Source organism: Manihot esculenta, chromosome 14, assembly GCF_001659605.2.
Source record: "Manihot esculenta cultivar AM560-2 chromosome 14, M.esculenta_v8, whole genome shotgun sequence".
Lineage (NCBI taxonomy): Eukaryota > Viridiplantae > Streptophyta > Magnoliopsida > Malpighiales > Euphorbiaceae > Manihot > Manihot esculenta.
The window spans coordinates 9449405-9512711 of record NC_035174.2 but is presented as its reverse complement, the minus strand read 5'-3'; the positions used below and the strand labels follow the sequence as shown (position 1 = coordinate 9512711).

At 35.2% G+C, this 63307-nt stretch overlaps 10 protein-coding genes across 18 annotated transcripts; 6 read left to right on the top strand and 4 right to left on the bottom strand.

Moving 5' to 3' along the window:
- Positions 1–4089: 4089 nt before the first annotated feature.
- Positions 4090–14610, top strand: LOC110600102 (protein ALTERED PHOSPHATE STARVATION RESPONSE 1). Of its 5 annotated transcripts, none has more exons than XM_043950491.1 (7): positions 4090–4362; positions 4924–5140; positions 5564–6455; positions 11387–11571; positions 12306–12529; positions 13403–13733; positions 13875–14610. In XM_043950491.1, the coding sequence occupies exons 3-7, from the start codon at positions 5660–5662 to the stop codon at positions 14325–14327; spliced, it is 1989 nt and encodes a 662-aa protein (XP_043806426.1). In that variant the 5' UTR covers positions 4090–4362; positions 4924–5140; positions 5564–5659; the 3' UTR covers positions 14328–14610. The 5 variants fall into 5 exon arrangements, with proteins under 5 accessions (XP_043806426.1, XP_021592524.1, XP_043806425.1 ...); XM_021736832.2 differs by having other exon boundaries at positions 4090–4569; XM_043950490.1 differs by having other exon boundaries at positions 4090–4651.
- Positions 14611–14743: 133 nt separating this feature from the next.
- On the bottom strand, positions 14744–15529 carry LOC110600103 (photosystem I reaction center subunit psaK, chloroplastic). The gene is made up of 3 exons (XM_021736833.2): positions 15305–15529; positions 15125–15205; positions 14744–15030 (listed from the first exon to the last, which is right to left on the bottom strand). The coding sequence occupies exons 1-3, from the start codon at positions 15383–15385 to the stop codon at positions 14803–14805; spliced, it is 390 nt and encodes a 129-aa protein (XP_021592525.1). The 5' UTR covers positions 15386–15529; the 3' UTR covers positions 14744–14802.
- Positions 15530–16540: 1011 nt separating this feature from the next.
- On the bottom strand, positions 16541–18499 carry LOC110600410 (glucan endo-1,3-beta-glucosidase). 3 transcript variants are annotated; one of them, XM_021737260.2, is made up of 4 exons: positions 18306–18499; positions 17197–17529; positions 16968–17022; positions 16541–16828 (listed from the first exon to the last, which is right to left on the bottom strand). In XM_021737260.2, coding segments are annotated over exons 1-4 (444 nt in total). In that variant the 5' UTR covers positions 18361–18499; the 3' UTR covers positions 16541–16827. The 3 variants fall into 3 exon arrangements, with proteins under 3 accessions (XP_021592952.1, XP_021592950.1, XP_021592951.1); XM_021737258.2 differs by having other exon boundaries at positions 16986–17022; positions 18306–18498; XM_021737259.2 differs by having other exon boundaries at positions 16986–17022; positions 17197–17526; positions 18306–18496.
- A 5236-nt stretch (positions 18500–23735) lies between these two features.
- Positions 23736–26435, top strand: LOC110630973 (protein kinase PINOID). Its single transcript, XM_021778642.2, has 2 exons — positions 23736–24789; positions 25457–26435. Exons 1-2 carry the CDS (start codon positions 24173–24175, stop codon positions 26226–26228), a joined length of 1389 nt encoding a protein of 462 aa, XP_021634334.1. The 5' UTR covers positions 23736–24172; the 3' UTR covers positions 26229–26435.
- Positions 26436–30725: 4290 nt separating this feature from the next.
- On the bottom strand, positions 30726–33444 carry LOC110600305 (F-box protein SKIP19). 3 transcript variants are annotated; one of them, XM_021737123.2, is made up of 3 exons: positions 32999–33444; positions 31385–31770; positions 30726–31300 (listed from the first exon to the last, which is right to left on the bottom strand). In XM_021737123.2, the coding sequence occupies exons 1-3, from the start codon at positions 33322–33324 to the stop codon at positions 31167–31169; spliced, it is 846 nt and encodes a 281-aa protein (XP_021592815.1). In that variant the 5' UTR covers positions 33325–33444; the 3' UTR covers positions 30726–31166. The 3 variants fall into 3 exon arrangements, with proteins under 3 accessions (XP_021592815.1, XP_021592814.1, XP_021592813.1); XM_021737122.2 differs by having other exon boundaries at positions 30726–30996; positions 31123–31770; positions 32999–33443; XM_021737121.2 differs by having other exon boundaries at positions 30726–31770; positions 32999–33443.
- A 1444-nt stretch (positions 33445–34888) lies between these two features.
- On the top strand, positions 34889–35389 carry LOC110630779. Its single transcript, XM_021778355.2, has one exon. It carries the CDS (start codon positions 34909–34911, stop codon positions 35356–35358), a length of 450 nt encoding a protein of 149 aa, XP_021634047.1. The 5' UTR covers positions 34889–34908; the 3' UTR covers positions 35359–35389.
- Positions 35390–36739: 1350 nt separating this feature from the next.
- Positions 36740–37414, top strand: LOC110600313. The gene has a single exon (XM_021737133.2). The coding sequence runs from the start codon at positions 36908–36910 to the stop codon at positions 37388–37390; it is 483 nt and encodes a 160-aa protein (XP_021592825.1). The 5' UTR covers positions 36740–36907; the 3' UTR covers positions 37391–37414.
- Positions 37415–38725: 1311 nt separating this feature from the next.
- On the top strand, positions 38726–40871 carry LOC110600125 (protein PIN-LIKES 2). The gene is made up of 2 exons (XM_021736873.2): positions 38726–38962; positions 39320–40871. The coding sequence occupies exon 2, from the start codon at positions 39362–39364 to the stop codon at positions 40703–40705; it is 1344 nt and encodes a 447-aa protein (XP_021592565.1). The 5' UTR covers positions 38726–38962; positions 39320–39361; the 3' UTR covers positions 40706–40871.
- A 2442-nt stretch (positions 40872–43313) lies between these two features.
- Positions 43314–44583, top strand: LOC110631008 (probable ribose-5-phosphate isomerase 2). Its single transcript, XM_021778695.2, has one exon. It carries the CDS (start codon positions 43535–43537, stop codon positions 44333–44335), a length of 801 nt encoding a protein of 266 aa, XP_021634387.1. The 5' UTR covers positions 43314–43534; the 3' UTR covers positions 44336–44583.
- A 1347-nt stretch (positions 44584–45930) lies between these two features.
- On the bottom strand, positions 45931–47150 carry LOC110631007 (putative fasciclin-like arabinogalactan protein 20). The gene has a single exon (XM_021778694.2). It carries the CDS (start codon positions 47035–47037, stop codon positions 46117–46119), a length of 921 nt encoding a protein of 306 aa, XP_021634386.1. The 5' UTR covers positions 47038–47150; the 3' UTR covers positions 45931–46116.
- Positions 47151–63307: the final 16157 nt, after the last annotated feature.

Sequence of the window (63307 nt, the reverse complement as noted above, 5' to 3'; positions counted from 1 at the left end):
AACTAAAAAAAATAGATAAAAATTAATAAAAACTATGAACAATACAAATTATAACTAATTAGAAAATTGATGGATTAATCTATAAATAACTATAATATTTTTAAATTAAATAATAATTTAATTTAAAAATCAATGATAAGATGAAAACAATAAATATAAAAGATAAAATTATAAACAGTTATAATATAAAGGCGTCGGTGAGAGAGAGGTGTCAGTGTTTGGTTTGCTTGAGGAAACAGATTTGGAGTCTCGAAGCGTGTCTTGGAATAAGCGGCGGCTCTCCCCACGCCGTCACGCCGTCTTCATTCCCTTTGATATTTTCACCTTCTCTTTTATATAACTAAATTATCATCAAAATTCTTTTATTTTATCAAAATTCATTATTTATTTTTTACTTGTAATTATTTAATTTAAATATATATGTATCTTTATGTATGTTAGAAAATTAAGTTCTTTATTTTTTTAATTTTCTATTAAAATAATATATCAAAATATTTTAACACTAATTAAAATATTTAATTAAAAAATAAATAATTTAAAATTAAAAAAAATTTATTGATTTAGAGTTTAATAGCTCATCTCATATTTAAACTTACGTCAGAACTTAGCGCTTTTAATAAAAGCACCAGAAATATATATATATTTTTAAATATATCAACTATAGTACGACCGATATTGCATCCGCACCAGAGATAAAACTAATATTTTTTAAATTATTAATATATTATAATAATATATTTATATTATATTAATTTAATAATAATATTTATAATATAATTTTTTATAATATATTTTATTATTTTTAATATATTATTATAATAATATTATAATTAAATAATACTAATTATAAATTTATTGATTTATATTTATTATATTTTATATATTTTATTATTTTTATATATAAAAGTACTATAAAATTAATAATAAAAAATTATATAAAAAAATATTTAAAATCATGATATTATTCTATTATTAAATATATATAAAATCACTTAATTAAATAATTCATTAAAATAATAAATAAATTAATATAAATATTTAAAATTATAAAAATTAAACTTACATTTTATCGGACATACGTTTAATTATAAAATAATATTAATTTTATAATATTAAAATAATATAGTGTTAATAATATTTTTAATTAAAATATTAATAATAAAATATGTTAAATATTAATATTTAAAGTGATGAGATGAAGTTATGATGTAATTAAATATTTCGCGTTTGTAAAGTGATAAAATCTGACGTGGTAAAACGTATTTATAAAATATATCATGGGTGAGGTCTGACCGTCACGGTCAAATCCCAATCTATAAATTTTTTCCTCTCAATTCTAAAAATTAAAATCTATAGTATTTGTATTTTTACTTTATATTATAAAAATGATGTATATATATATAAATTAATTATTTTTATGAAAATTTATTAAATTAATAAAAATGGTGACCATTTCAAAAAATACATAAAAATTAATACTTTAAACTATATAAAGATAATAGCATATTTTTGTAGAATAAAAAATTATTTTTAATTAATTATTTTTAATTTATATTATACTCATAGACTTAATCTTAATCTGAAATAAAGTGTAGTAGAATTAAATTTTAGAGGTCTCAGTTCTATTCTCTTAATCTCCAATTTTCTGTTCAAAAAAAATTTTATAAATTTTTTTAATATAAATATAAAATCAATTTTTATTTATAAACATATTTTCATGATTACTTTATAAAAATAAATATAATTTAACATAAAATTTATAATATAAAACATATAATTTTAGTAAATTTAATTTATTTTAAATTAAATACCAATAGAAACTCCAATTTACTTTAATTAACAAAATATTAAAAACCCAAATGGAACCATATATGTATCTCAAACCCAAATCACTATAATAAAGATAAAGTGTTATTCTCTTTTTTAGCATTATATTTTTCTAATTTTTATAAGTTTTTAAATTTTTTCCTATTTTTCTTTATTCTTATTGGATCCATTGAGATTTTGTTAAGTTGAAAATTTAATATTAATTATAATTTTGGAAATTTTAAATTCATTAATTACATATATACCCTAAGCTATATCATGTTTTGTATATTTTTTCTCTATAAAAGAATTACTAATATATTCTTATTTAATTATTGAATAAAATATTTTTAATTTTCTAATCATTAATAAATATTTCTTATGCTTATTAATATTCAATTACGTAAAAAAATATTTTTTATATGCTAAATTATTATATAAAATTTATTTCATTAATAGTATTTTATTTGTCTCGTAATTTTGTCCATTTTTCTTTTTCTAACTGTTTTAAAGTTATTATTTATTTTTTATAATATAATAATATATAAATTGATTATTATAATCTTATTTAATTTTAGGGAAAATTACTTTTTAGTCACTGAAATTTAACGTAATTAACACTTCTGTCACTCTATTTTGACGACCCAACACTTAAGTCCCTCACTTTCTTTTCCGTCCAAATTCATAGTCCTTCCGTCCAAAATAGCCGTTTGGAACACGTGAATTGACAAAATTAACCCTGTTCTTCTTCTTCTTCCTACCATTTTTGCAACTTCTTCTTCTTCTTCTTTCTTCCTACCATTTTTGCAACTTCTTCTTCTTCTTCTTTCTTCTTCTTCTTCTTCTTTCTTCTTCTTCTTCTTCTTCTTCTTGAATTTCACATTAAAAGAAGGGTATTTTTGAAAAAAATTATCACATCTCACCTTTGACTCTTTGATCAAAGGGTTTAAATGGACGGAAGAGAAAGTGAGGGACTTAAGTGTTGGGTCGCCAAAATAGAGAGACAAAAGTGTTAATTACGTTAAATCTCAGGGACTAAAAAGTAATTTTTCCTTAATTTTATTTTATTTTTAATAAATCTCTTAAAATATTTTTTAAATGGACACATAAAAATTGATAAATAGTATTAGAGAAAATTAATATATTTGTTAAAAAAAATTATTTTACTATTTCAAAAGAGAGATATTTTCTAAATTTTAACAATATTATTAATACCCCTAAACTTTTTTATATTAAACAGGATTTTTAAGTATGTGTTATTTAAAACAAGAGTTTGCTTGTGGATTAAGAGACTAATGATCATAGCTCACACAGAAAAAAAAAAAAAAAAAAGATTTTGCTTTCCATCTTTTATTTGACTAAGAAAAAACAAATAAAGAAGAAGAAAAAGAAGCAAGACCAAATCAGGAGTTGGAAATTAGCTTTTGCTCAAACTGCTTTTTCAAAGTTAAAGTAAAATAAAAAGCAGCAATCAGATCTTGGAAACTTGGCTGGGCTTTTACAAATGGCGTTTCTCCTTTTCTTTGCTGAGAGTGACTGAAAATTTATATTATGTGCAAAAAAAATGTATTTTTTATAAATAAATGTCTAAAAATAAAGTTTTTTTAAAATTTTATATAAATTAATATGTCTTCATAAAATCGAAAATTTATATTATTGGAGTAGATAATTTTTTTAAAATTCTATTATATGAGAATGAAAATCAAGTTGATTTTTATTAAAAATTTGATACGTATTAAAATAAATTATATATCTCGAAATGAAAAGTTAATAAAATCTGATCAACAATATTCTAAGGGGAGAAAAATTGAAAAAAAAAAAAGTTTATCTACCCTAACTTTAAAATTTGTTTCTCCCCATATATTTACTTTTTAATCTTTGCAGAGAAAACGCAGAATTTATTTTCTTTTTATCATTTTGAATGTTTATTTAATTTTTCACGTTAATTTTATGTTTTTTTCCAACTAGCTGCAAAAACGTGCTTTTGTAATTTTATGTAATTTTCATACATTTATCATGATTTTACTCAATCTAGATACTGGTTTAAAATTTAATTCTAATCATATTCCACCCCCTACAAATTAAAAAGAATAAATTATTATTAAATCCTTAATGGTTTATGAAATTAACTGATTTGTTTTAATTTTAAATTTATTATATTTTATAAAATTATTTTTTTTAATTTTTTATTGCATTGTCAATTATATTAAATTATTTATGCTATTTAATTATATATATTATTTAATAATTCTAATAAGAAATTTGAAATTTTCAAGTAAAAATTATTCGACTCCGCCCGTCCTGTTGCAGTCTGGTTCTTGTTTATAGTTATGCTACGATAACAGAGCTTCATTTTACCTTGCGTTTTATGACGAGAAAAGCTTAGTTGATAACAGTGTTATAATGGGGTGTTGCTAAACTGCGCCATGCCCGCTTTTTGGACGCTTCTCTTGCTTCTCCTCTTGGGTTTGGAGCTCGACTCATCCATCTTTATATCTTTAATGCCTTTCTAAAAGCGTAGATATTGCAAGAACATACTTGGAAAAGAGTTGAAGAGTTGGGTTGCTTTTTTGTTGTTTTTTCCTCTCTTGAATCATTTTTTGTTCTTCTTTTTCTTTCTTCTTTTTCTTTTTCTTTTTAATATTTTTAATACGGAAGATGATAGTAATTCTTCTCTTGATGTTTTCGGAGCCAAATCAACACTTGAAGTAATGGGTGCTCGTTCTTTTTCTTAGTAAAGAATAGGAAAGAAAACGAAAGAAGGTACTGTTCAGCTGTTGTTTTATTCAGTATTTGCAGCAGTAAGAAAATAAGTAGGAAAAGAGAAGAAATGGAAAGAAAGAAGGTACTGGTTCAGTAGTGGTTCTATTTATTATTTGCAGCTGTAAGAAAATAAGTAGGAAGAACATTGGAGTCTTCCTTGTCTGCCTGCCTGTGTCTGCCAGTTTCCATGTCAGTATTTTTTTTTTGTCTTGTTGCTTTTCTAAATCTTTTATATCGTTTTTTTAGAATTCAAAACAAATCCTTGAGATTCGTTTTTTAGTGAAGAGCTGAGACCCATTTGGAAATTTTCTTTTCACATAATTCTTCTTTTCTGGTTTTGGTTTTGGGTTGCAGCTTGTTTGTTTCCGAATTCTGAGCTATAGAAAGTTGGAAGATGAGCACCCATTTGTTATGTTTTTCCTTTTTCTGTGAGACCTGTAAACCGGGAAGAACTGGAGGTTAAACAATTCAGCAATGGCAGTCTCATGATTTGAGGGGAAAGTTCTGTTCTTTGGGTCAATCAGTAAAGAAAATCACACAAATTTAGAGACATCTGCGTTCAGCTTCTTGGGTATGTATATCTTGGCATTATCTGAAATTGGCTGTTATTGTGAATTGCTATTTGCTAGTCTCTCTTTCTTCAGATTTTGAAGAAATTGCAAGGCATAAAAATATTAACTAGTATAGCAAGGCCTGTGGATATTAACAGGACTAACTTGAATAATTTACTGAAAGAGCATGTTACTTCTATATGGTATTTGCAACCTTAGTAGTTCCCTAGTTGTGAGACTGAGAAATCCAGTGTTTTCTTCTTCATGTGGCTCTTTAAATTTAAACTTAAAAGAAAATAATTCATCTCCTCGAACTTTTGATTGATAGTTCTACAGTTGTACTCTTCTCTGTATATATGATTATAGTTAAGCAATAATTATCCTTCATATAGAAATTTGCATGGATGCACTTCTTTAATATTATGTTTATCTTTCTGGTATAGAAGTACAAGGAATTGAGACTGTACCTGGGCATTGCTTCACTCTGTTATGCTTTAAAGTTAAACTCGGAGCCAAATTGTTTCCATTATACTGAAGCAATGGGTTGTGCAGCATCAAAGATTCATAAGGAAGAGAGGGTACAAATTTGCAAGGAGAGAAAGAGGCTAATGAAACAATTGGTAGTGTTTCGAGGAGAATTCGCAGATGCCCAATTATCTTATTTGAGAGCACTGAAGAATTCTGGTGTAACCCTTAGACAATTCACTGAATCAGAGTCATTAGAACTTGAAAGTACTTATAGCCAGCCAGTGCCTCCTTCCCCTCTTTTTCCTCTACCTCCTTCCCCTCCGCCTCCTCCTCCCTTTAGCCCTGATTTAAGAGGGTCCGTTGATAATAAGAAAGAAGAAATTGATCAAGAAGAAAGTATAAGAATTGATGAGGATGATTCCTGTACCCAACCACCTTCAACTCATAGCTCCTCATGGAATAGATGGGAATCAGAATCCTTTGAGCAGCCTTCTCCACAACATCAGGAGAAAAACAAAAAAGTAGAACCGGCATCAGATGAGGAAATTTGGGCAGAGGCTAAGGCAGAATTTGATGAAGAAGATTTGGAAGATGAGAGTGCTGGGAATGTTCATTCTAATTCACTTCCCCAGATGCAGCAGCCTGTAAAATTGATTGATGATGACTCGTCAATGGTGAGCTGTTGTACTAAAGATACTGCAGATATGACTGTGGTACAGTGGAGAAGCAAGAAGACCTTGGAGGGGATTGTTAAGGAGTTAGATGATTATTTCCTTAAAGCATCGGCTGGTGGAGACGAAATAGCTATTCTCATGGACATTTCCAAAGGGAGCAATTCCCTGCCTCATAAGTCCAAAGAAAATAAAAGTAAATATTGGCCTCCTTGGTGATATTGCATTTTTTTTTTACAATCATTTTTACATCCATAAGCGTGTGCATGTGCGTGTGTGTCTAGTTACTCAAGCTATTGATGGGAAAATCTTCCAGTATTGCTTAATGCTAAAATTTGCTTATCTTTGAATATGTTAAGTTTGTTTTATACTTTGGTAGCTCCACCAGTGTTTTTTTTTTCTTTATGGGAAAGGTGTCGTTATATTTATATTTCTCTGATGAAAATTCAACTTGATGCTGTCACTACATAATTGCAATAATACTTAGGCCTCAATCAAATAAGATTTTGGTGGAACGTGTGATTAGAATTATCTAAGGAATCATATACTCACTACAATTGTGGTCCTTTGTGTAGTCTTGTTTTTGTTGTTGTATTGAATACTTTATTTAGTAACTTACGTGATCATTTGAGATCAATGTGCCTTTCTACAACTATGTTTGAATAGGGTTGTTCCATAGTTGTCGGTGTTGACCAAAATAAAAGGTTTCTAAAACTATGTTTGAATAGGGTTGTTCCACAGTTGTCGGTGTTGACCAACATAAAAGGTTTTTAATTAAGAGGATTCAAATCTTTAGGATGCTTGATTTAAGGGATTTTATTCTTATCGTAAATATTCTTAATTTAGATTGATTCTTTGTATATAAGTACTCAAACCTTATAAAGATCAATTCAATTGAAATAGAATCAAAAATTCATCCCAAAATTCTTTATGGTATCATAGATTGTTTCTTGATTTTAGGTTTAAATTCAAATTTTCTCTCTTAAGATTTTTAAAATTCTAGATCTACCTTTTTGGTACTACCCTATCTAGGAATTTTTTTTCATCTCACTGCCACCACTAGCAGGGTCGCCGGATCGTTACCGGCCATCCGTCCAACTCCGACCCTAGAAAGCAACGTGCATGAGGCTCACACGCCTTCGCAAGATTTTGCGTCTTTCCCACGCGCCAGTGCGTGTGACGTTTTTCGATGATCTTTTCCGACGGCGATCTTTTTTGACAGACTAGCCTTCAAGTCATGCCTTTGACCTGTGTGGATCCGTGACTTGATTCACCTTTTCCGGCATGGGAGATGTTTTCTGGTGGTTTTTTCAGCAGTGATCCTTTTCTGCAGACTCGCCTTCAAGTTGCGTTTCTAATCTGCTGGATCCGTATCTTTTTCGCCGGTGAACAGTAATTTTTTCTTCAATAATAATAATTTTTCACTGTTTTTTACAGAAAAGGGTGGTTTTTTCTTAAAATGGCAATGATTTGTGTGGATAATGTAAGGACTTATGATAATGCTTTTGTTTCGTCTCTTGATTCTGCTATATGGATTATTGATTCTGGTGCAAATAGACATATGACGGGCTCCTTTGAAGGCTTCCTTAATTATCTTCCATGTCTACAAAAAGATACTGTTAGAATTACAGATGGTTCTTTCACTCCTGTATCTGAAACTGGTTCTATTGTTTGTACTCCAAATATCAAGCTATCTTCTATTTTTCATGTTCCTTGTTTCCCTGTTAATCTTTTATCTGTTAGTGCTCTCACCAAAGTACTTAACTGTAAAATTGAATTTTTTCCTGATCATTGTGTTATTCAGGATCTTCAAAATGAAAAGATGATTGGCAATGGTAGACTGCACGATGACTTATATATGCTGAAAGAGAATCTGAGTTTGAATTCACCTCAGGCTCTTTTTGGAATAAATCAAGATGTCAATCAGAAAATCATAGTGGCATCGACGGTTAGGACACCCATCCTTCTTTGTTTTAGAGAAACTTTATCTTGATTTTCCAAGGCTCAATGTGATTCTTTAGTTTGTGGTGCTTGTGAGTATGTTAAGCATATAAGAACCTCTTATCCCTCCAGTAACAATAGGAGTACAATTCTTTTGTGACCATCCATTCTGACGTTTGGGGACCTACTCAAACGGTCTCACTATGTGGTAATCGTTGGTTTGTTACTTTTATTGATTGTTACACTCGCATGACTTAGGTTTATTTGATAATGCAAAGACTGATGTGATTTCTTTGCTTTCAATCTTTTCACAAGATGATTTATACTCAATTTGATGGTAAGATAAAAGTTTTGAGAATTGATAATGATATAGAGTACATGGATGGTCGTTTTTGCTTATCTGGAGTCTAATGGGATACTGCATTAAACTAGTTGTCCTTACACTAGCGCTCAAAATGGTATTACTTAAAGAAAAAATACACCTGTTGAAAGTAGTCTCATTTCTCCTTTTCACCATGAACCTTCCAAAAATCTATTGAAGAGATGCAGTTTTAGCCGCAGTTTATCTTATTAATAGAATGTCTCAAAACTCTTGCCTTTAAAAGCTCTTTAGAGGTGCTATAAGGAAAAAATGTTTATATTATTCCACCAAAAGTATTTGGATACACGTATTTTGTTCATACTAAGACAGATGGGAAGCTCAATCCGAGAGCTATTAAATGTGTGTTTGTTGGGTACTTTTCCTATACAGAAGAGTTACAAGTGTTATCACCCTCTATCTAGAAAATACTTTGTTAGCATGGATGTTACATTTAGAGAAACTGAACCTTACTTTAGTACTACCCCATCACCACTTCAGAAGAGATGATAACTCTAGAACATTTTACTCTAGAGAGACTACTATACAGGGGGAGACTATTGGTGATCAGGAGACTGTTATACAGAGGGAGACTATTGGTGACCAAATTCGACGTTTGGATAAACCAAATTTAAGGAGATAGTCAAGAAGAGACAAAACAGAAGCAGAAAAATCGTTGTGCAGCCTACTCAGTGTTATAAATTTTTCTCTTCTCCATCTAGTGAGTCATCTCTAAACCTTGAGCCCTTTGATGATCTAAATAAACTAATTGCTCAGAGAAAAAGAGTTAGATCTTGTACAAAACACTATTTCTATTTTTCTCTCTTATAATTCTTTGTCTTCATCCTACAAAGCCTTTGTCTTGTCTATTTCCTCTGTATCTATTCCACAGAATTGGGAAAAAGCTCTTGCAGATTCTAAATGGAAGGAAACAATAATTGGAGAGATGAAAGCACTGGCCAAAAGTGAGACTTGTGAGCTTATCACTCTCCTACCTGGGAATAAACTTGTTGGCTGTAAATGGGTGTTTGTTGTGAAACACAAAGCAGATGGATCAATTGAAAGATTTAAGACTAGACTAGTGGCTAAGGAATAAACTCAAACCTATGGAGTGGATTATCAGGAGACGTCTGTCCCTGTTGCCAAAATGAACTCAATCAGAGTATTACTATCTTGCTATCTTGCGCTGTCAACTTTGACTGGAATCTCCAACAATTTGATGTAAAAAATGCATTCCTCTACGGAGACTTGGAGGATGAAGTGTATATAGAAATCCCTCTTGGATTTGATGATGAAAAAATACAAGAAAAGGTGTGCAGGCTAAAGAAGGTTTTGTAGGGGTTGAAGCAGTCACCCAGAGCTTGGTTTGATCGATTCAGTAGAGCTATAATTTCCTTTGACTATCAATAAAGTAATGCTGACCATACCCTATTTATCAGACATCACAAAATGCTATTCTTATAGTCTAGATTGATGATATAGTAATGACAAGAGATGACACTGAAGACATGACTCGGCTGAAAAAACTTTTGCACCTTTTAGAAGAAACTGGTATGTTAGGTTGCAAACCAGCAAAAATTTCTATTGAGAGCAATCACAAACTACAAGTAAGGATTGGTGAATCAGTAGATATGAGCATATATCAGAGGTTGGTAGGCAGACTGATTTATCTTTCGCATACTCTTCCAGACATAGCATATGCAGTCAGCTTAGTCAGTCAGTTTATGCATAATACTCGTGAGTCTCACATGCAAGCTGTTTTTTCGTATTTTGCAATACTTGAGTATGCTCTTGTACTGTAACAACAAAGCTACCATCAGTATAGCTCGCAATCTGGTTCAACATGACTGAACGAAGCACATAGAGATTGATCAACACTTTATTAAATAGAAGTTAATAAATGGTGTTTTGAGGTTAGATCATGTGACTTTCGATAAATAACTAGCTGACGTGTTTACCAAAAGGATCAGCAACAAGACCTATCATACCTTTGTTTGCAAGTTGGGTATGTATGATATCTATACACCAACTCGAGGGGGAGTGTTGACCAACGCAAAGGTTCCTAATTAGGAGGACTCAAATTTTTGGGATCCTAATTAGACTTGATTTAAGAGATTTTATTCTTATTGTAAATATTTCTAATTTAGATTGATTCTTTATATATAAATACTCAAAACTTGTAAAAGTCAATTCAATTGGAATAGAATACAAACTTCCTTCCAAAATTCTTCGGTCGGATAGTTTGAGATTAGGAGTAATAGTTGTCAATAGGTGAAAGATTTGGAGTTCTTCCCTTTCTTTTGTCTTGTTCTATTTTGGAGTGTGGATTTTTATGCTGACATCATGATGCTTCATTAGACGAATTTAATTTGTCTCTTATCTACAGGACCATTGAACTTCGATCTTACTCAATAGAAGGTGGTGTTTCTATTGAGAATAATTGTTGATCATGGTTTTCAAATTTAACATTGTAAAGTTCTGCCTATATCATTTGTTTCTGGTGTCAATTTATTTCCGACTTGTTTTCACCTGAATGTTTCACTTAACCTCACTTTAGTCTTACTAATTTCCATCCTATAGATATTTCAACTTATGTGAACCTGAAGCTTCACACTAACTATAATATATATATATATATATATATATATATATATATATCTTGTACCCCAAAGTGTTTGATCTCAAAAATGCGATGCATGAGCCTGATTGCATGGTAATAAATGACTTCTATTTTATTTTTCAGCGACTAAAATCACTTCTTTATCTTTGTTCACTGACTGCTTTAGTTATTAAGTTCCTCATGGAAACTGTGTAACTTTTGTTTACAGGGAAAAGGAGTAATTCTGCCAAGGTCTTCAGTGCATTGTCGTGGAGTTGGTCTTCTAAGTCAACTCAGTTTGCAGAAGACACTAATGTGGTTTATAATCCCAGTGAACCATTGAAGCCTGGAGCTCATTGCATCACACTTGACAAGCTATATGCTGCAGAGCAGAAACTGTACAAGGAAGTGAAAGTAAGTAGAATGACTCTTCACTTATAGATTAATGATTGTATTCTAGGAGAACATTGATCTCTCTCTCACTCTATGCACAGTGGTACATAATAGTCACCATAATAGAATAATCTTGCTGAGGAGTTATTGTATGCATGAGATCTCAGATCTTTGGTGTTTTTTGTTTTCTATCTACTGAAGTAATAATAATAATAAGACCTCTCTGATCCTTTCAATGATACTTGGATTGACAAATTGCAATGTTCATCTGTAGTAGCTTTTATCTTAGCTATTTATTTCATAAACTTGTATTTGCCTATTATAGCTGATATTTGATGTCTTATCCCTCTTAAACTGACCAATTTCAGACTTAAAATTTTACTTGAGATATTTCTGTTAGAACTGAAATGATGCATATGGCTGTGACTAGATACACAGTTAGAACTGAAATATCTTTCCATCGTAATGCATTCGGGTTATTAGAAAATAAATTGAATTTGAACATTGCAAATGCTATATAACCAGCTTGGATTACTTGCTAACTTTTTTTCTAGTTAATATTGAAGATTGATGAATGAAACATTTATGTTGAAAGAAGAAATTATCTTGTCATAATAAGAATGTTACTGCTCAGTGATTAGTGTGTGAGGACTCTTCATGCAATTGTGCTTCTTTTAATTCAGTTGTATTTGAATTTCTTTCCCACACTGAAAATGTTATTTTCTCCGAATGTTTTTAATCATCAATTTATGTAGGAAGAAGAAATGTCCAAAATAGAACATGAGAAAAAATCCATGTTACTCCTAAAACAAGAAGAAGAAAATCATGACTGGACCAAGACTGAAAAAACTCGACTGATCGTTGAGGGTTTGGAAACTGATATCAGACGCCTGCAGCATTCAATAAGTAATACTTGTTCTACTATATTGGAACTCATTGATGTGGAGCTGTATCCTCAACTTGTCACATTGACTTCTGGGTAATAAATCACTCTAGACGCCTTATATATGCTCTTGTTTTGTATAGGAATTTGAGTAACTAAATCTATAAAAGTCTGCCAAAAACCAGATTTCAAATGATCTACTAAAGTGCTGTCAATAACAACTTCATTACTAACATCTCTCCATACTTTTGGTAGTTGAATTATTCTATGGACTCATTATTTTGGAACAACCGAGTTATTTTTTTTTTCGAATTATAATTTTTTTAGCAGCAACAGAGGCCATATAAAAACACTCCTTGAATTTTTTGCTTCTGGATATATGTTTATTTTTCAGAACTTAAAATCTGGCTGTAGGCATGGCTTTGGTCATAATATCTGCAACTTGCACATTGTCATGATAACAGTAACATTCCTTTTGTCAAATGATCAGCCATATGACACTTCTCAGGACATCGCTCCCCATGTTGTGCACGGTGAACAACACTAGCAGCCGCCCACCTTTATTTTTGAATTATTAACTTTCTCATTCCTTACCCATTTTGACACTCTTGTAACCAAATGATTCCTTCATAATGAAACTTATGAGATACGAAATTAGAGACTCTTCAATTTATAGGAAACCAATTTATTCCATCCCTCAATTAACTTCAGGGTAAAAAGGGTATGATCTCATAAAGAAACTTATCAAATATGCATTAAAGACTGCACAATTTATAGGAACCAATTTATTTCATGCTCACTTCAATGGATATATTTTTGCTTCTTTCTTCTGAACTGTTAAATTCCTGCCCTTGAGTGATTTCTTGTCAGGCCTTAGGTTCCTTTTAGCATCTTTCATGTCTGTAAAGCGTGCCAAGTTAAGCTTGTTCTAAAGTTTGTCTTGTTTGCTTTGCTCGATTGCTTCTATAGACTGAAAACTATGTGGAGAACTATGTATGAGTGCCATCAAGTTCAGAACCATATCTCGCTGCAGTTGAATCATCTTACTGATAGTCAAGGTGTAGACTTGAGTACTGACTATCATCGGCACGCAACATCTCAGCTTGCAGCTGAGGTCACCTCTTGGTACCTCAGCTTCTGCAAACTTGTAAAATATCACCAGGAGTATGTAAGAACTCTATGTAACTGGATCAAGCTCACTGACCACCTTGTAAATGACAATCAGCATAGCAGTTGCTTGTCTGCAGTTCGTAGTTTGTGTGAAGAGTGGCAGCTTGTTTTTGACAGGTTACCTGCTAAGGTATTGCCATAATCCTCCTTTGTACATTAAGAATTTACCTAGGACCTTAGTTATTGTTGTATATTATGTATTAAACCTCACATTTTTAATTTGTGCTTCTTTTGTGGACTTGCATTAAAATTAATATATTGGTTTCTGTAGATAGCCTCAGAGGCCATTAAAAGCCTTTTGGATGCTATCCAAATGATAATGCTGCAGCAGGGGGAGGAACAGAACCTATATAAAAAATCTGTTAAGTTGGAGAAAAGATATCAGAAGGAGTTGCTCTCACTTTCAGAAATGGAGAGAAAGGTTACTTGGAGTTTTGCTGATCATGAAGATATGCAATCTGATTTGAGCCCTAAACATCCCTTGTCGATTAAGCGTGCCAAAACGGAAGCCTTAAAGAAACGGCTCGATACTGAGAAGACTAAATATTTGAACTCGGTTCAGGTTACCAGAGCTATGACTCTAAACAAACTGCAGACAGGACTTCCCAGTGTATTCCGGGCATTAATGGGATTTTCAAGTGCTTCTGCTCAGGCCTTTGAGGCTGTTCATGGCCATGGCAGACCAGCAGTTGATTGTGATGCATCAGAAAGCTCAATGAGCTAAACTTGTTAGAGACAGTGAGATGAAATGGGAACGGGCGACGCACTCAGAAGAGCCATTTGGTCAATATATTCAAGAGTGCAGATCAAACTGCAAGTAAATTTAAATTTTGTTTATATATTGTCAGATGTAATTGCTTTTATGAATTACACTAGACAAAATTTGGGTGAGATTGTAATGTCAATGTAATGAAGTCCTACACTTGAGAAGCACATAACCGTTAGTACTGCATTCAAATGTCTTCCACTGTACTATTCTTGATTAGAGAATTCTCTGCTTATTCTAATTTTCTTGTCATCTAATCTGATAATTACAGCAAACAATTCAAATTCCTCCTGATATTTTCTTCAATTTTCCACTCATTCGTCCACTAATCTACTTGATTCTTTTGACCCATAAAGAGAAACAGAAGACAAGCATTGGCTAGAGAAATTTAAAATTGAGATGTTCAAAAGATCATTATTTTTAATTTTAATTTTTACAGAGCACCAAGGTTCTTGAGGCCAAGAACAATCCCAACACCCATAATATGACCAACAGTCCCACAAGCCAAAGTATCAGCAAGAGTGAAACCAGCTGGGTCTCCAGTTTGCAACCCTGAGTCCCTTGCTTCAAGCTTCAATCCTGCAGTTGCCTTCCTGTTTGCTGATGGTGCCAACCCAAATCTCCCAGCAAATAGCATCAGGCTTGTTGTTGTCACCATTATCTGTCAATTCAACAACCAAAAACAATCTTTAATATACAAGGAGTTTTACTTCAACGATACAAAAATCGGCTCTAAATTTATTTTAAGAAGTTACCAAATTTGTGGGTGAACCAATGAAATCCATGCGAGCTCCCAAAGCTCCATTTCCCTTTCTCCTCATGGGTTGAACTGCTGCCTGCATGAAATTATTGGATTATTTTTTTATATTATTAATATAAAAAATAAAATTACAAAAAAAAAGAAGATAATTTTGCTGAATTAGAAGATTACTGACCACGGATTTCACAGGAGCAACTGAGATCTGGGGTTTTAGCCCATTGAATTGAGGGAGAGTGGTCATCATAGAGGCTGCCATTTGCTCACAGAACAGCAAACTGCAAGTAGTTTTCTCCTTTTATCTGATAATTTTACAAATTCTTTTGGGATGTAAAAGCAAATATAAAATGAGAAAACAATTTTGCATCCATAGCCACATGGGCAATTTGTGGCTTTAGAATGCTAGAATTGGATACACTTAGATACTTGTGGCTGACTTGGCACTATGCCATAGGGTTTGGTAAATTGGATAAGGTATTGGGTGTCTTGGAAATCTTGTAATTCAAATAAAAAATGGAATATTTTGTGCTGACCTGGAGACGAGTGGTGTTTGAGTGGGCTTTGGTCTTGTAGTCTAGTATGGTATTGGATGGGTGGATAGAATTGTCAAGGCCTCTTTAATATTGGGTGAATTTCGAGCGCTTAGCCTTGTTGAACTATTAAAAGAAAAAATAGTGAATCTTTGGTATAATATTGGCACCTAAGCTCATTTGGCTCTTCAAGGTGACTACATGGCTATTAAAAACTAAAACTTCAATGGTTAATGGTGGTGGGTGGAAGTTTTGGTTGGATGTTGATTGGTGTTTATAGGTGGTGGAGTGGTGGCGACGAGTCTATATGTATTTGTTTTTTATGTCCTTGTGCTGCTTTCTTCCTTCTTTGGCATGCATGGGACTTTCGCGGTATTGCTGCTGCCTTTTTCATTGCCTGGAGTGTTCTACGATTACCATCGTTCTTCCACTGTTGTTAGACAGTTTCATGGCACTGCTTTCATTGTTGGGGAGACGCCAGGTGTATTGGGTGATGTTGGGTTGGATTTTCCTTTTGGGTTTGAGCTTCTGCTCATTTGGATTTCGGGTTTGATAGCAGTACGGTTGTGTCTCTTGATCTTATGACGAGCTGTAGTCTACTAGTATTTTCAATGCAACCTTATAGTTGCATGTTTTTTTATTGCAAAAAGTGAAAGATACAACAAATGCTTTCACATCCTGACACTGCAGAAAACACTGCCCAAGGCGACTAAAGTTCGGTGGGCCATAATAATCCCCTGCTCCCGGTCCCATATGCTACTGTGAACCAGCATTGTGCCTTTCGCGGGCAAGTCAACTTATAAAAATTATTAGAAAAAACATAAATACTAAATATTTAAAATTTTAATTAAGCAAATTAAGCAGCAAGCATTAGGGGAGACAACAAAGGCACAACTAGGATTCCATTGCAAAACCATATATCCAAAACCCTCAAACAAAGGCAGGAATAATTTAGGGATTCCAATTACAAAAAAAGATTAAAAATAACCTAAAATATAATTGAAAATAGCTTACTCGTGATTAACCCTTTTCATTTACACAATTGGTAACCACATCTGCTTCATCCACATTCTCAGCTTATCAAACACAAAAGCACCAAAATCCCAGCAAGCTTCCACCATACAAAGTTTGGCATGCACTTTGACAATGGAGGTGCTGACGACTGGATAGATCTTCACAATACCCATAAAAAAAAAAAAAAAAAAATATTAAGTTGAGAAATAATAAAATTTAAATTTAAAGATTAACTAATGTTTTTTCATAAAAATTCAATGGCTAAACAGCAATTTTTTCAAAAAGAAAAAGTCTGACCAGTGCAGCAGAACATACCCCAAACCAGAGGCAGCATAATTGCATTTTCCATAACCTGAAAAATAACAATGGTATTAGTGCAAATTTTTGTCTCAATAGGAGTGGGTAGCCAAGTGGTAAAACCCATTTTTTAAAATTAAGTGAGGTTTTTTATATTATAAAAATTAAATAATAAATGTATATTTAAAAAAAATAGTATGATGGAAGGGAAAAGAGAAATGAATCTTACTAGGGTTATTTTTGGTAAGAATGGCAGTGCCTCCAAAATTGCAAGCAATATCAGAATTCCCATTTTGCTGGTAATAGTTGTTAAAAGCATAAGAAGCATGAGAGAGGAGAGTGTCTGGTTCAAAACAGGCTCCACCCTCTTGGATTGGAGAGCAATCAGCCATCCCAAGCCCACACGCCCAGTCTAACGCATTCTGCACATCGATTTGAGACGCACCTGCGAGAGCCACACACCATGTTGTGCCCCCAACGAACGTCGTGTTCCCTTCTGGAGGCGACAGTGTGGTCGCTGGAATTGCTGCATCTGCCTTCTCTTGCACCGTTGCCCCCGCTGCTTGAAAATTTATATTTTATAAATATATGCAAATAGAGGACAAACGAAACTATTACTAATGTGGGATTAAGGTCCCTAAAGCATCAACATAAGATGAACTTGGAAAGCAAAGTATATGTCGCTTCTCCTTTTACGTTTATTTCTTATTTTATTTTTAATGCATTTTTTCCTTTTTTTAATAATAGAATGCAATAAAAATGGGTTTTTTAAGTTTTAAAAATGCTATTAAATGGGATGTTATAGTAATAAATGTAGAATCAAAACAGCAAGCGCCAACTTAAATGACGAAATTATTATTATTAAAATTTCAGTTTTAGAAGAAATCCTCCAGTTAATGACAGCTTTTTTTTTAAAAAAAAAAAACATAGAAGGGAATTATTGCTTGAAGCAGTGGTTATGAGCATGAGAGAGTGTTCCTAGCTCCCAAGTCTAAGGGATAGACAGTAAAAAAGACCAATGCCATGCCATCATTGGCATTCCCGTGCAGCTGAGCTGAGCAGTTTCTGAAAAGAAGACAGCCTTCGAGCTAAGATGGGTTACCCAATAAGAGCAAATGTAAAAAATGGAGAGAGATTGTCCAGTGAAAATGGGGAAAAAATAAAATCTCAAAAACAAGAAAATAAGGTGATGGACGAATAAGGAAATGCAAAACAACCAAATAATTTAATCCCATTCTCGCTCTTCTTCTCTTAAAATAATAATAATATGCAGAAAGAATGTTTGTCTCTGTCTCTCTACAACAATAGGAAAGAAAATAGAGAGGAAAACGAACATACCCAGAAAGCATTCCAGCAACAAAAGACATTGCAGAAACCATAACTTCTTTCTCATTGTGCAAAAGATTTCAAAGCCTCTCTCTCTCCTCCCAAAGAAAAGCTTCCACTTTCTTGGCTGTTTAACGGAACCTCTCTCTTTCTCTGTCTGTCTGAAACTCAATGGCCAAGTGAAAACTGAGAAGTTGCAGTGTAATAATAAATTCCTCAGAAGGAAAATATGCTCTTTTCTGGGCCTAGTAAGTGTGACGGACGGGCTATTAAGTATGGCCCCATTTCGAGTCAAATCTCAAAATCCATTTGTAAAAGGAAAATGACGATTTTTTTAGAAAAATTTAATATTTAGTTTATGGTTACACTATATATTAAAATATTTTAATATTTTAAAAATATATTAATTAATTTCTCTTTTAATATTAATTATTAAATATTTTACTATTTATTCTCTATCCCTTAAAAAAATTTAATTACTTCATCTCTCAAGTTTTATAAAAATTTTAAAAAGTTTTCTTAACCAGCATCTCATCTCAAATTTGAATGCACCATATTTGGTCAGCAATATTTTTTCAAATCGATCCAATCAAATTAATTTAAAATTTGATTTTAATTTTTTATTTATTTTAATTCAATTTAATTTTTAATTTTAAAAATTTCAATTATTTTAATTTGATTCGATTTTGATTATAAAAAATTTAAAAAATTAAACCGAACTAATTAATAATAATAATATATTATTTTCAATTAATATAAAGAGATTAAATTATATTAAAATTAAAATATTTTAATTAAATTTTAAAATACTAAAAATATAATGCAAAAAATAAAAAATTTATTAAAAATTTAAATTAATTAAACCAAATCGAATCGAACTGAATTAAATAAATTTAATTCAATTTAATTTGCGATCAAAATCAATTCATTTCTACTTTTATAAATATTAAAATTTTAATTTTTAACTTATTTAATTTATTTCAATTTTCCACTAAACTGATTGACCTAGCACCGATAATGGATTTGTATACAAGGCTGAGCTGGCAGTTTATATGGGCCTCTTCAGCCGAAGGTCTGTTGGTATGTCGTTGATTTTATTTTATTTTTTTATTTTTTTATTTTTGCCAAAGGTATGTTATTGATGAACTTTACACTTTAGGAAAACCCATTATTTTAATTAATGAGAATACTTTAGCTATAAATAATTAAAAAATAATTACGCGTAATTTGATTGATAGAATTTTTGAGTTTAAGACGTTGTTGTATATACATATTTTTAGATATTTATTTTTATAGTAAAAAAAGAAAAATTATTTTTCGTTGTATAATTTATTAATTTTATTTAATTTTTATGCATCGTTTTCAAAAAAAAATTTAGATGAGCAACCACTAATTAATTAGATAACATGTGTAATAATAAAGCAATGTTAACTGTTTTGGAAACATTAGGCCTACAAATACTTTATAGTACCAAGAAAATTAAAATTTGGATTCCAAGATATTTTCTAATCTCTCAGTTTCCTAATTTATTTGTAAATCGATATATTTTATATCAAATAGCTAATATTTATTAAATTAATATATTTAATTAAATATTGTAATATTTAATATTAAAAAATTACATTTTAAAAAATCTTTATAAATAAATAAATCAATTATAACATATAAATTTCAGCAGACTTAGTCTAATAATAAATATATCTGAATAAATCTAAAAGGTCTCGAATTCTACTTCAACAGGTTTAATCTAATAATAAATATATCTGAATAAATTTAAAAGGTCTCAAATTTTACTTCTCGATTCTCAATTTTTATTTCAAAAAAAATATATAAATTTCACTATTAATTATATTTAAATTTAAATAAAATTTATCATAATTAAAGTGGAACAAAATCTAGCAGTTGCAGTAATTAATTATATATATTAACTGTTTTTTTTTTTTTTTAAAAAAAAAAAGCAGACAGCAGAAGCAATGTGAACAGTTTAGGGAACATGAGGAGAAAGCATTTTTTTTTCATTTGCCGAGAAGGAAAAATGATCAGATTCCTCACTTATACAAATACATATTTACTATATCTGGTTTGGTTTTGATACAGCCATTTTGTGACAACATTGTCTCGATTTCAGAATCTTATTATTCTATCTCGTTGATATGAATTTAATTTATAGAATTTTTATACAAAAATAATCAATTATAATTGACTTGGAAAACTAAACTTTGATAATATAATAAATAAAAAAATACATATTTTTAAAATAAATATATATATAGTTAATACAGAGTTTGTATAATTAATTAATTAATTAGGACATGTTGAAGAGAAGTTTGTCTGTACTGTAACAAAATTTGTCCGATTGTCTGCCTATCAAAACACCGCGAATATTGCCTGCCGTTTTTCACAGTCTTTTGTTCCTTTCTTTCTTCTACGAGGGATTTTTCTTCTTCCTTTTTATTTTTTTTAATTTTAATTTTTAGTTAATAATCCCACTTTATTCCTTCGCGGCATCTAATTATTTTTTTATTAAATTAAAATTATTATTATAATTTTGATAAAAAATACAATCAAATTAATTAATTTATTAATCGGATTTTATTATTTTCTTTTATTAATAACGGTCTCATTCTAATAAACATAATATATTACTAAAATATCGCACGTTATTCCTAAGAAAATTAAAATGTTAATTTTGATTAATTTGGTATATTATTCCGGACGCAGCCTATTAAAATTTTAAAAAAATATTTAGACTAATTATGATCATTAACTCTTTATAGACAAATAAGTCAATTACAACATATTAATTTTTTTTATCATTAACTCTTTACTTAAAATTTTTCAAAATAAATTTGAAAATATATTCTCTCATATGATTTAATAAATTGAGATTATTCCTCTTACATTTATTTATTAGCTTTTTATGATTTTTTTTATATTATATTGTCTCAAAATATTAATTTTTATAATTAACTAAATAATTATGAGTTAATCAAGGATGTATGTAGGAGGAATAATCTGAGTAAAAATATATATTAATATATTTTTTCATTTCTATAGAATTTTGTTTAGCATTAAAAGAAATTAGAATTACAGTATGGATAAAACTAAGAATTTTAAATTTTATCAATATCAAAATTAATTTAAATAATAAATTCAAAATAATTCTTAGTAGATAATTTCCAGCTTTTTTTTTTTTTGTAATTTCACTTAAATTTCTAATTTAATTAATTGTGTATCATGAAAGCCTACCCAACAATAGGCACTGTTTGGCTGCCGTTCTCAAGATATTTATCCTTTTATTTAATTAATTTCACGACAGAGATTCCACGTTATTTTTATTTATTATTTAAATTTTGTCTATTCATTGCATTTATAATATTTTTCATAATATATTGATTTTCAATGGTCAATAAAATTTAACACTTTATTATTATAATATTAAATTATTATAAATATAAAAAATTTTCATATAAAATAAAACCTATAATAAGTTAATAACTATACATAGATATTGTACTCATACATTTAATCTGCTAATAAGTACTTTTAAATAAATCTAAAAAGTTTCACGTTTTATTCATTTAAAAAAAAATTATACATAAATATTTTAATATTTCAAAAAAAAATCCAATCAGATTGAAAAGTGATTAATTAAATTAGGGTAAGAAGCAGATTAATATATTATCCGAAAGCATCATCATAAATAAATTAATGAAGATGAGATTTGAGGAGGAAACACAAATGATATACAAGATCCTCTTTGTAATCTAACACATTACACAGATTTTAAGGTTAATTCAATATTTAATAATCCTCCAATTATTTGTTGAATGTTCACAATCTTTTCTTTGTCTATCTTCACTTTGATTATGCTGGAAATCCAAAGGATAAAAATGAATTTATATAACATATGGGAGAGACAGATGGGGAATTGGCGATTGGAATAAATAGAAAAGGGAAGGCAAGCAGGAAAGGCAAGTTGATGAATAGATTCTAAAGCTAAGGTAGGTATGAATAACATGAGTGATGCAACCACAGCTCCACATCATCAATTGTGTGGTTCATATCAAGTGAACAAATAGTGAGCAATGTTTAGATTTATGGGTAAAATTTGTAATGTGTTGGTTCCAGTGGCGGAGTCAGGAGCTTTCTTTTGGTAGAGCACTGTTGTGGCACCACCGGTTGCGCCGCTGCGATACCTTCATCCTTTTTAAAACATTTTCTGGTCGCCCCTTGCCGTACCTTCTCTCCGCCCCTGGTTGGTTAATCATCTCATCACAAAATGCAACAATCCTGTTTAAAATGTGTGCCTCTTTTGCTTCCCATTTACAATATGTGTCAAAAAAGCTTCTAATCACACTTCCCCAACTTTCTACCTTTTTGTTGGCCTTTCCCATGACACTCTATTCTATCTTAAACTATCATGCTCCCTTTGTCCATTGTTCTCTTGATTCGTTTTTCTAACTACACTCTTTTTCGACAATATTAACTGTTGGAACAATTATTAACTTTTTTTAGATTTTATTTAATTCAAATAACTAATTTTTTGAAGAATTATGATGGAAACGTTATCTGTTTGGACATAATTTTACATTAAGATCCAGCTGTTGAACCTCCAATTGCTTTCTTAAGTTGCTTCCAAACTTGATTACATGCCATGCAAATGCACTGTTTTCCTGAGTTTGGCCATGTGGGTTTTAATATAAAAGCTATTTTATGTCTCCCTTTTGTTGTAGCCTTATTGCCCTCTTCATTTATTTGAAAATGATGTTTGAAACTTATGTCGTTCATAAAAATCAGCAGTTTCATCAATTTTTACCTTCAACTTTGCTTTCATTCATTTGATCAAGACTTGTAATTTATTTCTAGCTTGCCCTAGGAAAAAGAAAGCTACATGGAAGGACATAGGCTTCCAAAAAAACCCTAAGAAAGACAATTTATGTAAAAAATAAAAATAAGTTTATTATAATTATAATTTTTTGATTTTGAGCATCGTCTGAATTTTAAAAATTTTGAATACTTCGTGGGGTAATTGTTAATTTAGAGATTAATCAATTTATTTTATAGAATATAAATTGAATTATTAATTTAGTGTTAATATGAGGCTAAAAATAATATTTAAAATTGTTAATTGTAAGAAGAGAAGGGGGGCATAATTGACATATGGGGACCTAGGCTAGGAGTAGAATTCCAACGACGTGACGCATAAAAGCTGTACAAAGGAGCAACACCATGCCACGTGATTAACACCCAAACGACCTTCCTCGCACGTGCCTCTTGTCTACGTCATCCAACGCCAACAAAAAATTAAAAGCAGCTCCATTCTTCCACATACATTTTCAACTCACGTGTCAGCCACTGTTAACTGCGGTTAAACCATAATTAACCGCGCTCTAATTACCCTACGTGCACCCCTCTCACAATAAATACACCTCAACTACTGCATCTTCCTTTCCACTTTGTCTCCTTCTCTAACCAAACCAAACCAAAAATAAACCAGAGAAAAAGAAAAAGCAAACAGATCTCTCTCTTTCCTTCTCTCTTTCAGACTCTGTCTTCCTCAGAAACCCTAAAAAGCCTGCTGCATCCAAAGCTCATCTCCTTCTTCCTTCGCCATTGCTGCTGCTTCTCCTTCTTCTTCTCGGAGCTTCAGCTTGCATTCTTTTTTGTTTTTTTTTTTCAAAATCTTTTTGGAGTATCTGATTCGGTCACAGGAGCCGATCAAGTTCATTGTCTCTAACCATAGGAACACAAGCGATCAAGAATTTTGTCAGATTCCATTTCTTTTTGACAATTTTTAAATTCTTTCTTCTTCTCGCCAGCGAGAGTGAGACAGAGAAAAAAAGGAAGCCTACACAACTGGATTCTTGGTTTCTAAGATGTTAGAGTGCGGCCACCGCGACTCATCCGACGGTGATCTCAGTTTCAAGACTACTAATTCTACCAACAGTTCAATGAGCAGCGATAGTTGTAGTAGCTACAGTCGCATTTCTTTTGAGCTCCTTGCTTCAAGATCCTCTCCTGAAAACCTCTCCCTCAAGCCTCATCACTCCTCTGACTTAGCCTACTCTGCCATCCGCTCTGCTACCTTCCGCCGGAAGTCTGGGCTCACTCACCGTGACTTCCGCCTCATCCGCCGCATCGGCTCCGGGGATATTGGTACTGTTTACCTATGCAGCCTTACGAGAGAGCATAACAAAAAGTATAGAGAGGAAGATTATGATGAGGAGGAGGGGGAAGAGGAAGATGATCGGTTGTGCTTTTATGCGATGAAGGTGGTGGACCAGGAGGCGTTGGCGGTGAAAAAGAAGGTGCATAGGGCGGAGATGGAGAAGAAGATCTTGAAAATGTTAGATCATCCATTCTTGCCCACTTTGTACGCAGAGTTTGAGGCGTCGCATTTCTCTTGCATTGTGATGGAGTACTGTTCCGGTGGTGACTTGCATTCGTTGAGACATAGGCAGCCTTACAAACGCTTCTCTCTTAGCTCTGCAAGGTATATTTTTTTCGTGCATCTTTTTATTATTAATAAAAAAGGAAAGCTATACACAAGCTAAAATGGAATTGTAAAAAGCTGCAAATTTTCTTGAAGTTCTAAATCATTTCACAACAAAACAAATCGAAAAATAGAAAAGAAATGAAAATTTGGTGTTATTTTGCTATCCATTACACTGCACTGATCGATCTTTTTGCATGGCTTTGTCTGCGTTGTTTTTGTTTTTTTGTGTTACATATCGACTGATACGTTCTTGTCTCTCTCTCCCTTTATATCTGCACTAGTCATCTTCATCTATGGAATATACAACCTTTTGCTTATCTTCTAATCCTTTAATTAATTAGCCTATAAAGAAATCGCTTTCTAGTTTCCCTTATTTTCCTCTATACCCAAGATTTTCCCGGATTATCTCTCTGACTTAGCCGCAAATTTCCATTATTTGATAGTTCCCATTAATGGTATAATCGAATCATTTCTTTATATCTACTTTTCTGATAAAATTAACCACATCAGGTATACCTCTTTTTTATTTTTTTTCTTTAGCATTCATGAAACCAAAGGATTTTCTGCAGATTCTGTATTTTCTTTCACCTGAAATTTTTCTTTGATGGCGTTTGGCTTGCAGGAAAGCATACTAACAATCTTGTTAATGGTATTTTGCTTTCAGGTTTTATACAGCGGAGGTTCTAGTAGCTTTAGAATACCTTCACATGCTGGGAATCATCTACAGAGACCTAAAGCCTGAAAACGTTTTAGTCAGATCGGACGGTCACATCATGCTGTCAGATTTTGACCTCTCATTGTGCTCAGAAGCCATCCCAGCCGTTGAATCTCCATCCTTCTCTCCGAACTCTACTTCTCCATCTGCTTTCCCCTACACCCGATCACACTCCAGCAAAACCTTCTCATGCCCCCTCAACCGGCTCTTCCGATCCAAGAAAATCCAAACCTTGGGCCCCAACCGGCTGTTTGTGGCCGAACCCGTCGCCGCCAGGTCTTGTTCATTCGTTGGGACCCACGAGTATGTGGCCCCTGAAGTCGCCTCTGGTGGGTCCCATGGCAACGCTGTTGACTGGTGGGCCTTGGGGATTTTTATCTACGAACTCATTTATGGACGGACGCCTTTTGCAGCTGCATCTAATGAGCTAACGCTGCGTAACATCGTGAAAAAGCCCTTAAGTTTCCCAACCCACTCTCCAAGCTCATCGCTTGAGCTCCACGCTCGTGATCTGATATCGGGTTTATTGAATAAAGATCCGAACAACAGACTCGGGTCAAAGCGGGGATCTGCCGACGTAAAAAGTCACCCATTTTTTAAAGGGCTTAATTTCGCGTTGATAAGGACGGTGACACCCCCAGAGATTCCCGGTTTACGTCGGCAAAAAACGGCAACATTTCATCAGGCGAAGCCTAAATCAACGGCGTTTGATTACTTTTAAAAAGAGCGAGGGATTGGTGCCATGTGTTGAGCGATTCCCTGCCATATTTTGCCACTGGCGGGTTAATAGTCCAGTTAGACTCTGTATATTTAAGGTTTCTTTTTTACTTTTTTGTTCTATAAACTCATGTTTAGATGATTTAATCGTCATTAAGAACACGCCTAATTACATATATATATAATTAATTCCACTGAGATTTACTCTGTATGGAAACTTTTGGAACTGATGTGAAAATTTTACATTTAATAAAAAAATAATTATTGTTAAATTAAATAAAGAAGGTTTTCAAATAGATGAAAGTGGCACATGTATTGATCCGACAAATTTACATATAATAATGTTAGTTGGACATGTGCCTAAAGCTAAAAGTCAATATATGATTTATTGTTTGTTCTTAATCTGCTCTAAGCCATATTAGAAGGTCAACCTTGGATTTAAGTGTTTGTAGCAGATATGTGAAGCCTAAAATGAAGATGATTGGTATTCAGATTAAAATTTATTCAACTCGTTTAAATCAAATATTAATATCTTAATTTAAAAGATAAGATTTATTAGACCATGACAAATATTTAGCTGAAAATTATAAACCCTAGGTGAGTAAAGACAGTAGAGTCGATTTCAGATTAACCTATTTCTCCCCGAATTTCCGTGGCCTTTTTGACCATAATGTTATTAACTTATTTCAATTGTATATTTTTTACAGTACAGTTAGTGGGTCCTACTAGCATGAAGCTTGTAGACAAATCATGTGGGATAGTACACTCGCAAAAAATGCTTTTTTTTCTTTTTCAGCCTCGCTAAACTAATCTAATATTCGAATAATTTTAAATAAATATTTTAAATATGAAAATTGAGTAATTAAATCCAATTATTTAAATATTATATTTGTATGGTTGATAATTTATGGGAGTTACATTATTAGAAAATGTATGGTATGTAAAGATCCAGCAATACTAATTGAGAGAAATTTTATTCTTAATTTAAATTAATTATTACAAGAGTATAAATGTAAATATCCATATTAAAGATTAATTAGTAGGTGAGTATGAGAATTTCTAAGCCTAATATAAGCCTTTCTACAGTTTTTTTTTTCAAAGATCGACCCATTTCCGATTTGGTCTTGCAGATTTAAGAAATTATAATTTACGGTAGCATTGATGTTGAATATTACAATATATATAAAAGATAATTCTTATTCTTTTTTTATCTTTTTTTTTCTTATTCCTATTAAAATATAAAATTATAATATTTAATGGGTGAAACATTAAGATATCCGTGGTTATAAATTGTTAAAATATAGAAAATATATATTTTTTAAATTTATTTTCTTAAATAATTTATTTTTTTAGAAAGAAACTTAATCCTAATTATAACGGGTTAATTATGATCTGATTCTAATACAAAATCGGATTGAACCGTGTCTGGAGATAATTGCTCTCTCGCCCTCCCATATAATTCAGGCGACTGAAATCAAATTTTTAGCCTTTTTTTTATTTAATTATTTGAGCTTTAAATCATTGGATAATAATAATTTAGTTGAAACCAGTTAGCCAAAGCCAAAGCTTTTCTTTTTCTTTTCATTTTAGCCAAGGTTCCTAATGAGTAACAGGTGGCCGTTCAAGCCCACGCGCCACCTCGGCAGTGCAGGTCCTTCCGCATGAAGTTGAGTTGGGTTCAATCCGGTTTAACTCCACAGGTTTATTCTTCCTTTCTTTCTCGCAGGAGCCACAATAATGGAAAACAGGAGTGTTTTTTTTTTTTTTTTTTTTTTTTTTTTTTTTTTTTTTTTTAACGAGTGAATATGTAATTCAACTTGAATTCTTTAATCTGTTTATGATTTATTTTATAAAAAATAATTTTTATTATTTTAAAATAATAAATTAAATTCTTTTATATTAAATAGAATTATTAAAAAAATAAAATGTATTAAATTTTTAAAAAATTCTTAATTAAAAAAAAATAAAAAAGTTAACAAATCAAATATGCAAAAATGGATCCTGCTCGACTTGCTTGCTTACAACCCTACTTTTAGGGATGATTTAGGTTGAAGCTTTCATTGAATAGGAACAGAAACAAAGTATGCTAAGAACACGGTGGCGCGTGGAGCTTACAGGTGGTAAGGGAGATGGTAATAGGGAATGAGAGAGAGGTTTGACAACACATGGGATGTCCATGTGAACACCTGCCAACCAGGCAGAGTTAGCAGCTGAGTTGAAGGCGCTGTCTCCTTTGATGTCTGAAGCCTACCCCACACTCTCCCAACACATTCCTACCCAAATAGCTGTCCCACCTTCTCATTCAATCATCTTCTTCCACGTGTTATCTCCCCCCCTTCCTCTGCATGGCTGGGTGGTTACCTGCTAGTCGTTGGGATGAGCAACATTAATTAAAGGTTGGCCGTTAAACAAATGGGCTTCCATTATTCTTTTCTTCTTTTTTATATCTTAAATAATTTGACAAAATTCAAAAAAATAAAGATTTAATTGGAAATTAAGTGAATTCCAGGAGTATTATTTAAGTTTTTAATTGAGTTGTCCTTCCCCAATTGGCAATGGGGGATGTAACTAATTATGGGATTTTGATTAATTTTTAATTTAATTTTATATTAATCATGGGAAAAAGAGATTTTTTGGGTGTGACTTCCTCTGGGTTAGGCAAGCATTGGTCCATGAACCTCACTCATAATTGGATTAATTAATTTTGACTTTTTTGTATTTAATTAATTAATTAATTATTTAGAAGCCACATTATTGGTTTATGTATATAGTATAATGGAAACTTGGTGGGTTGGGAGCAAAAGTGGGAGTTTGATTGTTAATAAATAGAAAAATCCATATGGTGAACCCAATGCCAGCTTTTGTCAATGGGAGTCTGGCTTTTTAATTTTTTTTTTTTTTGAATTTTTTTAGAATTTATTTTACCAATCCATTTAGTAAGCAGTAGTCATATGTAAAAACACTTATGTAAATTATATTTACGAGGGAAAGAGAAGAGAAGAGAGCCGAGAAAAGGAAATCATCAAACTTTTTGCTTGTGGATGGCAGGAGAATCAGGTTGTTTGGTTTGTCAAAATAGTGATTGCTTCATTGATTTCCTTTCTTGATTATAAATTATTGAGTTTGTTTCGAAAAATCAAAAATTGCCTACATGAGATTGAGAATGCTATAGCATATTGTTCTCACTTTGCTGTTTATATCATTCTGGCTGTATATTTACGCTTGTTGCTTCTCGATACTTCTTGAAAACTCAGGATACTTCATCTTCTCTTTGGCTCCCTTTCTATTTTTTTATGCAATGGGTCTAAGTTGCTTAGCCGATGATATTGTGGAGGCTCTTCGCGCATTTGGATGACGGTTGGTGTCGGTTGTTACTCCTAGACGCTTGTCATCGGTGGTGCTATTTTACGGGCGATGCATTCTACAGGGTTGGATTGGCTCGGATGCAAAGAAAATAGGGTGGTGCATATGGTTTGGGCCTTTTTTTTTTTTTTTTTTTTTTTAATATAATTTTTCTTAATTTGATGTTTGCAATAATGCTGTAAGCCAGCTCCATGGACCATAAAAATGCAATCACCTTACATGGTCAAAAAGAAATTCCCAGAGCAATGAGGAAGGGGTTAAAAAAAAAGCAATAATGCTTGTGGAGAACCAATAGGAATGCACAAGGTCAACGCCGAAAGGACAACGTGGCAGACTGTAAGTGGCTAGACATTGTTGGAAATAACATAAAATTATCATCTTAGTCAATGGAGGTGATGTCAGATTAGCATCACCCAAAATCCTCACGATCTCATTCTGTCAGTTTTAACCGCGGTAGATCAGCTTCTGACGAAAACGGCGTCGCATGCAGCCTTCCATTGTTTTGAGAAAAATTAAAGTATTCAGAGACAAGGTAAAGAAGGTGGTCACGTGAGCAGAGAATGCCCCGTAACTTGTGCCTACTAGGACTAGTCTTACGTGGCCTATGACTGTAAAACTCTCAGATAATTTTAATGCATTTTCAATTATTATCTATTTTTCCTTTTATTTAATCATTATGATAAATTAATAATTAAAACTAGTAGGCCTGCCCTGCCAGATAGTTCTTACGGCCTATCCATGCATGTGGGGTTCTGACCTCTCATCTACGAAAAAAGAAAATTCAATTAATTAAGTAATTACTTATCTTTTTAAAATACAACGTGGAAAAGGTTATTGGTGCGAGCGAGCAAGCCCACGGATAGAGTCGGTTGCTCCAAATCCTGTCCACATTTGACTACCGAGTAGGACAACCACTTGAAATGGAACAGGCTCTTTTCTCGAGAACCCCAAAATAAAATTGGCTAAATCAATACTCACACACACTTTTATTATTATTATTATTTTGTCCAAACACACGTTTACCTATTGAAAACATAATTTTTTAAAAAAATTACTTTTTAACATCTAAATTAAAAAACATACTTCACAATTTTTTGTGTTTAAAAGTAACAATAGGCAAAAATACTAAAATTACGCATTTATCCAAATAAAATTTCACATACATTTATATAACTACAGCTGCAGACATCATAGAATCCACAGTAAAAATAAATACATTCGTCTGAAAGATAGAGACGCTAAAACAGAACAGTTCGAACAAGAAAACAAGTGAACAGGAGAATATCAACAGGACTCTCAAAAGAACACTTAGACCTGTTTTACAATTTGTTTGATTAAAAGCACCAAGTATCCCAGATTTCTTAGGATCTATATGTGAATGGCCATGGCATATGCAGATATATCTCCACCTGCAAAATCCGCAACCATTAGCAGTAATATCAGCACGCCGTAGTAGTCACTGGGAGAAGTCCAGCATGGCTGAAATGCTACTGTCCTAAGAAAAAGAAAAGGTACCACTGTAAAAACTAGCATACGTTATGAACATCAAAATGTTAGGCTAGTTTCATCACCAAGGTTACTAATAATCAAAAACCAGATCCCCATAGTCAGACATATCACTGCCACCAGAGAATTCATAGTAGTCATCATCATCAGACAAAAAATCAATCTCAGATAATCCAGATGGGTAGTCTTCCTCGGATGATCCAACGTCTGCAATTTCAGTATCAAAAGGATAGTCATCAGTGGGATCATAGGGACGTCGCAAATCTTTGATCCGTTCAATACATCTTTTACCTAAATGCCCTTCTAGATTGACATTAAAACACTGGCGCAAGTCGAGAGATTCGAGGTTTGGACAACCGTCTAGAATGGCCTGCAAGCCTTCATTTGTCAGCTTATTTCCAAAAATCTGAAGACAGCATAAATGAGGCATGTTTTCTGCAATAACTAGTGCCTCTTCGTTGCACTCTGTACGTGGATGCTTGAACCCGTGGTTGTTCAGCTTAAATGATTTGAGTAGAGGACAACAATGCCCAACAACTTCAAGAGCTTGCTTTGATAATGAGCAGTATGAAATGTCAAGCTCCTCCAGCAACGGAAATTTTGTAGCCACTTCACTCAATCCCTCATCCGAAATGCTATAGCAAGATACTAGACGAAGCCTTTTGAGATGACTTGACCTGTAAGGTGATAATCAAAGACCAAAATTTAGATGTCAGCAGACTGATACCAACAGATATGTAAGGGGACCGAGTACAATATTTACATTATAGGAACTAACAGAAAGAGCTTCAGCATATGAATTTTAAAAACAAGAAACATATCGTCAGAGGACACGCATATTAGCGTGTTTCCCAATACTACAAGATAGGAACGTTTAAAGCTCAATTGAATATCTAAGGACGGGTAGACACTTGTGAGGGAACAATGAAGGTGAGTGGGTTTGTAAATCATTCTTATAAAATTTCCATTCATGGGTTAAAGCAATAGTCCTCTTTTGATGATTAAACAAGAGAACTTTTCCTCCTTCAATTAGCCATAGCTGAAACAAGATTTATACTTGCAGAAAGTATTTCCAAGTGTTTCTAGATGCAAAAGATTAGAACACACAAGAAAGGTTCCACAGACCCAACAGATTGCTCTTACTAATTGATTAGTACATCCTTCTTCATAAAGCCCAAATTATATTTTATTTATTTTCTCCTGCTTTTGGACATACAAAAAATTATGTGAATGAGAAAGAAATGAAATTATACAAATGCTTCTGAAGCTTCCAAACTTCAATAAAGGAAATTATACTAAATGCTTTATAGCTTCCCAGTAGTCCTACTAGTTAAAGGACACAACGTGAAAACCTCAGCAACCTACCTAAATCATTCACCCGCATTGATAAAGGTATGACATAAGAATAAGCAATTGATAAGCATGTCAAAACACAACCTGATAAGTAACCGTGAATTTCAAATACCTACTTCCCGTTGGCCAACAGGCCTACACCTGGCTTGAACTAAGTATAAACTTCGTCTCTAATCTAAATTGTTCCAACGGAAAAAAAAAAGGGCATTTCAACCAAATGCTTGCTGCCCTAGAATTTCTGAAGGCTAATTTTATTTCCACTAAATGTAAAATCAATAAAACACTCTTATAAAGCAAAAATGGACAAGACAATTTTCAACTAACAATAACCACAAGGACTCAAATTATCGCCACATATACGAACACAAAGTTATAAGATTAATTTCAATTTGTTCGCACTGCTAATGACTTCAGTAATCCACAATCAACGAAGTAAAGAAATTCCCAATTCAATTCAAACTTATCACAAAAAGAAAAAACCTTTTGCAAAAATCAACAAGCAAACAAGCCCACTAAAATAAACACAATTCCATTTCCACCAACCATCAGTACCTATCGGCTATATACTGAAGGAGATCATCAGTACCAAAATACTGGATATCGATATCAACCAAGCCACCAGAACTCCTATCAACAGCATGCCTACACATTTTCTCAAGATCGTAGTCCATGTCCCAGAGATCACCCAAATTGCGCATGTCGATCGATCTCCACATGGAAGGATCCTTACAGATGCTACGCCATGAGGAGCAGACAAGCTGCGCCGTGTTTAAGATCTCGACCGCTCCAAGCTTCAAGAGTATTGACGCCGTGATGTCCCGCGGAAGCTCCACCCAGTTCCGATATGGTTCTTGTGGGGGTAGCAAGAGTGAATCCATGGTTGGTAAGAGTTGTCAGTTATGGGGTGTGATTAGGACTGGTTAGGTTTTATTTGCTGCGACTTTTCTCTAGTTTGTGAACGGTGGTGGGGGATTTTGGACATTTGAGGTGTTCGAGGGTGATCAACCGGATCTGGATACGGGACCCGTACCCATTATGTACACTTGGCTAAACCCATTTTTGAATGAATTAATAAGAAAATTTTCTATTGTAAAAAAATATTGAGCATATTACTAACATCATATGATGTGATTAGTTCAGTATAATTTAATAATTGGGTTTTTATTTTCAAATTAAATATTATTTTCAATCCTATAAAAAATTGAAATTTATAATTATTTAGATAAGAATTAATAAAATATATTTAATATAATTATAATCAGGCGAAATGAGGCTATAATAAAAGGCACGTGCCGTACCGGCGATCCAAAAATGCTTTAAAGGGAAATGAAGGTGCTACAGCGGTGCAGCCAATGGTGCCGCAGCAATGCAGTTGCATGTCCTACTAAAAGAAAGCTCCTGGTTTCGTCACTGATTATAACAATATATTTTTAAATTTTATTAATTGCTGTGTTATTAAATTATTATTAAAATTAAAAAAATTTACTTTCTTGGTATATACTAGCACATACATGTGTATATATATATATATATTAAATAAATTATATTAAGAAGTTAATAATTAAATTATCATTTAAAAAATTAATAAAAGAAAAAACAAGCCCGAATAGCTTCTCCTTGAAAAAAAAAGCAGCCCAAATGCCAACTGCTTAACAGCTTGAGCCACCGGCCCACCGCCTCGTGAGCAAATCCAACCGCAGCTACAGCTTGAACCCTTGGAACCTGACCAAGTCAAACAACTTGATATTTCATTGAAAAAAAAGATGAATCTAACCAGCAGCTTGACATCCGACCTTTTTTTTTGGAAGTTTTATAATTATTTGGCCATTAATGATAATTTGCAGCATGATCAACCATTTTCCATTTTATGCATTGATAGAGCCCTGCCTCTTGTGACACCATTTCAGCTAAGTGGGATTACACCGTTTCAGCTAGCTTTGACAACCAGCAGGGTCAGGGACTGGCTATTGCTTTTATACCAGTGGAAAAGTTGGTGGGCGTGGCCTCATGACTCTTTCAGCAAAATGTTTTTCATGTCGAGAGAGAGAGAGAGATTTGTTTATACCAATTCAACTTGCGACGTTAAGTTCAGTCGGTTCACTTTTGGCTTTTGCGACGAGAACAAGGTTGACAAATTCAGATATCACAATTCTTCTCACATTCATGCACTTGAGGGATAAAGATCTTGTCACTGTCGTCTTCCTGCTTCCAGAAGGGATATATATATATAAAAAGATAATCAAATCAGTAAGAGAGAGAGGGCTAAACGGATCGCCGCCAGCCCATTGAAAAAGCGTAAGCTAGGCTCTTTCTCGCAGAACATTCTAACCAGGTCTACGAGAACTGGTATAAATTTTCACAACTCTCATCTCTTATAAATACAGTGATGATTCTTGCCGCAATCTAATTCGAAAGCAATCCCCTTTTTTTTTTATTGTTATTAATATCTTTTGAAGTCGATAATGGAAAAGCCAACCATCCTACACTCATCATCTTCCCCAGTACTCCCACCTCATCCATTTCCTGCCAAAATGCTGCATTTCCACCTGAAGCTTAGCTGGAAACCATCCCACAAGATTTCCGCATCAAGAAGAGACGGATTTGATTATGAGGGAAAATCGGTGGATGAAAACATGGTCGTTCTTAGAAAACGTATTCAGGAGATGAAGATGACAGAGGAAAATTATGAGTACCCTACTGAGTGGATGGAATGGGAGAAACAATATTATCCAGAATACAATTCTCATGTATGTGAAGCAGTGGGATTTTTGCAATCTGCATTGATGAACACAAGGCCAAGCCTGGCCTTGGGGTTGCTTGCTCTTTTCATGTTGTGTGTGCCTACCTCTGTTTTGATAATTATGCTGCACTTGTGGGGTTGCTTAGCTGCTCATATCCCCAGTCTTTTGTGACCATTTTTTGCTCTGTGCATATTGATTTCTGTGGCAGTTATGCTTATTCTGCAGCAGATACTGTGTAGTTGTTTTGATATATAATTTTACATGCCATTCCATCCTGTACTGTCATAGTAAATGATTTGGTTCGGTTTCGATTGTTAAAAAAATTCAGTTACTCCGATTGAATTCAGTTTTAATTTTAAAAAAATGGACAAAATCAAATTGAAACGATTAATTAGCAATATTATATCATTTTAATATTATAAAAAAATTAAATTTTAATTAAAATTTAAATATTTCAATTGAATGCTAAAATATTAAAAATAAAATATAAAAAATTCAACCATTTTATTCAAATTAAATTGAATTAAATAATTCTAATTGGATTAATCTTTTATTTATTTTGATTCAATTTTTATAAATATTTAAATTTTTAATTTTATTTTATTAAGTTTATTTTTTTTAAATGGAGGACCGGAAATTAGAGGAGTAAAAAAGGAGATCTATCAAATTTATTTAGATACATTTTACTATCGGACTAAGTCTATGATTATTATTAAGTTCAATTTATACTTAAAAAAATTATTGTGCAAATACACTATAACAGTAAAATCTTATAATATAAATAAATTTTAGTACAATTCACCAAAACACAATGATGACCGCTGGATTTTTCTATCCCATTACGAGGCCGGACCGACAGTAGCAGTTCACAATCAAGAGGCTCTAAGTCCCCGAATAAGTCAGGCTCAACCCGTCCATCCTCTCGATCGGACTCCTATTTAAGTCACACAATCAGACCGACCCAGCCCATTTCAGCCTTAAAGTCAGCCATTTCCTAGGTTCTGGTTCTTTTCCCTCAAACCCGGTTACAAGAAGAAAATACTGCGGATCCAGTCATTTCGCAGCTATGTCCATTCGCACGCCAAAGGGAATTAAATGCTTGTCTAACACAGGGATGGTCATGGAGTTGTCCGTACGTACGGACCTGCATCAAGAGGTAGGTGGTCTTATAGCAGAAAGGCCATCTCGCGTGGGAAGAAGATAAAAGGGAGGAAACACTCTCCTCCAGGGCCAAATTTTTTTAAGTTCACAAAATCTTGTAGAATCATATTTTCTGAATCTCACATCATCACACAACATGGATCATATCCACCGATTATCTCTAATTTTATCCATTTTTATCCACAATCTTTCTTAGAAAGTGACATTAATTTGGCACCGAATCTTAATCAACAAGTTTACGCGTTAAAAATCTGCAGCTGTTTCCTGTTAATTACACGGTTTCAGCTTACCTCTCCTTTAAGCTATTGCTTAGCTTTGCTTTTAATAATTAATCATCTCTCTCCTTTCTTTAATTTTATTTTATAAACTATTTAATATCCAAAATGTACTGATTTAACTGATATAAATTCTTAAATTCAAGGCTTCTGAGTTCCTCGTCTCGTCTCACCTGTTAGTTTTTTTTTGTTTTAATTAATCGGCTGCGCCCTCATCAGCTTATTCTAATCAAGTCTATAAATACAATAACACTTCCCCATTGCCATTATCAGCATCATCAAACATGGCACCCACTTCTCTGTTGTCATTCTCATCCCCCTCAACTTCTCTTCTTTTTCATCCATTAACCACCTACGATGCTCCCTCCGCCTCCAGACTCCACCTTATTCCGTCCTCTAAAAGGCCATCTACCACCGGAGTTTTCGCCGCCAGAAAAGAGGCACATGACCAGAAATACAGTGGCCGGCTGGTGGACGTCAACCTGATTGTTCTTAGGAAAAGAATTCATGAGATGAAGATGGTGGAGAGGAACTATGAGCCTCCTTCTCATTGGATGGATTGGGAGAAGCGTTGTTTTACTAGCTATGATTCTTTCATTTGTGAAATGATGGGTGGTTTGCAATATCAGTTGATGAACACAAGGCCTAGCTTTGCTTTGGGGCTTATCTCTTTGGTAGCTTTGAGTGTTCCCATCTCATCGGCTTTTGTGTTTTCCAATTTTTTGGAATTCACTAAGATTGTGTTTGATGGAATTCTCCTTAGTTAATTGGTTTTGTAAATTTATGCTTTCTTTTGCTGGCCATTTCATTATTCTATATTCATTCATTGCAGGAAAATACAGATTCGTAACTGCAGAATTCATTGCAGGCTGCAACTTGAAAGCCTCTCGTTCCCACGGCGGCCTTCACATCCACCAAAACTTTTAACTTCTTAGCTCTGCTGCAGTAGACCTATACAAGAATTTTGATTCGAAATAATTAACATTACTTACAATTAACGAAACATCGACGAAAAAATAAATCATTTAAAAAGAAAAAGGCAGCTAGAGTTGGATGGAGGGAGCTCCCTTCAGTCCAAGACACGACAGCCATGACAGAACATAGCTCCTGCTTCGTTGGATCAAAAACACATCTCATTCACTGCTTACCATATGATGAGCTCTTGAACCAACGACTCAGCAGCTAAGTTTCAGGCTTCAACTGCCTTGGACTGGACAGAAGAGAGCTCCTTCTTTCCATGTAATACTCATACACAGACAGACTGCAAGCAATTTTCCACAACTTCTTATGGCCACCGTAGGAGATGAGGCTTAAGCAGCAAGCGGACGAGGAAGAAAAGAGGAGAAGGATGGAGTCATACATAGATGATAAAAAATAATTATTAAAATTTATTTAAATTATTTTTTTCTAAAATAAATGGTATTTAAATTTTAATTAATTACGTGATTAGTTAAAAGATTTATAAATGACTAAAAATTATTGGTATATTTAATAATAAGTATTTTATTTATAAATTTATTATTAAAATTATTAAATAAGATATATTGTGAATATTTAAATTGCATTCAAACAAGGGTAGTTAAAAGGGAAGCATCTAGTTACGAAAGTATAACTAGTTAGGGCAAAAACCAAAGGAACGTAACGAGAAAAGGGAAGCATTGTCGGAAGAAGACATAGATGTGGGAGATGAGTGGCAGTCTCAAACAGTAAAAAAATAGGGTGGGGAATATTACAGAACTGAAGAATCAGGGAGGAATTGTGCTATCTATCAATGTCTTTGTGTCTTGTCATTTCACTTGTTTTCAACCACAACACAGTTGGTCATGTTTTGTTTGTACAACAGGCCTGTAATTATAGTCCCCACTTCCCCTTCTCCTCCTCACATGCTCTCCCTATTTCCTTTTATTTACTTTTTTTTTCTATTTTCAAATGTATAATTTATTTTTTATTTTCACATTTTTACTAAAAAGTATAAAATAAGTTAATAATAGATTTTTATTTCACCACAATAATTTGAAAAAAAAAAAAAACAAAAGATTGAAATTTAATTTTCAATGATAGGAGAAAGACAAAATATAAATACCAATTATATGTTCCGGTTTGGATAGGACCAAAAGAACCAACCAAAGACCTTAATTTTTATTTTTATTTTTATATTTTGGTCTTTTTTAGGATCTGATCAGATTCTTCCGAGGGTTGGAGAAGATGTTAATGGGAGTCTCATGAATCTTTTCTCTGCAAAGACTCAACTGCTGTAAAACGTAAACCTTTTCCGTAAATCTTGAATTCTCTTCGTCTCTCTCTCTTACTGGAGTTGTCTTGACGGAACTCTCCGATCTGTAAGCTAGCTTTCTCTCTTCTTTAATTTTTAGTTTTATTGAACTCTTCTGTGGAGAAACAGATTTGTTTTCTTGCTTAATGGGTTGTTTCGATAAAATTCAGGAAACCCATGTTGCTTTTTTTCCCTTGACGGCCTGTGAAGAGCTTGCTGTTTGTTTGATTTGGCTATAGTTTTAATTCTAGGTGAACTTTTTTCTGAGTGCGTAGCTGTGCTATTTGATAGCTCAAGTTGCATTCGCTGTGATTCGGCTGTTCTGCTTGGCGATTAATTATATCCATATTGTAGAAGTTCTAATTTCTTAAATGGGTTGTTGAATTAATTATTTTCGTTTCAATTTTGTTTTTGTTTGATGCAGGAAGAAATATTTTTTCTTGATCTTCAAAGATTTGAAGACAAGATGACTGCTTTATTTGAAAACAATATGACCTCTAGTGGCGAAAATTTGGCAACTGCTATAGTGCCTTTGATGAAACTTATCTCGCTTACAATTATAGGATTGATTCTTGCACACCCAAAAAGCCAAATCATCCCCAAAGCAACATTTAAGCTCCTAAGCAAGTTAGTTTTTGCCCTGTTCTTGCCCTGCCTAATCTTCACTGAGCTTGGCGAAAGCATTACACTTGAAAACTTTGCTCTTTGGTGGTTTATTCCTGTTAATGTACTCGTTAGTACAATTATTGGTTTCTTTCTTGGGCTATTAGTTGTGGCTATTTGTAAACCGCCGCCACAATTTAACAGGTTCACCATCATCATGACTGCCTTTGGCAACACTGGGAATCTTTCTCTAGCAATTGTTGGATCTGTCTGTCATACTAAAGATAGCCCATTTGGAGCTCATTGCCACTCAAGGGGAGTGGCTTATGTCTCTTTTGCACAATGGGTTGCTGTAATTCTGGTCTACACACTTGTTTATCATATGATGGAACCACCGTTGCAGTTTTATGAGATTGTTGGGGAAGGGATTGAGATTGAGGAACAACGACCAGCTACTGATGTCAGTAGACCTCTCCTTGTAGAAGCTGAATGGCCAGGTATTGAGGATAAGGAAACTGAACATGCCAAGACTCCTTTCATTGCTAGAATTTTTAATAGCATCTCAAACCTATCACAAACCAATTTCCCTGATATTGATCTTTCTGGAGATGGTTCTGCAAACAGTCCCAGGTCCATTAGGTGTTTGGCTGAGCCAAGAGTTGTGAGGAGAATCCGTATTGTGGCAGAGGAAACTCCTATACGGCACATACTTCAACCTCCAACAATTGCTTCTTTATTAGCTATCATTATTGGAATGGTGCCTCAGCTAAAAGCTTTTGTATTTGGATATGATGCTCCATTATCTTTTATCACAGACAGTTTAGAGATTTTAGGTGGTGCTATGGTGCCTTCTGTTATGCTTATTCTTGGAGGCATGCTAGCTGAAGGGCCAAATGAGTCTACCCTCGGTCTTCGAACCACAATTGGAATATCTGTAGCTAGGCTTTTGGTGCTTCCTCTTCTGGGAATTGGCATTGTAGCATTGGCTGATAAGCTGAATTTTCTTGTACAGGGCGACTCAATGTACAGATTCGTGCTCTTGTTACAATACACAACACCAAGCGCTATTTTATTGGGAGCAATTGCAAGCCTGAGGGGGTATGCAGTGAAGGAGGCTTCTGCACTTCTCTTCTGGCAGCATGTCTTTGCTCTCTTATCCCTTTCCTTGTATATTGTGATCTACTTCAAATTACTTTCTTATATTTGAGGTATCCTTGTACTCTTACTCTCTGTCAGCATCCATCAGGTTTGCCGACCTCTCGCATTGAAAACTATGGATTTATTTGTTTGCTCTGTGTACTCTACTGGATAGTGTTGTTGATGAATGGTGCTTCCTGCAAGTTGATTTGCAGAATCTAAATATCACTTGTCTGTGAAAGCTTCCATGGTCATCCTGTTAGTGATGGTCACCGTATATAATTCTCACACTTCGTTTCAGGCAATTGCATTTAGATCTCTAATGAAGCTGTAGAAAAGCTAAACACATACCCCAAATTCATAAAGCTTTGTTTGGCTGTCAACCTTAGCTAAAGGGTAAGGCTTCCGTTGATTGATGGATGGTTGTGAATCTGTAGAGATGCAGTGGTTGTAACAGCTCGATCTAAGTTGACTTGTATATAAATTCAGATCTCACAGTTGTGTTTGCTTGTAAGAATACTAATGCAGCAAAGTTGAAGAGGCCATCCATTCCAGAAGATGGCCCATCATCACCCTTGCCTTAGCTGAAGGCTTTTAGCCCAGTGTTACCTAGAAATTAATGTAACATGAAAATTAATAAATAAAAAATATATGAGTTTTCAATTCAAAGCGTGACTGTCACAGGTGGGTTTTCATATTTTCCATATCTAAGCAAATAGTGACAGAATCCTAATTTAAATCATGTTTGAATAGGTAGCCAAGTTAAGGTCCTCAAATTCAAAGTATAGGGTAACTTCTGAGAGTAAATATTTAAATTTCAATTAGTTTTACCAATATACTACCTCTGTGTTAAAAATAAAAAGAATAATTTTATAATAATTTATTTAAAATATTCTCCAGATAATCATATTTTTTACATATTAATATTAAATAATTTTTTAAATTAATTTAATTTTAAAATAAAGATAAATTAGTTAATTTTATAAAAAAATCAGAATTTAATAGCATTTTACCCATTAAAAAAATAAAATTAACATAACTACGATAATAAAATTTTATATCGCATTTCTGAGAGGTTGCAAAAAATTCATCAACAGCAAAGGATGGTCAGTAATCAATATGACTCGGCCTCGGCTTGCCAATTTCCAATGCGAAGCCCATCAAGCTCCAACCTTGTCTCTGAGTCTTAGGCTGATGTTGCTTCCTTCTTTTCCACCTTCTCTGTTGATAAATTTCAATAACAAAAGTAAAAAATAATTTTAGAAAAGCAAACTAAAATTCATTAATTTAATCGAAAATAAATTTTTAAAAATATTTTCTTTTTAAACAATAATTTCATTATCAAACAATAATAATAATTATTTTTTATATATATAAAAATTGAAAGATACTTGAGATGACAAGTAATGAATAAACATGGAGCTAGACACGTTGACTTGCCAATAAAATGAGATTCTTTTAGCCAAAAGCGAAAGATAAAGGCAATGGCTTTTTATAATAGGGGTGATTTTGATATTATTCCAAAATCTTAGCATAGGATTAGGACGTGTTATTTGCTAATGTAGTAAAATCAAAGGAAAATCATCGAAACTGACAAATTTTTGTCTTCTTTTTTTGAGAATATGCGGAGAATCGTATTTTTTTTTTCTTCTCTAATTTGGATCTTGAAACGGAGGAGGAGCGGCCACGTTTATGCTTAGTTTAAGTTTCTTAAATTATATAAAAATATAATTATTTAAATTATAAAAAAATATTTAATTCTTTTATTGCATTTTAGTATAGATTATTTAATTTTATAATATTATAAAATAATAATTATAATAATATTTTACATTCATAAATTTAATCTGATAATAAATATATCTGAATAAATTTAAAAGATCTAATTCTACTATTCAATTATCAATTTCTATTTCAAATAATAATTTATAATTTTCAATTGCCTAAATGAATGTATTTTCACAAAACATTTACATCCTTATCAAATTCAATAATTACTAACTTTTATCTATTTTATTTTTTTATATATATATAAATTATTTTTTTAATTACATATATTTATTTATTTTAACAGAAACATATATTTATTTTATGAAATGTGTTTCGTATGGTCAATATTTATGAATTGAAGGTTGCTAAATATTTATATGTGACAAAATCACACAAACCAATTATTTTGTTCGGCCTACCATCCATTGGATTATTTGACAAAATATATTTAACAATTTTTTTATTATAAATTTAATTTTCACACCTTTTTCATCCCATTAATAAAAACTTAAATTTATTTTTACAGAGATTAAGTAATATAATTACACAATAAATTTTATTTAACATTTTTTAAATAACGAATTATTTTTATAATAATAAATATTATTTTTAATGTATTAAATAAAAATATATTCATAAATTAGTAAATATATTATTATTCATTAGATAGATCCCATCCCATAGTGGAATATATCCAGTATTTTTCAATTAAATTTATCTCAAAAGTTATCTACACAAGAAAAATATATAAATAACTAATTAATAAATTAATTAATTAATAAAATCGGAAGGAATCTGCTTTTCCCACCGCGGGAAGTACGCCAATTTTCCTTCCAATCAAAATTGCCGTTCCTTTGGAAAGGAAACCCTTTCCTTTCCTTTCCTTTCCTTTCCTTTGCTTTCTTTCCTCCCAGGACCACCACCACGCTTCCGTCGATCCTCTCCCTCTCCTCTATAAAACCCCACCCCATCCCTTCTTCTTCCCTACCCACAAACAAACCCTCTCTCTCTCTGTAATCTCTGCTCTCAGCCACACATAGAATCTAACCTCTGTCCTTCTCTCTCCCTCCCGCTTTCTTCTTCTTGTTTTTTTTTTTTTTTTACCCTGTTTTTATTTCAAACCGGAAAAATGGCTATTCCTTGTCCTCCTCTTATTGGATCAGAAAAGCTGTCCATGGAGGCAGGCCCCCTGTCTCCTCTCTCATCACCTCCCCGATTAGTCCTAACCCAAGACGAGCTTAAGAAGATTGCTGCTTACAAAGCCGTGGAGTTCGTCAAGTCCGGCATGGTTATTGGTCTCGGCACCGGCTCCACAGCCAAACACGCCGTCGACCGTATTGCTGATCTCTTGCACCAAGGCAAATTGAAGAACATCATTGGCATACCCACTTCCAAAAAGACACACCAACAAGCTTTATCTCTTGGTATTCCTTTATCCGATCTTAATTCCCACCCCAACGTCGATCTAGCAATCGATGGCGCCGACGAAGTGGACTCCGATCTCAATTTGGTGAAGGGCCGAGGTGGGTCTTTGCTTAGAGAGAAAATGATTGAAAGTGCTTGCACAAAGTTCGTAGTTATTGTGGACGAGTCTAAATTGGTATCACATATTGGAGCCAATGGGGCAATGCCGGTAGAGGTTGTGCCTTTCTGTTGGAAGTTCAGTCAAGAAAGGCTTCAACAGTTGTTTTATTACTCGGGTTGCATGGCCAAGCTGAGGAGTAATGGTGGTGAAAATGGTGAGCCTTTTGTTACTGATAATGGCAACTATATAGTAGACTTATTTTTTAAGAAGGATATTGGTGACTTAAGGGCTGCTAGTGATGCTATTCTGAGGCTACCAGGGGTTGTGGAACATGGAATGTTTCTTGGTATGGCAACTACTGTTATTGTTGCTGGTGAGCTTGGGGTCACTGTCAAGAACAAGTAGATTCAGATGGGTATTTAACAATTGCACTGAATTTTTTATGGGTTACAATCAAATTGGGAAATTTTGACTGGTTGTTGTTGTAACAGTATTGATACTATTCTGAGGAGATATCCTCCATTGGTTTTGGTCAGAAACTTTAGCAAGGAACGTTAGGAGCTTTTAGGATTTTGCTGGCGGCTGAATAATGAGCTTAATGTGTATCAGCTGCTATCTCATCTTCGGTTCAATGTAAAAATTACGTCTCTTTTTAATTGGATTCATCCATTTTGGTATATTTGAGTTGACTGGATTAGACTTTGTTTCAAATGTAGGATCTCTGTTTCTCTGTTCTATACAGTAAATTTAGCTCTGTTAATACCATCAGCATTCTGCAAATTTCATGTTTAAGTCCTCGATTTCAGATCGTAGGACCGGAAGTATGAGGTTGTGATCTTTACCATGGAACTGCAATGCCTCCCCTTTTTCTTCCTTCTTTTTGTGTTCCTCTTGCTTTACCTCTTAATGCTTGACTTGAATCCTAAAGGAGCTATCTTTTATTGCAAGAATGTAGCAGCAAGAGAACATATATGACGCTCACTTTTTGTTGAATACTCTGTAACTTTGGCGACCAATCCATATTCTGGAGAAATTTTCATTTGAAATGCCATGTTTGGGATCTTCTTAAAAAACAGATGGGAATTGGTTCACAATTCACATTTTGAGCTTAGAACTGGATGGAATCCCTGCTTCTGCTGTTTCAGTGACTTGAACAGGGAGATGCATGATCGAAGTTAATTTGACAATACCATAGTTATCTATTAATCCTGAGATTTCACAAGGTCCTTGACAATGTCTCTGTCAAGAAAGATTAATGAAATTTGCATCCTAATTAAGAATTGAGATTTTTTTTTTTGGTCATGGACTAATGCTGTCATTAGAAGATAAACATTGTATGTTCTGCTTAATAGTAGTGAATCTTTATATCGCATGTGTTTGTCAGCGTGACATTTCTTCGGAACTTGAAGGGAGTTGTAAGGAGAAGGTTGAAAAAGCAGGCACCACAAGTTTACAGAGGATAGTAACAGAGGCTTGATTAACATTGCAGATGTTCATACAAGATTCTGAGTGAGGTTTAATTAGACATTGCTTGGAAAGCAGAGTTGGACATTAAATCTTCTGCTAAACTTGTGAATTTGGTGAATAGGCTTAGCAACCGGCACTTGAGGTGCTGATAATGCAACTATGCAAGAACTGCTGAAACCCCACGAGGCATTTTTCCTTTTCTTAGCACTTGTAAGCATATTGATAGCTTCTAAAGAAACTAAGTCATTGAGCTATCCTAATTGTGTTAGTGTTATTTATCTGGAGTATTCAACTTCCTCTGAAGGACACATTGATTTCATGGTGCCAACACAACCATTCATTTACTAAAAAAAGGTTCCATGCCATTGCACCTCAAACAATATAGGCTAAGCTTTTGAAGGTCCAAATCAAAATAAAATGTAAAAGGCCCACAGCCCAAAACATAGAAACCCCAACTTTACAGGGAGAGGAGTGTTGTTTGGTATCTATAGTACGTGTTGATGTTTATCTTCATTTATTTATGTAAGTAGAGCTTTCAGCCAAGGAGACGACTAACATTATTGATGTTTCTGAAGACATTCTAGAGTACGTGTCTTAAACAAAGAGCTGAAATTTTACCAGAAAACTTTAAAATTCATCATCATTCAAGATTCTCATTTCTTCTTTGTCACCCATCTGCAAAGAAGATCTTCTCACTTCTTCTGGCCTGTTTCGTCCCTCTAGTATATCCCGCGAACGCCATGAACAACAAGCCAGTCATTCTCATACATATCTGGAAAGCTGACAGGGACTTCATTTAGCATCAAAATATCACCAGATCTGCTTATACGAATTTGGAACCCTTCCAAATATGTATCAAACACCACCCCATCATCGACAGTGACCAAATCCTTCCACAGAATCTTGCAGGGCACAACATGCCTGAGAAAGATTGAAGAGTAGCCATCCACATTACCCACAAAACCCTTCATCACTTCATCAACTGGAGCAAAGATTGTTAGGCTTGGCCGGTCCTTAAACCCCAATAACTGCAAATCAAGAAAAGAGGCAATAACAGAGTATCCATTTAATCTCAAAACCTCAGTAGCCTCTCTAAACGAATAAAAACTACCGCCGGCCTCGAAAGAACATCCAAGATTACTGCCAGTTCCTTGACTTTGCCTCGAAACCTCAAAATCTGGATCCAGAAACTTGTCAATCCCAAGAATAACCAATGACTCATAGTCATATATCGGCGAGCCATTAATCATTACGCCATTTAAAAAAATACCCTCGCCATCAGATGGCCCAGAAGTGACGATGAGCGTGTGATTGGCAAAGAGAGTGGGGATCTTGGAGCCAGAACCGAAGAATTTGAGGGACCTAAGGTGGAAAGGGAGAGGGCTAAAATGGAAAAGGAGGAGGGAAAGAGAGGGCTGGCCTGACCGAGCAAAGGCGGAATCAGAAGGAGCGAAGATGGTGAGAGATGGAGAGTGGGGTATCATAGAGCTGGATACGAGTTGCAGAGTAAGAGACATAGAAATGTAGCCGGAATTCGAGAGAATGTCGGAGGCTTCGAGGAGGGTTTCAATGGAAATAGAGGAGGAGACGGAGAAGAGCGAGAGGAAGAAGAAAGAGGATATCAGGAGCTTGTTGGCCATTGGAAGAGATTGATTTTGTTTAGACGTAAGTTGCAGAGGGAGCGAGAAGAAAATTTCAGGGACTAGGAGACGTCAAACGTGGTTATGGAGCGGAGGAAGGTTTTTGGCGGGAATAAAATGAAACGTGGAACATAATGATTGGTTAATATGCGGAGGGAATAAAAGTTGTTGATAGGCGGTTTTTACTGAATTACGGAAATGACCCTGATCGATAAACAGATTGATAATTATTCCTACTCCTAACTTAATAAAGATATATTTTTAAATATTAAAAATTTATTACAATTTTGAAAAATAGAAAAGCTAAGAATTTCAAGAACATTAAAAAAAAATACCAACAACAATTCCTAAAGAAATTAAAAAAATATATAATGAGGGCTATTGAGACCAATCAAATTCATACAAACCTAATAGAAATTCTCTTAAATTTATTTAGATTAATTTTTTATTAAAATCGAAAAAATTAATTAAATTAAATTGATTTAAAATTTTAATTTAATTTTTTATTTATTTTAATTTAATTTTTAATTTTATAAATTAATTCGATTTGTTTTTAATTAAAAAATTAAATTAAATCGATTAGTGATAATAATATATTATTTTTGATAATATAAAAAAATTAAATTATAATTAAAATTAAAATATTTTAATTAAATTTTAGAATATTAAAAATAATATGTAAAAAATAAAAAATCAATTAAGTAGTTGAATCGATCAAATTAAATTGAATCAAATTAAATCGGTTCGATTTAAATTGATTTCTATTCAAAATCAATTTGATTTAATTTTTATTAATACTAAAATTTTTTATTTTTAATTTTAAATCAAACCTGAATCCTGAATAGAAATCCAACAAATAATGTTTTGGATTATGATTTTTGAAGAAAAAAAAAAGAAAAAGGAAGAAATAAATCATATGTTGAAATGAGATTTGGAGCGTTGTATTCTATTTTAGATATTTTTTATGTTTCTTAATTAATAAATAATGTGTTATTGAAAAAATTATAAAATTTATATTTTTATTATAAAATTTATATTTTTATTATAAAATTACATATATTACTCTCAAGTGTGTTGATTTCACATCAATTTTGAGATAAAAATTTGTATTTATTATAAACATTTTAACCATTCCTCACGTTTAAACTAATTTTTCGATAAATTAAATTTAATCAAAATTTAATATAATATTAAAATTTCTTACTTATATTAAATTTTTTATAAATATTTTATATTTTAATATAATTTTAAAAAAATATTATAATTTCACATTGATTTAAAATAAGAGTAACGTGTGATTTAATTAATTTTTTTATTTTAAATTAATTCTTAGAATAAATTAGGCTTAACTCAAAAGTGTGTGATTTTGATTGATTTTGATTATTTGTTTTTTCCTATTTACTTGTGGTATTTTGCTTGGTTGGCTACTGCCAATTTGCCAATTGGATTGGGTTTTATTATTCTGTTTTATTGCATGATAAAAAAAAATTTATAATTAAAGAAATGCTTGAATTTTTTTAATTAAATAATAAAAAATATAGAAAAATAAAGACATTTTACAATATGTAAAGATAAGTAACAAAGATCCAAATGTAACAAGATCATATAACTTCTGGAGACAGCAGTCCATAGTCCAACTTGGAGACCCAAGCCGGCTGGCCAATAAACTCCACTCTTTCCTTTCTCTCTTTTTTTTTTCCTTCTTATATGAGTGAAGCTAAAAATCATGTTTTAATATAAAAATTTGTTTTTAATTATTAATTATATATGAAAAAAATATTTTTTGTCCCTAAGTTATAGCGTAATTAATGAATTTATCCCTCTATTTTTAGAATCCAACTATCCTCTATGTTTAGAATTCAACTATCTGAAATTTAATTTCATCAAAATTAGAAATTTTTCTATAAAAAATGCCGTTAGTTATAAAAAAAATGACCGAACTATCCTTTTAGAACCCAATACTTTAGTCCCTGAAATTTAATTCTTATAAATTTATAACTCCCTCTCTCAAGAAATTGAAGGAAAAAAAATATATTTTTATCCCTAAAATATTATATAATTAACAGATTTATCTCTCTATTTTTTCGAATTCAATATTTTAATTTCTGAAGTTTAATTTTATCAAAATTCAAGGAAGAAAATCTCAAAACTCAATTTTCATAAATAAATAAAAATTTTAATAAATTTAAGATTCAAATTCAGCAAAGATAATAAAAATTTAAATATATAAATTTAAATTATTAAAAATAAAAAATTAAAATTCAATAAAAATTATTTTTGTGATGCTGCTCGTCGTTGTTGATCACTGCTCGTAATTTGAAAAATTTATTAAAATGTTTCTGATATTTTAAAAAATCTACTAGTTAGTCTTTCCGTTAATTTTAGTCGTTAAATATTATAAAAAATCTAAAATACCCCTGATATGGAGGGACTAATTAGTAAACTTTTTAATAATTTGAGTGATCAACTAATAATTTTTTCGAAATTATAGGGATTAAATAATAAAATGGTTAGTGATAAAATTAATAGAGAAATTAACTAGTAGACTTTTTAAAATATCAGAGACATTTTAATATATTTTTTAAAATTGAGAGACTAAATAGCGAGTTTTTTCATATTATAAAGACTAAAAAGTAAATTTTTTATTTTATTATTAATAAGGGTATTTTTGAAATTATATTTATTGTCTTTTCTTTAATTAAATAAAAATCATTGACTTATGAGTGAGTTTGAATTTTGATAAAATTAAGGGTAAATTGTAATTTAGTCTCTCTGGTTTAGTGAAATTCAACCTTTCATCCCTATGTTTTAAAAAACCTTTAATTTGGTCACTGTGGTTTTTAAAAACTATGCCATCAGTCCCTCCGTTAGATTTTCAGTTAAATCACCCGTTTATTTTAACTAAAAAGACTAAAATACCCATTCTCTCTCCTTCCTCTTCCTCTTCTTCTTCTTCTTCCCGATCTCCTTCTTCTTCTTCTTCTTCTTCTTCTTCTTCTTCTTCTTCTTCTTCTTCCCTTTTCCGATCTCCTTCTTCTTCTTCTTCCTCTTCTTCTTCTTCTTTCTCCTTCCCGATCTCCTTCTTCTGCTTCTTAAAATTTTCTCTGAGTGCACTAGTTCCCTTTTATTTTACTGTACTTTTTCTTTGTGCTTCATTGTGAAAAAAATTTTCTTAAAATTTATTGTTAATAACAGATTTTTATTTATGATATGCTATGCTCTTGTTGCAACATCTTTCTCTTGCTTAAAGAATTAGGAGGTAATGTCATTTTCTGTTCTAACAGAAACCAAATGTTCATCATTAGCAAAGACTGAACTGGGGAATCAAAAAGATCAATTAAGCAATGGTACTCTGAATGCTTGTGTAATACCCGGCTAGAGTCCGGCATCGGCATTCTACTTTCCGATTGAGTTTCGGATGTCGGACATTTCTAGAAGGGTTCGATTTATGTTTTTTCTCAAATGTTTTGATATGTTCATTAAGTTTTAAGCATAAGGCAATGAGTTTTTGACTAAAATGAACCAAGGCAGAAAAGCTAGGTTCGGCCGCCGAAGTTGAGATTCGGCCGCCGAACATGCATGGCTTTCGGTTTCACGTGTGGCCGCCGAAGGTGGTCTGGCCAGCCACCTATAAATGGCCCTCAGTCGGTTGAAAGGATAAGGCACGCCGCTTCCTTTCGATTTCTGAGGTGAGACTCTGTCTTTCTTGAGGTTTTATCATGTTTTCATCAAATCATGCAAAAGTTTGATTAGTTGTTCGTTATTTTGAAGGTTTTAAGCTTAAAAACTCAAAGTTGTGAAGTTTGGAGAGTTTGAAGGAAAGTTGCTCCAAAACTCCACGTTAGGATCCTTCATCTACTTGGTTTCAAGAGGTAAGTGAAGATCCTGAGCTTGTTTTTATGTTTTCTGAAGGTTTTATGGGGTTTATGGAGAGAGTTGCATAAATAGGTTAAAAAGAGAGTTTTTGATGATTTGGTAAGGAAAGCTTGTTTCTGTGTTGTTTGTGTTATGTGTTTGGGGTTTTCAGGTAGTTTTTGACCCCTTGGAGCATATACATAAGTGTATGCAAGTTGAGGAATTGAGGTGGTTGAGTTGGAGTGAGTTTGGTGCATTTGGCGAGAGGCAGGGCAAGTTTCTGCCCTGCTGATGAACTCAGGTTCGGCAACCGAAGGTACATTCGGCCGCCGAACCCCTGAGGAGGTGTGAGGAGGTGGCTTCGGCTGCCCAAGCTTGCCCCCGAGCTTTTGGACTTTCGGCTCTGGAGGGAAGTTCGGCCGCCAAAGGTGCCGCCGAAGGTTAGAGACTTTCGTCTCTGGAGTGCCTTTTGGCCTCCGAAACTTGCCCCCGAAAGGGTTCGGCAGCCGAAAGTGGAAGTTCGGCTGCCGAAGGTGCATGAGTTTCGTCTCTGGAGAGGACTTTCAGCCGCCGAATCTGCCGCCGAAAGTGTTCTGTCCAGCTTTTCTTTTGCATGCTTTGCATGAGTTTTAGAGTGAGTTTAAGGGGATTCTTGGGGAATTTAACAGAGTTGTTCATAAGCTAGTTTGGTCCCTCATTTGAGTCTATCTGTATAGGTACAAACCAGAGGAACCAGAGAGAGCAGCAGTGAGTACTGCTCTAGAGTTTTCAGAGCCTGCAGAGTCAGTCCAGTTAGCCAGAGGTGAGTGGAACTAAACTTAATGTTTTTAATGTGGAACTACAATGCTTTTATCATAGTTCATGCATCATGAGTATATAGTAGGTTGTTTGCATTAGAATCCACGAATATGCTGCATTGCATAGTTATTTGTTGATGTGGGTAAATGCTGAATGATCCAATAGTCTCAGACAGGAAGTCCAGGAGCCTTTGACTACGCCCTGGCAGGTATAGAGAAGTCCAGGAGCCTTTGACTACACCCTGGCAGGTATATAGTAAAGTCCAGGAGCCTTTGACTACGCCCTGGCAATGGTAAGTACAGAGGTGTTATATACACATATACATATATGACAGGAAGACCAGGTGCTCGATTCTACGCCCTGGCACAGAGTTACTGGGACTATGTGGTGACAGGTTTACTCTTGATGTGGATTGTCTGTGTTATGACACATTCCATGAGATCATATTGTAATGAGATGTTTTACTGTTCTACTCACTGGGCTATAGAGCTCATCCCACTCCCTTAACCCTAGTTTTGCAGGTTCAGTGTACAGTGTAGAGAGGAGATCAGCAGAGTACCAAAAAGAGTAAAGAGAAGTGTAATAGTGTAGAGTGGACATGTAATATGAAAGAGATGTAATAGTTGTGTATAAAGTTAGAAATGTGCTTGACTTAGTGATGTTTGTTTTGTACATTGTAATACCCGGCTAGATTCCGGCATCGGAATCCCTACCTTCCGGCGGAATCTAGGGTGTTGGATCTCTCTAGAAGGGGTAAAATGTGTTTTCTAAAAATATTTTTAGAAGATTTTAAGGGTTTTAATTGAAGGAAAATTGAGTTTTGAAGAGAAAAGACCAAGGAGGCATTTGCCAGGTTCGGCCGCCGAAAGTGAAGTTCGGCCGCCGAACATGGAAAGGCTTCGGGAGTGCTTTTGGCCTCCGAAAGTCTTGTTTGAACGAGCCAAGGTTCGGCCGCCGAAAGTCAAGTTCGGCCGCCGAACATGCATGAGTTTAGGGGGCACGTTAGGCCGCCGAAGGAGGTTTAGTCGGCCACCTATAAAAGGCCCTCAGACCGAAAATGGGAGAGTTTTCTCCCCATTCTCGTGCTCAGGTGTGTTCATGTCCTCCTTAAGTCGTTTTCATGCTTTTTCTTCAATCCTTCACGTTTTTATGAGTTTTATGTGGATTTTGAAGAGTTTGTAAGCTTGGATAGAAGTTTTTGGAGCTTGGGGTTTCAAGGAGTTGATTCCTCCTATTTCCGAGCTAGGGTCGCACAAATCCTCGATCTTCAAGAGGTAAGTGGAGATCCAACCCTTCTTCCATGTTTTATGAAGTTTAAGTAAGTTTTAATGAGTTTTGATGGTTGAGTATGGGTAGATATGCATGTTTAAGGATTATGTGGATTTTGTGCCAATGTATGTTATATGTATGGTTACATGATGTTTTGTTGGGGTTTTAAGTAGTTTATGCCCCTTTATGCATGTGGGAGTGAGTATGCATGTTTGGGAGAGAGTATGTAAGGATTTGGGGTGTTTTGAGTTTGGTTTGTGGCTTGGCAGAATCGGACCTGTCGTCCAGAGGGGACCAGGTTCGGCCGCCGAAAGGAGTTTCGGCCGCCGAACCTGCATGGGAGGCAGTCTTTCGGCTGCCAAACGTGCCCCCGAAGGCTGAGTTTCGTTTCTGTCCTGGGATTTCGGCCGCCGAACCTACCGCCGAACCTACTCGAGTTTCGTCTCTGGAAGGGACTTTCGGCCGCCGAAGGTGTCCTGTCCAGCCGTTTCTTGGGTGTTTTCTATGCATGTCTTGGTGATGTTTAGAGGGGTTTTTGGGAGTTTGTCTATGAGTTGTTTAGAGCGTGTTTGGCACCTCATTCGAGTCCTCTTGTGTAGGATCGGATCAGAGGCGAGGTGTTTAGCTCCAGTGTGAGTCGGCCCAGAGTTAGCTGAGCAGAGGCTTCAGGTGAGTAGAACTAACTTAATCTTTTATTTTAAGAAAATCAAATGTCTAAAGCATACTCATGCATCATGTTTATATGTAATAGGATGTTTGCACTAGTTTCACGAATATGACGCATTGCATAAATTGTTGATTATGATGTGATAAGTTGGGTGGACCAAGGCGACCTCAATAGCCCGTAAGTCTGTCATTGCGTCTTGGTCAGTCGGGCAAGTACATGTAGGAAAGCCCCATGAGAGCTCCTTCGGGGCCTAGTATTGACAGAGGGAATGTTGGGGTCATGTCTAACCCTGAGGGTAAGGAAATGTTGAGAACCCTCTAAAATCACCCGCGAGAGGAAGAGAATTGCTAGCGTGAACTCAAGCGGGAGTGACAGACTTGTTGTTTAATAGTTGTGATATGGCGCATTTCATGGAAGCATGTAATTAATGAACTGTTTTTCCTTGTTTCTACTCACTGGGCTTTGTAGCTCATCCCTTTCCCCTAACCCCAGTGTTGCAGGGCCAGAGTTTGAGCAGAATGAGCTATAAGAAGTCAGATGGTAAAGCCAAGAGTAAGGAAGAGTTATGTAATAGCATAGCATAGTTTGTATATGTTTTTGGGATGTACTGTAAGTGGATGTAAAGTCCAAGTGATGTTATGTTTTGTTTGTATGCTTGACTAGTATGGTTAGTGGACATGATTGTAAAGAGTAAGTTATGATGTATATGTAAAGGTTATGAATGGAAAGAACTATGTTGAAAAGAGATAGAGTAAAGTTAAGAAAAACCTAGTAATGTCATGTGGATGTCATGAATGGATAGAGTAGTGCTTTGCCCTAAGTGTTGGGTTAATCCCTAGGTTTATGCATGATCTTCCTAAAATGTTTTATGAAAGGTTTTCATGATGTGAAATGTTTTAATGTTACGAGTTTTGAACGGCCGTAAGGGAAGAAAGGGTTTCAATCCCTTGACCCAAAGCGGACGTGGTTTTAAACTTAGCTTGATGACCCATCTTGTATGAGGTTCTATGTTTTCATGCATAGGTCAAGCCAAGTTAAGGAAAACGAGTTTAAGGGTTTATCTGAAAAAGCTTAAGTTTTCACGAACAGTTTGATCATGTATGGGATTAGACCAGAGGTTTAGCATGTCTAGTGGCTTGCTATGGGTCCCGGCGGCCTTAAGCCGATCTGGATCCTAGCGCCGGTAGCGGTCCGGATTTCCGGGTCGTTACATACATGATCTGTATCTGTATAGATGTTTTACTGTATGTGAAAAACCAGGCTTAACAGGTATGAGTTAACCCATCTAGAGCAAGCTCTAGTCAGGGGTACAGCGTACAGAGTACAGAGTACAGAGTATAGAGCACAGAGATAGTGCATGCACAGGTTAAGCCTTAGTTCAGCAAAGAGTTTTTATTTTCACAGAAAATGTATGATCATGTATGACAAGTACAGGTACACAGAGAGTATAGCAGGCTTGCTACGGGTTGTAATACCCGGCTAGAGTCCGGCATCGGAATTCTACTTTCCGATGGAGTTTCGGATGTCGAAAGTCTCTAGAAGGGTTAGAGTGATGTTTTGCTAACATGTTTTGATATGTTCATAAGTTTTAAAGCATAAGGAAAGAGTTTTTGAATGAAATGAACCAAGGCAGAAAAGCCAGGTTCGGCCGCCGAACATGCATGGCTTTCGGTTTCACGTGTGGCCGCCGAAGGTGGTCTGGCCAGCCACCTATAAATGGCCCTCAGTCGGTTGAAGCGGTAGAGCACCATTTCTTTCACTTGCTGAGGTGAGACTCTGTCCTTTGTGAGTATTTGTTCATGTTTTCATCCAATCTTGCAAAGATTTGATTAGTTTTGATGATCTTTTGAAGGTTTTCAACTAAAAACTCAAAGTTGTGAAGTTTGGAGAGTTTGAAGAAAAGTTGATCCAAAACTCCACGTTAGGATCGTTCAGCTTCTTGGTTCAAGAGGTAAGTGAGGATCCTGAGCTTGTTTTTATGTTTTCTGAAGGTTTTATGGGGGTTTATGGAGAGAGTTGCATGAATAGGTTAAAAGAGAGGGTTTGATGATTTTGTATGTCTAGCTTGTTTCTGTGTTGTTTTTGTTGTGTGTTTGGGGTTTTAAGGTAGTTTCTGCCCCCTTTGAGCATATACATAAGTGTATGCAAGTTGAGGAATTGAGGTGGTTGAGTTGGAGTGAGTTTTGTGCATTTGGCGAGAGGCAGGACAAGTTTCTGCCCTGCTGATGAACTCAGGTTCGGCAGCCGAAGATACATTCGGCCGCCGAACCCCTGAGGAGGTGTGAGGAGGTGACTTCGGCTGCCCAAGCTTGCCCCCGAGCTTTTGGACTTTCGGCTCTGGAGGGAAGTTCGGCCGCCGAAGGTGCCGCCGAAGGTTAGAGACTTTCGTCTCTGGAGTGCCTTTTGGCCTCCGAAACTTGCCCCCGAAAGGGTTCGGCAGCCGAAAGTGGAAGTTCGGCCGCCGAAGGTGCTTGAGTTTCGTCTCTGGAGAGGACTTTCGGCCGCCGAACCTGCCGCCGAAAGTGTTCTGTCCAGCTTTCCTTTGCATGCTTTGCATGGATGTTAGAGTGAGTTTAAGGGGATTCTTAGGGAGTTTAATAGAATTGTTCATAAGCTAGTTTGGTCCCTCATTTGAGTCTATCTGTATAGGTACAGACCAGAGGAACCAGAGAGAGCAGCAGTGAGTACTGCTCCAGAGTTTTCAGAGCCTGCAGTCCAGATAGCCAGAGGTGAGTGGAACTAAACTTAATGTTTTTAATTGAGACCTACAATGCTTTTATCATAGTTCATGCATCATGAGTGTACAGTAGGTTGTTTGCATTAGAATCCACGAATATGCTGCATTGCATAGTTATTTGTTGATGTGGGTAAATGCTGAATGATCCAATAGTCTCAGACAGGAAGTCCAGGAGCCTTTGACTACGCCCTGGCAGGTATAGAGAAGTCCAGGAGCCTTTGACTACGCCCTGGCAGGTATATAGTAATGTCCAGGAGCCTTTGACTACGCCCTGGCAATGGTAAGTACAGAGGTGTTATATACACATATACATATATGACAGGAAGACCAGGTGCTCGATTCTACGCCCTGGCACAGAGTTACTGGGACTATGTGGTGACAGGTTTACTCTTGATGTGGATTGTCTGTGTTATGACGCATTCTATGAGATCATGTTTTAATGAGATGTTTTACTGTTCTACTCACTGGGCTATAGAGCTCATCCCACTCCCTTAACCCCAGTTTTGCAGGTTCAGTGTACAGTATTCAGAGAAGACGCTCAGCGTACAGAAAGAGTAAAGAGATGTGTAATAGCTTAGAGTGGACATGTAATAATAAAGAGATGTAATAGTTGTGTATAAAGTTAGAAATGTGCTTGACATAGTGATGTTTGTTTTGTACATGATCTATATATGACTATCTGTTTTATTGTATGTGAAAAATCAGGCTTAACAGGTATGAGTTACCCATCTAGAGCAAGCTCTAGTCAGGGGTACAGAGTACAGAGTACAGAGTACAGAGATAGTGCATGCACAGGTTAAGCCTTGGTTCAGAAAGGAGTTTTTATTTTCACAGGAAATGTATGATCATGTATGAGTATTACAGGTACATAGAGAGTATAGCAGGCTTGCTACGGGTTCTGGCGGCCTTAAGCCGACCTGAGTCCTAGCGCCGGTGACGGTCCATTTTGGGGTCGTTACAGATTGGTATCAAAGCCCTAGGTTCACATGATCGGACCTATAGAGACAGTGTCGGGCTCATAGAGGCTAGAGGTGGTCAAGCACAATAGGAATTCATGTCCACTAGGATAGGGAGTTGAGTCCTTTTATGCATGTGCAGTATTGAGATGTGATGTTTATATGCTAACGTGCTATATTATATGTTGTGTTGTCCAGAGTAAAGATGAGAGGAACTCGTCGATCAGTTCGATTGACTGGAGTCCCACCAGATAGTGAGAGACCAGCTGCTCGTCCTCCTGCATTGCCAAGGGCAAGGTCTCAGAGATCTAGCAGGGAAGGTACGTCAATAGACCCTAGAAGGTCTGTAGACGAGAGCAGAAGAGGTACAGCGAGAGGAGAAAGATCAGAGGAAAGGAGGGAGGCTATGGAGATTGATCAGTCTAGAGATGATAGCATGGGTATAGGCAGATTTGAGGAAGGTATGGGAGAGTCGCAGGGAGGCGCTCAGACCTCAGGTTTTGGCTATCCAGCCTTTCCGCAGGACCCAGAGTATCCGATTGGAGGTATGTCGGAGTACTCTAGTTTTGTCCCATATCCTCCTTACATGCTATATATGCCTTATCCTCCTTATTACCCACCATATCCTATGTATCCACCCTCCCCTACCCATCCAAGTGCAACACACCCAGAGCCAAATGACCCAGTACCACCACCAGAACCAGTAGCCCCTGTTATTGACAGACACCAACCTAGCTCATCTGGAGGTAAAGTGCAAATGACGGAGTACTTGAAATTGGATGCTCCTAAATACACTACGGGAGATGATCCATTTGAATACCTCAGATCAGTTAGGATGATAACTAGTGAATTGGGAGCTGATGATAGTAGAGCCATTGAGATGGCAGGGTTTACACTGAAATACAAGAAGGCCAGAGAATGGTTCAAGAATTATGTGGAGCCTAGGATGAACAGCATGTCCTGGGGAGAGTTCGCCAATGAGTTTGCAGGGTGGGCTTTTCCTGACAGTTCTAGGGAGATGAAAGTAATAGAGTTCGAACAATTGCGACAAACAGATGAAATGAGTGTTGATGAATTCACAGACAAGTTCCTGGATTTGCTTCAGTATGTGGGTCAAGCCTATGATACTGATCAGAAGAAGGCAAGGAGATATACTATGAGACTGCATCCCAGGTATTCTTCCTTGATTCTTCCAGCAGAAAAGGAGAGTTTCCACATGATAGTGGACGCAGCCAGGAAAATGGAAGCTAGTGCCAATATTCAGAAACAGTAAAAGGCACAGGCTTCGGGTTCTAAGGCCCCCAGTTCAGGCGGCAAGAGATGGGATCGAGCAAAAGGAACAAAGAGTAAGTTCTGGAGTAAAGTGAAGTCAGGTCTGGGAATAGGTAGTGGCTCAAGCTCTGGCACAGCTCCAGTATGCAGAAGATGCGGAAGACCACATGGCGGAGTTTGTCGGTTGGGATCTACAGCTTGTTTTAAATGTGGACAGGAAGGGCATATTGCTCGGGATTGTCCTCAGGTGACTTTTGCCCCATCCCAGCAGATGAGTTCAGGCAGTGTGGTACAGCCAGTTGGACAGCCAGCAGCTCCAGTCATGCCTCAGAGTAGTGGCCGAGGTAGAGGGAGAGGGGCAGCCTCTACTTCAGCAGCAGGTTCCCGAGGTGGAAATCCGGTAGCCCCAGCATGGATTTTCACAGTGACACAGGAGGAGGCTAACACGTCGAACACAGTGGTGTCAGGTAATCTCATCATTGGGTGTTCAGATGTGTATGCTTTGATGGACCCCGGTGCTTCTCATTCCTTTATTGCTTCGAGAGCCATAGAGAGATTGGGTTTGATCAGTCCTGAGTTAGAGTATCCTCTCTGGGTCAGTGGACCTAAATGTGACCCATCAGTGGCAGTGTCAGTCTGTCGTTTCAGTCCAGTGTTCATAGAGGGTAGATGCCTTCCAGTTGACCTTGTGGTTCTAAACTTGACAGATTTTGATGTCATTCTAGGGATGGATTGGCTATCTGCATATAGTGCGACTTTGGACTGTAGAGAGAAGATAGTTAGTCTTAGAGACCAGGATGGATCAGAGTGTGTCTTCAGAGGAGACAGGAGAGGTACACCCAGAGGTATGATTTCAGCCCTTCAGGCTCGTCGTTTGCTTAGGAGGGGTTGTCAGGGGTTTCTAGCTCATGTGAGAGAGCTAGACAGTCAGGTGAGGGAACCAGCCACAGTACCAGTAGTCCGAGACTTTCTCGATGTTTTTCCAGACGAACTTCCAGGACTACCACCTTGTAGGGAGATAGAGTTTGAAATAGAATTGCTGCCTGATACTAGACCTATCTCTATTCCTCCCTACAGGATGGCGCCAGCAGAGTTAAAGGAGTTGAAAGAACAGTTGCAGGACTTGGTAAATAAGGGTTTCATTCGTCCTAGTACCTCACCTTGGGGTGCTCCAGTGCTCTTTGTCAGAAAGAAGGATGGATCCCTCAGACTTTGTATCGACTACAGACAGTTGAACAAGGTCACTACCAAGAATAGGTATCCTCTCCCTAGGACCAGCTAGCTGGAGCAGGTTGTTTCTCGAAAATAGATCTGAGATCCGGGTATCATCAGTTGAGAGTTAGAGAGGCAGATGTGCCAAAAACAGCTTTCAGGACCATATATGGGCATTATGAGTTCTTAGTGATGCCGTTCGGGTTGACTAACGCCCCTGCAGCATTCATGGATCTCATGAACAGAGTTTTCAGTGAGTTTCTGGATCACTTTGTCATTGTTTTCATCGATGATATTTTAGTGTATTCCAGAGATGCTGAGGAGCATGCCCAGCATCTGAGGATCGTTCTGCAGACACTGAGAGAGCATGGTTTGTATGCCAAGTTCTCTAAGTGTGAGTTTTGGTTGAGGAGCATTTCCTTCTTGGGACATGTGGTATCAGCAGAGGGTATTGAGGTAGATCCCAAGAAGATAGAGGCTGTAGCTAACTAGCCCAGACCCACTACAGTGACTGAGATGAAAAGCTTTCTGGGACTGGCAGGTTACTACAGGAGGTTCGTTCAGGACTTCTCAAAGATAGCGGCTCCTATGACCAAACTGACTCAAAAAAACCAGAAGTTTGTCTGGTCAGACCAGTGTGAAGAGAGCTTTGAGGAGCTCAAGAGGAGATTGACAACAGCACCAGTGCTAGCTCTGCCTGTTAGTAATGAGGATTTCACAGTGTTCTGTGATGCATCTCGAGTGGGATTGGGTTGTGTTTTGATGCAGAGTGATAGGGTGATAGCTTATGCTTCTAGACAGTTAAAGAAGCACGAGTTGAATTACCCCACCCATGACCTAGAGATGGCAGCAGTTATTTTTGCACTTAAGATGTGGCGGCATTACCTCTACGGGGTTAAATGCAAGATCTTCACTGATCACAAGAGTTTACAGTACATCTTGAGTCAAAGAGAGCTGAATTTGAGGCAGAGAAGATGGGTCGAATTGCTCAGTGATTATGATTGTAAGATCCAGTATCATCCGGGTAAGGCGAATGTTGTGGCAGACGCCCTAAGTCGGAAGTCACTAGGCAGTTTATCCCATATAGCAGCAGAGCGGAGACTAGTCGTGAAGGAGCTTTACAAGCTCTTAGAAGAGGGGTTACAGCTAGAGTTGTCCGGTACAGGTGCGTTGATAACACAGATGAGAGTGACACCTGTGTTTCTGGAGCAGATAGCTCAGAGACAGCACGAGGACCCAGAGTTAATGCAAATTGCTAGAACTGTTCAGTCAGGCAACAGTGCAGAGTTCAGATTTGACAGCAAAGGGATCCTTCGTTATGGGAGTCGACTTTGTGTACCAGATAGAAGCAGTGTGAAAGAAGACATTATGAGGGAAGCTCATAATGCGAGGTATAGTGTTCACCCAGGAGCCACCAAGATGTATCAGGATCTAAAGAAGGTTTATTGGTGGCCAGCCATGAAGAAAGAAGTGGCGCAGTTTGTGACAGCCTGTGAGGTTTGCCAGAGGGTGAAACTAGAGCATCAGAAACCAGCCGGAATGCTTAACCCACTGCCGATTCCAGAATGGAAATGGGAGAACATCGCTATGGATTTTGTTGTGGGCATACCAGCAGCGTCCAACAGGATAGACTCTGTATGGGTGATTGTGGACAGACTCACGAAATCTGCTCATTTTCTTCCAGTACGGAGTAACTATTCTGTGGATAAGTTGGCACAGGTCTATCTGGATGAGATCGTGAGACTACATGGAGTCCCAGTGTCTATAGTCTCAGATAGAGGACCTCAGTTTACCTCCAGATTTTGGCGAAGTCTGCAGAGTGCGATGGGCACGAGATTGGATTTTAGCACTGCTTTCCACCCACAGACTGACGGACAGTCAGAAAGGACCATTCAGACCATCGAAGATATGCTTCGACTGTGTGTGTTAGACTTTGGCGGTTCTTGGCGGCAGCATCTACCTCTGGTGGAGTTTGCCCACAATAACAGCCATCATGCTAGCATAGGAATGGCTCCTTATGAAGTTTTGTATGGAAGGAAGTGCAAATCCCCTGTTTGTTGGGAAGAGATAGGAGAGAAGGCTCTTGCAGGGCCAGAGTTAATAGAGATTACCAGTCGAGTGGTGCCCATGATTAGAGAGAATCAGAACAGCTCAGAGTCGACAGAAAAGTTATGCAGACGTTCGCAGAAAACAGTTAGAGTTCCAGGAGGGTAATTGGGTATTGCTAAAAGTGTCTCCAATGAAAGGAGTGGTTCGTTTTGGAAAGAAAGGTAAGTTAGCTCCATGATACATTGGACCCTTTGAGATCTTGCAGAGGATCGGAAATGTGTCGTACAAGCTGGATTTACCTGCTTCTATGGAGAGAATTCACCCGGTATTTCATGTTTCTATGCTACGGCAGTTTGTGTCAGATCCGAATAAGGTTCTGAGTGAGCCTGAGGTGGAGATTCTTACAGATCTCACCTATATAGAGCAGCCAGTGCGGATTCTGGACACACAGATCAGACAGCTAAGGAACAAAGAGATCCCGATGGTGAAAGTTCTGTGGAACCACCATAATCTAGAAGAGTGTACGTGGGAGACGCGGGAGTCTATGCTTCAGCAGTATCCATATTTGTTTTGAGGTTCGTTTCCTCCTTTTTATGTGTTAGTTGTTTATTTTAGGAACATTCGAGGATGAATGTTCTTAAGGGGGGGAGAATGTAATACCCGGCTAGAGTCCGGCATCGGCATTCTACTTTCCGATGGAGTTTCGGATGTCGGACGTTTCTAGAAGGGTTCGATTTATGTTTTTTCTCAAATGTTTTGATATGTTCATTAAGTTTTAAGCATAAGGCAATGAGTTTTTGACTAAAATGAACCAAGGCAGAAAAGCCAGGTTCGGCCGCCGAAGTTGAGATTCGGCCGCCGAACATGCATGGCTTTCGGTTTCACGTGTGGCCGCCGAAGGTGGTCTGGCCAGCCACCTATAAATGGCCCTCAGTCGGTTGAAAGGATAAGGCACGCCGCTTCCTTTCGATTTTTGAGGTGAGACTCTGTCTTTCTTGAGGTTTTATCATGTTTTCATCAAATCATGCAAAGGTTTGATTAGTTGTTTGTTATTTTGAAGGTTTTAAGCTTAAAAACTCAAAGTTGTGAAGTTTGGAGAGTTTGAAGGAAAGTTGCTCCAAAACTCCACGTTAGGATCCTTCATCTACTTGGTTTCAAGAGGTAAGTGAAGATCCTGAGCTTGTTTTTATGTTTTCTGAAGGTTTTATGGGGTTTATGGAGAGAGTTGCAGAAATAGGTTAAAAAGAGAGTTTTTGATGATTTGGTAAGGAAAGCTTGTTTCTGTGTTGTTTGTGTTATGTGTTTGGGGTTTTCAGGTAGTTTTTGACCCCTTGGAGCATATACATAAATGTATGCAAGTTGAGGAATTGAGGTGGTTGAGTTGGAGTGAGTTTGGTGCATTTGGCGAGAGGCAGGGCAAGTTTCTGCCCTGCTGATGAACTCAGGTTCGGCAGC

Bases quoted from the DNA above. Each gene is read 5' to 3' on its own strand.
- LOC110600102 (XM_043950491.1), top strand. From the start codon at position 5,660: ATGGGTTGTGCAGCATCAAAGATTCATAAGGAAGAGAGGGTACAAATT. The intron at 6,456-11,386 runs GTAAATATTGGC...TTTTGTTTACAG, and splicing joins TAAGTCCAAAGAAAATAAAA to GGAAAAGGAGTAATTCTGCC. The intron at 11,572-12,305 runs GTAAGTAGAATG...CAATTTATGTAG, and splicing joins AACTGTACAAGGAAGTGAAA to GAAGAAGAAATGTCCAAAAT.
- LOC110600103 (XM_021736833.2), bottom strand. From the start codon at position 15,385: ATGGCAGCCTCTATGATGACCACTCTCCCTCAATTCAATGGGCTAAAA. The intron at 15,206-15,304 runs GTCAGTAATCTT...AATTTCATGCAG, and splicing joins TTGCTCCTGTGAAATCCGTG to GCAGCAGTTCAACCCATGAG. The intron at 15,031-15,124 runs GTAACTTCTTAA...TTGAATTGACAG, and splicing joins TTGGTTCACCCACAAATTTG to ATAATGGTGACAACAACAAG.
- LOC110600410 (XM_021737258.2), bottom strand. From the start codon at position 18,360: ATGAGAAAGAAGTTATGGTTTCTGCAATGTCTTTTGTTGCTGGAATGC. The intron at 17,530-18,305 runs GTATGTTCGTTT...TAAATTTTCAAG, and splicing joins GTTGCTGGAATGCTTTCTGG to CAGCGGGGGCAACGGTGCAA. The intron at 16,829-16,985 runs GTATGTTCTGCT...GGTATTGTGAAG, and splicing joins TATGCTGCCTCTGGTTTGGG to ATCTATCCAGTCGTCAGCAC.
- LOC110630973 (XM_021778642.2), top strand. From the start codon at position 24,173: ATGTTAGAGTGCGGCCACCGCGACTCATCCGACGGTGATCTCAGTTTC. The intron at 24,790-25,456 runs GTATATTTTTTT...TTTTGCTTTCAG, and splicing joins TTCTCTCTTAGCTCTGCAAG to GTTTTATACAGCGGAGGTTC.
- LOC110600305 (XM_021737121.2), bottom strand. From the start codon at position 33,324: ATGGATTCACTCTTGCTACCCCCACAAGAACCATATCGGAACTGGGTG. The intron at 31,771-32,998 runs GTACTGATGGTT...ATCACCTTACAG, and splicing joins CTTCAGTATATAGCCGATAG to GTCAAGTCATCTCAAAAGGC.
- LOC110630779 (XM_021778355.2), top strand. From the start codon at position 34,909: ATGGAAAAGCCAACCATCCTACACTCATCATCTTCCCCAGTACTCCCA.
- LOC110600313 (XM_021737133.2), top strand. From the start codon at position 36,908: ATGGCACCCACTTCTCTGTTGTCATTCTCATCCCCCTCAACTTCTCTT.
- LOC110600125 (XM_021736873.2), top strand. From the start codon at position 39,362: ATGACTGCTTTATTTGAAAACAATATGACCTCTAGTGGCGAAAATTTG.
- LOC110631008 (XM_021778695.2), top strand. From the start codon at position 43,535: ATGGCTATTCCTTGTCCTCCTCTTATTGGATCAGAAAAGCTGTCCATG.
- LOC110631007 (XM_021778694.2), bottom strand. From the start codon at position 47,037: ATGGCCAACAAGCTCCTGATATCCTCTTTCTTCTTCCTCTCGCTCTTC.